Below are 59,294 nucleotides of genomic sequence, written 5' to 3' on the forward strand. Positions count from 1 at the left end.
TCCTAGAGCATTCTTTAAAAGAAAGACAGATATTTGAATTTATTTTATGCATATGAGTATTTTGCTGAATGGGTCTGTGAACCATGTGTATGCAGTATGTGTGGAGACCAGAAGAGGGCGTTGGAACCCCTAGAACTGGAGTCACAGGTGGTTGTGAGTCACTGTGGCTGCTGGGAAACAAACCGGGGTTCTCTACAAGAGCAGCACGTGCTCCTAACCACTGAGCCACCTCTTCAGCCCTAGGGAAGTCACAGCCTTCCCTAAGCCCTTAGGTGCTAGAGGTTGGGCCTAGATGAAGACAGGACACACACATTAGTAGGGACGTGAGTTAGGGAAGCCATTGTCCCCACCACATGAAGATGTCCAGATGAGAATGAAGAGAGAGAGAAGAGCCAGAAGCCAGCTAAGTCTGAAACTCTTCTGCTGGTGTTTCACCTGGCACCAGCCACGCCTGAAAGCCTTCGCAACTGGTGGCCTGCTGTGGCGTGCCGTGGCCTGCCGTGGCCTGCTGTGGGCTGCTGTGGCCAACTGCGTGTTTTATTCTGCTTCACTGGGACTAGGCTAAGACAAAACATCGAAGGAGATACATTTAACTTGCTGGAAACCCAAGCCAGTGAAGGGAGCACTTGAGTACTCCCTAGAGGTCCACCTGGGTGGTCAGGCAGGAACAGTGATTACTAAGAAGCTCCGAGCCAGGGCCTGAGAGATGGCTCAGTGGGTAGTGCTTGCTTTGCGAACTTGAGGACCTGAGTCCAATCCCCAGAACCCACATTAAAAGCCAGGTGTGAGACGAGGATGTGACTCAGCTGGTAGAGCATCAGCCTAGCACATGCAGTTCCCTGTGCTCAGTTCCCCAGCACCGTATAAACCATGGCACAATGCTATAATCCCAGAACTTGGGAGGTGGCGGGGGGGGGGGGGTGTCAGGAATTCAAGGTCATCCATGACCATGGAAAGTTTAAGGCCAGGCTGGGCTGCCTAAAGCTCTGTTCAAAAAAATGGAGTGAAGTGGAGTGGAGTGGAGTGGAGTGGAGTGGAGTGGAGTGGAGTGGAGTGGAGTGGAGTGGAGTGGAGTGGAGTGGAGGAGAGGTGAGGGGAAGGGAGGGGATGGGATGGGGAAGGGAGGCGTGGTGCAGGGTTGTAATCTCAGAGCTGGAGACATGAAGAGCAGGGAGATACCTGGGGCTCACTGAGCAGCCTGCCTAACAAATTCCAGGCCAGTGAGAGACTACTTCATACATAGATAGATAGATAGATAGATAGATAGATAGATAGATAGATAGATAGATAGATAGATAGGATGTCCTCTGGGCTATACACACACACACACTCACACACACACGCACACAGATACACTCACACAGACACACACACTCACACACTCACATGCACATTCACACACAACTCACACACTCACATGCACATTCACACACACATGCACACACAAGCACACAGATACACTCACACACATGCACACTCACACACATACACACACACACTCATACACACACACTCTCACACATGCACACTCACACACTCATACACATGCACACTCATATACACACATACACCCACACACACACAACCACACACACAGACATGCACACATACACATACACTCACACACACGCACATTCTCACACACTCACAATGCACACTCACTCACACACATGCACACTCACACACACAGACATACACACACGCACCCGGCTTGATTCTTTCTTGCTCAGGATGCCATGAAATAGATGGACCACAGCAAACCTCCACCACATCCCTTTGCCTAGACCCTCTTCCCGGGAGGGGATACTCCCAGCCCTCCCAAGAGTAGGCAGCTTCAGGAACAACCGGCCCCTCCTAGGCCGCAATTCCCGGCTCTACCCACTATTGAAACCTGAGGTCTCCAGTTTCCTTCCTTGCTTCCTAGAATATTCCAGAAAAGACCCGTCACCCCCGGGGGCACACCCAAGTCACCAAGGTGACTGTTTACCCTTGCCCTTAGAAACCATCTCCAGTGGTGGCACAGCTGCTACACACAGCCACCCTCTGCCCACAGCCCAGCCACACAGGCAAAGGCGCTTCCTGCTGGTGTTGGCATCTACCAGGCCGGGTTTCCGACCTTTCCAGCCACTTCTGTCTACCCTGATCCCCATGGCTGTGCTTCTTACCTGTGGGCCTGGCTGGGAGCCAAGCGTAGCCACAGTCAAAACTCATTTCTCCAACCATCTCAGCCATGCATTGGCCAAGACACCAACAGACATCCAGACCTAGAACAAAGCCCTGGGCTCTGGGCTCAGAGAAACATGCAACCAAATCCTACCTTTTCTGGCAGCTGGGTGACCTCAGGTAAGTTGCTTCACCTCCCTAGGCCTCAATGTTCCGCAGATAGCATTAAGATACGTGCTTCTCTGCCCTGGGCTGTAGTTCTAAGGAGAGCGATGTTATGCCCAGACCTGATTACATCCCCCATGGCTAGAGGACTCACCCTGTCCTGAGGGGACCCCAAGACCCATTTCTGATACCCCACACCCCACTGGGTTGGAAGACCTTGCTTCACGCAGGACTACATCCCTCTCTGAGGAACAGCCACCTGCTTGAACAAGAGCAGGGGATTTGCCCTGTCACTACACTGGTAGAGCGAGCAGCCCTTGGCTAATTGCTCCCGTTCATTTGATGGGGCCCTGGGATGCCCAGTGTGGCTATGACTCTTAACATATTCTAAGTCCCTTGATACTGCTGGTGAATGTCCTCGTGGCCACTGTTCTCCCATGTGACCCATCCCCGCTCTCTTAGGGACAAGCTCCCTCCCCCTTAGCTGTACCTGCCACTGGAATTGGCCTCTGATTACACATGTGCTCATTTGCTGGGAATTGGGTCCAGTGGTCTATGGCATGTCACATTCCTACTCTAGGAGTCCTAAAATAAGACTATGTGACACAAACCTCAGACACAGGAGGACCAAGCGTGGAAACTGAGGCTAGGAAAATGAGCCTATGTCATGCTTTGGTGACAGGCTCCCCCCACCTTGAGATAACCCACACCAGAAAAGACTCCCAGACACAGGTTAGAATGTAGAGCTTTTGGGAAGATTTCATTCAGACAGTCCCGTGGACTCTGCGTGTTATTTGAGGGCCCAAAGAGTGGGTGGTCTTGCTCTGTTTACCACAGGAGGATGGATTTTAGTTCCCTTGTGCTATAATCCACCATGTGAAGATTCGGTGGAGGGCCGCATCCTAGGCCACCACCAGAAGCCTGAACTCCCGCTCCTTAGACACAGCCATTCTCAGCAACTTTGTCATAGTCCCATAAACAGACTGAGACTCAGGAAGTAACATGCCTGTCTTCTCCCAGCCCGGCCCTGGCCTGTTGCTGTCTAAGGTGCAGTCTGGAATCCCAGGGGAAGGCAGGGAGAGGCAGAGCCAAGGCTGGGCCCTAGAATCAAGACAAGAGCACCAAGAAGACACCAGTTGTGGCCTGTGCTCTCATACCATGCAGGAAAGGTTCTGTATGTGTCCCTCTCCCCCATCCTTCATGGCAAAGCTCTGTCCTCACCCCAAGGCTACTTCTGAACCTGCAGGCTCTGCCCTGCTTAGCGGAGCCCACCCTAGAGAATGGGTCCAGAATGAGGCCAGCAGGGACTGGAGTGGTATGTACCAGAGACACTGGTAACATCCTCTGCCCCAGAGGGGATCCAAGGCCAAGTTGAAGGCCTGGTCTGCTCAGATCTAGGATGGTGGTAAATCACTTGGTCTCTATCCTCAGAGCACGAGCAGAGATAGTGGGCCTTAAAAAGAGAATTGTCCTGTTCCAGATGTCCATGGAAGGGAGACAGCTCTGGCTGGCTGGGAAGGGGACAGAGGATCTATCCTCTCAATGCCCAACTGAAGGCTTCTCAGGACCCTCTTGGCACCATCGATTGTCCCCAATTCACACTCAGAGCTCTTCCCTGGTCCTGCCATGGCCTGAATCCCTACAACCAGCCCTGCTTCCTAGAAGACGGCTCCAGTCTGTCTTGCAGGTCCCTCTGGATCAGAATCTGAGATGCCTAAGCACCCCAAAGCACCTTTAACAAGTGCCTCAGGGCACTCCAGGGCTCCTTGAAGTTTGGAAACCACTGTGAAAAAGGGGCCTTCTTCCTGTTCTAATCCAGTGTCATCATTCATCATGGGGGGGGGGGTCAGAATTTACAAATGACTGTGCCTGTGATAGGACAAGAAGACAGGACAGAGTCATCAATCAAGGAAGACATCTCAGAGGAGGTGGTGTCTGGGTGGAGAGCTGAAGGAGTCATTTGGTGGCACTGCCTCCTTCTGTCTCAAAAGGACCTGGCTCTGAGGAGCCAGGATGAGTGGGAACAAGGACAGAAAGGCCCAGCCTCCTCTGTCGTGGAGGGAAGTGGCTGCTGAGACAGCCACATGTCAACAGACCTGTTCGTCCCAGAGTCGCCCTGGAAACCTGCGGTCAGCTGCAACTTTGCTTAAGGCTGAGCTCCAGCCCCCAGGAGCTCAAAATGGCTGAACAAACTTCAAGCTTCACCCGGGGGGCGTGGCCGGCGACAAGTTCAAGGCCAGAGAGTGTTTCTACAAGGTTAAACCACAACAGGAAGGCACACGAATAGTTTGTGGGGCTCCTGGCACAGCACAAGGTGCCAGCAAGCAACCCAGAGGCTTAGTCTAGCGTATGGCCGGGCAAGCTTGACACCTGCCCTGCCTCGGCCAGGAGCCGCCACACCTGAGGGGTCACCGTCTTGCTTCCTCTTCATCTCTGAGGAAAGCTGTGCTCTTGGTCTCTGTCCTCATTTTATCCTGTGGCTGTGACCTAAAGGAACATGGGAGAAGAAAGACCTTCTTTGGCTTAGCGTCCATTGTCCCAGAGAAGCCAAGGCAGGCACATGAAGCCCCATGGTCACAGTCAGGAGCAGGGGGACAAATGCAGCCATGCTGCCTGCTTACTACTATGGATGCTTGGCTAGCTTTCTTCACCACTCTTTTGTTTGTTTGTTTGTTTGTTTGTTTGTTTGTTTGTTTGTTTGTTTGTTTTTCGAGACAGGGTTTCTCTGTGTAGCCCTGGCTGTCCTGGAACTCACTCTGTAGACCAGGCTGGCCTCGAACTCAGAAATCCGCCTGCCTCTGCCTTCCAAGTGCTGGGATTAAAAGCGTGTGCCACCACGCCCAGCTTCTTTCTTCACTCTTAAACAGCCAAGGGTCCAGCCTGTGTCCTGGTGTTGCTCATATTCAGGGTGAGTTTTTCCTTCTCCATTAGCCATTAAGACAATCTTCTATATACATTCCCACAGGCCAGTCTAGATAATCCCTCAACTGGGGTGTGATATATACAATACCAAAGCCACTCTAAGCTCTGGAGGTGCTGACCTTGGCTCCCCAGTACTGGGGCACATCTCTAGGTTAACGAACCCTTGTGAGGCCTTCTGTGGATGAGGATACCCAGATACACAGACTGGGGGGAGGGGGAATTCTGGGTAATTTACTTCCCAGGGCCACTGCTGGCAAATTCCCATGATTCCCTAGTCTCTCAGGAAAAGCACAGCTTTGCCTCAGTGTTTACAGGCCAGCCTTGGTGACAAGGACCTGTGAGGCCACATTAGTCCCTGGAGGGGGAGGGGCCCAGCCAGGCCTACTGTGCCCCTGAGTCACACTCACCTTGCAGATCCAATCCAATTTGGCTGCCCTACGGTAGCTCTCCCACATTTTAGATGAGAGACCGCACTAGGCCACACAGCTCCTCAGAGATATCAAGACAGCAAAGCCCTAAGTGTTCACCGTCCGTCACCCAGCCCTCTGCCCATGTGACACTTCCCTGGCTCATCTCGGGTGTGGGCACTAAGGCTCTCGGAGGGAGCAGGTCTGGTCTAAGACCCACAGCCCCACAACAGCCCAGGGGCTGTCTCCAGCATCTATTCCACCCTAAGGTCTAGAAGGGGCAGCCACAGCCTGACCACCTCCACACCTCAGAAGTGCCTGGTGCCTGAACCTTGACCTCCAGGCCCAGGTTCCAGGCCAGCCCATCAGGGGCTGTGAGCTGTGACCCTGCAGAAAAGCTGCCCTGCCCCCATCTAAGTCCCCCAAGCAGGCAGGCCAGCCAGCCACAGACAGCCCCGCGCAGGCAGCCGCCCGCCTTGGCTATTTTTTCCTCCTCACTTTGCATCATCCTAGCTTCCAAAATAAACTTCCCCCAAACCGGTGGAGCTCCTTCTGAACTGGGAGCCCTCTGTGAGAGCCCCCTTCAGCCCCCGCCCCCACCTCGACCCAGGCAGAGCCACCAAACCCAGCCTGGCCCCCTCGGCTGCCTTGATTTAGAAGCAGCTGCTCCTGCCCCGACTGGTTTCTGACACCCCAGTGCCGGGGTGTCTGCATCAGTGGGGACGCCCAGCTGGGCATCTGTGGACAGGAGTCCTGGCTGCAGGCTGAGGATGCAGGCCCCACCTCCATCTGACCACACATGAATGCGCTCGCGTGTGCGCACACGCGCACCCACACACACACACACACACTCACACACACACACACACAGAGGCCTCCTCCAGGGTTTTCCTTGTGTTAGTGAGGTGAGGCTTCATCCTTCTCTTAGCTCCCATCCTGGTCCCTGATGTCCTGTCCAGCTCCATCATGTGACCCCCACCTCCTCATTTGTCCGCCACCATCCTCAGCCCCTCTCTATCCGCAGACCCATCCCACCACCTCACCAACAAACCTGGGGAGTGCTCTTCCCTCTGGGCTCTCAACTTTCTCCAAACTAACCTGCCCAATCCCTCAGTCTGAGACGCAAGTGCCACCTCTTCCAGGAAGTCCTCCTAACCAGCACAGGAAAACAAGTGGTCTAAGCCAGCCTACCTTCTAGCTCAAAAGCCAAGGGGAGCTCAGAGGTCACAAGGCAGCATGGGACAGGGCCATCATCCCACAGGCTCCTCTCTGGCCCCGGCTGGGATCCTACAGACACAGGACAAACGGCCATCACATCCAACAGGATGGTGATCCTTCACTCAGGGCCCAAGAGGGCCATCAGTCCCTCCTCCTGACGCAGAGGCCAAAGACATTGATTCACTGATGAATCAAAGAATTTCATTCAAGAATTAAAACTGTAGCTCAATGTTTGATCTTGCGAGCTATCAGCTGCTCAGACCAGACATTCAAAAGACCATTTATTTCCTCTGAGGACTTTTCAAAAGGGGAGATGAAAGCAGAGCCATTGGTCCCCAGGCATTTATCTATTCCTGTTTGAAAAGAGCCTAGGTTGGCAAGATGGCTCAGTGGGTAATGGTGTTTGCTGCCAGATCTGCTGGCCTGACCTTGATCCCCGCTGACCCATGTGGTAGAAGGAGAGAACTGACTCTGGTAAGTTGTCTGCTGACCTCCTCATTACACACACACACACACACACACAGAGGCACACACACACACAGGCACACATACACACACACACACAGGCACACACACAGGCACACACATACACACACAGGCACACACATACACACACAGGCACATGTACACTAAATAAATAAGTGAATGAATGGGTGAATAGTTAATCCCCGTCATCAAGAGGCTGAGGCAGGAATATTACACATTCATGTCTAAAAACAAAAAGGAAAAACCCAGCCAGCAAGACATCTCTCCCAGGAAAGGAGACAACAAGTGCAAAGGGCTAGAGGAGAGATGGCGGAGAGGATCGATGACTGACTGCCAGCCACACAGCCCTTAAGGAATGCGCTAGAGCCAGTCTCCAAGCTCACTAACCACAGGGCCTTTGCATGTGCTTCTACATATGAGGCTGCTACCAGAAACTGTCTCTATCACTACTTCCTTGTCTAGAAAGGTGGCTTTCAGCCATAAGCCAATCAGACTGCGCCGTACAGCCTGCTCAGGAATGACTGAGAAAGCTTAGTCCTCCATGGAACACCTTAGCAGCCCATTTTCTTTAAGAGACTAAGAAAAGCAAGGACTGGGGAGGTGACTCATTCAGCCAAGGTGCCTGTATTCATTTGTGAAGACCGCAGCTTCACCCCTAGCACCCACATAAAAGCAGCTCGCACCGGAACCCCAATGCTGAGAGGCTGGGAGAGGCGGCGCTCCATCCAGGTTCAAGGAGACTCTGTCTCAAATAGCAGAGTGGAGAGGGACTGGAGTCAGCTAAGAGCAACCGGGCACATCTATGGCAAGCTGCCGCTCACAACGTGAACTTGGCAGAGAGGCTCCTCTACAAGTTAGACTTTTCTTGAAGACTCCAGGCTGTGGCTCCCAAGGCTGTCCGTGTCCCTCTGGGTAGTCACTACGGGCTGGCTTTCCCTGACTTCTTTCCCTAAAGCAAATGTGAATCAAGTTCACATCGGCCACACGGGCCATGGGCATCCTACATGTTCTGCCATGTTTAAAAAAAAAGGTGAGTTTGACAGGTCACTTGTCCCCATGAATCATTTCTTCCTAGGTGAAGTCCCACCAAACACAGCTGTCCTAACAGCAACCTTAAGGACAACCATCCCATATACACAGGACATAGCCCTGGAGGAGTCTGTGCCCCACATGCCCCTCTACTGCCCCAAGGGGTTTTGCTCTGGGTCTCTCCAGCCATCTTCAGAGTCTCAGCAGCAGGCTTACCTGCTTCACACAGCCGCCTTCTAGAAGGCAAGAATGAGCCACCAGTTGACTCCCTGCCCCAGCAAGGGGATGGAGCCCACGGGGATTGGCATCCAGGATTTGATGCAGTCTGGTGGACAAAAGGAAGGCACCCCTCCTAGAGAGGTTCACACCTGGACTGTAGGCTAGGGCACTGCGTGAGGCCCCACATGTGACAGCTGAGGTGCATAGGGAGACCCCAGGCTATCGTGAACACCCTGACCTCCAAGAGCTTCTCAGCCTTGGCCCGTGGGAGGAGTGCCCAGCTTATCCTCTGCAGGGAGTAGGGACAGGTGCCCAGGAGAAATATCAAAAAAATATTGTTTATAGCCATGACCGTCACTTAGCCTGCAGGACCAAGGATCCTGTGACCCTGAGTTAGTTGGCTCGTTTTTCTCGCGTGGCAGGGCTACATAGCCATCTGAGAGGCAGCGCCCTGGTGTAAAATCCAGAAGGCAAATACGGAATGCCCTGGGTGGTGAGAGCCAATCAGAAATGTGACCACCCTTCCCAAACAGCAAAAGATATCATAATGCATGCATTGAATCTATGTAACAGAACAAAAACTTGAAATTCAAAAACACTTTCTCATGAGTTCATATTTCATTGGCCACAAAATTATCTACGAACTTTGAAAATCTGAGTTAGGGAGACAGCTACTTGGGAGTGTGCTTAGCTAGCACACACAGACCCCTGGGTCAGTCTCCAGCACCTCATGAACTGGGAATGATGGTACACATATGTAAAGGCAGGAGGATTAGAAGTTCAAGGTTATTCTTGGCTATACAGAGGCCAGCCTGGGCTACATGACACCCTGTCTCTAAATAAACATTAGTTGGTAAACCCAGCTCTATCTAAAAATCTGAAGAAGGTGATGCTGAAGCCATAAAATATTTAGAACACACACAGGGGACACAGAAGAAGGACATGCTAGCCAACATCACAGCAAGCATCTAGAGCAGGGACCCTCTGGTCAACTAGCAATTTGTAGCCATCGAGGGTATAAAACAGCCCTAGACAGGTGGAGGGAGGGACCCTGATCTTAACTAGGAAAAACTAAGATCCATAGCAAGCTCATGTGGTGTGCAGGAGGACCCAAGTTCAAAGCCAGACTAGGTTATAAAGTGAGATCATAGCGGGGGTGGGGGTGGGATATACATAGCCAGCAAATGTCAATGTCATTGTGTCTCTTGTCTGAGTCCTGATAAGACCGTCATCTGTTAAAAGGTGTTTTTGCAGCTACTTAGGGTGTCTGATAAGTGCGGCGGCCTATATTCCCATGAGCGTACAGGCTTCTGGAATGGTAGCACCTACCCATTCCTATAGTATGGCATAAATATCCTCACCACAGTTTCAAGGCATCACCATGCTCTTACTGAAGCAGAACTGCGAGAAGCCCAGCACAGACAGGTCTAAGCTGCCAGAGCTTGTTCCGGCAGCCGCTGGTTCTGAAGATGTACAAGAGAGACAGCAAGAGGTTTGGCAGGTATTATGAAATAACCACCCAAGGTTACCTTTAATATTTTTAATGATGTGTATGTGGGCCCCAGCCAAGGTTTTTAAAACTAGAGGAGAGGCTCAAGGATGCTCGGCAGTTAAGGACAAGCAACCTCTGCAGACTCTTCAGCGCTCACATAGGGTGGCTCAAACCACCTCTAACTCCAGTTCCAGAAGGATCTGGGCCTCTGGCCTCCACAGATGTTTACACTGATGTCTGCATACACATGGGGCGCGCGCACACACACACACAACCACAAAGAGGGGAGGGAGGAAGAGAGGGAGAGGGAGTTTAAAACAAAGTCAGTCTTTAAGAAATGACATAAAGCTTAGGTGAGGTAACCAGGTGTGTTACCTGGTTACAACACTTGGGAAACTGAGGCAGAAAGACCTCTGTGAGCTGGAGGCTAGCCTGGGCTACATGGTGAGCTCCAGGACAATCTAGGCTACAGCGGCAGACCTTGTCTCAAAATAAAAGTTAACAAAAACTAGAGTGATCAACTGATGGTGGTGGCGCACACCTTTAATCCCAGCACTCGGGAGACAAAGACAGGCGAATTTCTGAGTTCGAGGCCAGCCTGGTCTACAGAGTGAGTTCCAGGACAGCCAGGGCTGCACAGAGAAACTCTGTCTCAAAATAACAACAACAACAACAAGCATAATGAAGCCTTGATCACTCTTGTTTGGATGATTGCCATGTGTGTTTAATTTACAAATGTTCTTTTCTATTGCGTGTATTTAAATATCCTCATACTAAGAAATTTAGAGCCATAACCATCTCATGTATGCATAGGAGGGAAGTTTCCACTCTCAGGATTCTTGTCACGCACGCTGACTCCTCAACTTGTGGAACCTCACTTCCTCTATGGTGAGAGAGAAAAGGAAGAAAACCACATAGAGTACAGTCAAAGAGTGCGGTCCTCAGGGGTCCTACTCGAGATTCTTCCTGGTTATATGACCCTGTGCCAGCAGAGACATCATCTGGAGCCTGACTGGACATTGTTGGGGTACCACCTGCCAAGACATGGTTGGTGTTGGGCAACTCTCCCCAACTCTGAGCCTTGGTTTCCTGGTTAGTGGCCGGAAATTATTGTCAGTTTCTTCTGAAGGTTGAAGGTCGAGTTGGCCTAGCCTCTGCTCTGGGAACTGACATTTGAGGGAATAATGGTCCTGAGGGGCCTGTGAGGGATTGACGGACTAGGGATGGAGCTCTGTTGCAAACCTAGTATGTGCAGGTCTTGAGGATAGAGCCCTATTGTAGACCTAGTATATGCAAGGCCCAAGGTTTGACCTATCAGCTCAAGAAAAATAAGTAGTCCCTGTGTTAGGAATACAACACTTCTCCCCAAACAGAGAGTCCTAGGTTGACAAATGTCCCCCTTCTTTTTTTTTCAAGAGAAATAGAAGTTATAGGACCCTTGAAAAACTTCTCCATCTTGAGATGCTATCAGCAAATATGAGTGTTTAAAAGAAACTGAGCCAAACTCCCCTTGCAAACCAGGTGTGACCTATAGTGACCATGAAACAGGACAAGGAGATGGCATTGGGGAAGCTGTATTCACTGCCCCACCCCCCAAAGCCTGGCCCGGGGCTCCAAAGACTTCACCCAGGCAGCCTCACTGGACCCCAACACAGCACTTAGGACAGATAAGGAAACTGAGGCACACGCACTATACACAAGACCCCCTGAGGACTAGGGGCCAGGCCAAGACCAAATGCAAGTCTCCCCCAAGAACCTGCTGCTCAGGTTTTTAGCATCTCGAGGTTCAAGGGCGATTAGGGTACAAATTCGAGGCAGAGAGAAGAGCACTTGCCCAGGGCTGGACAGTGTGAATGAGGCTGACTGACCATGTCTTTCATCCCTGTCCTGGTTGGGGACCCAGGCTGGATAACTTTGAATGGTGCTGCTGTGCGGTCCACCCAGCTCCACCCTGGGCAGCGGAGCCACAGAAACAGAAACAGCCCCTCTCCTCCCACCTCCTTGGAATGCATGCACAGACACGAGAGTGTTCTTGTCCCAAGCTGAGGCCTTTACTTTCTCCACTTCAAAAATGCTTGAAATTAGGCTAAACCCCCAGGTGCCAGCCTACAGACGCTTGCTCCATTATCAGGTGCCTCTAGGACTGGGCTGGAGACGGATCCAAGCACGGGGTTTGGAGCCCTTCCCCAGGAGCTGGAGATAATGCCCACACAAGGCACGTGATTCTCTATGACTAAAACCTGGCTGACAGCTCAGCGGGCAAAGCGCCCACCTCAAAAGCAGGAGGGCCTGAGCTTGGACCTCCAGTGCCCACAGAGAAGCTGGACACGGTGTTTCGTGTCTGTCTGTAATCTCAGCACTGAGGAGGCAGAAGCAGGCAGAGTTCATTGTTAGCTCATATAGCCAAATCTATGAGCTCCTAGCTCATGAGAAACTCTGTCTCAAAAATAAGGTATAGAGTGACGAAGATACCTGACCTGTGATCTGCACACACATACTACATACACATACTACACACACACACACGACACACATACACACACACACATTACACACACACACACACACACACTACACACATACACACACACATTACACACACACACACACACACACACACACACACACACACACACCTGGTGCTGAAGGGTGGGCTCAGGGAAAAAGCATTAGTCTGGACCCTGAGTCGGTACTGAAAACAATAATAAAATTAAATTTAAACCTGGTTCTCTTCTTCAGTGAGTTTTAATAGTAAGGCTTAAAGGAAAGAAAGAAAGTCACTCTGAAAATGGACCACTCAGCTTGGTCTTGTGCTGAGTGCTCCTAGGTCTGTAACTTAGGAGACAAGAGCAAGTCCACTGACAACCTGGGCAACTCATACAAAAGGGCAGATTGGAGAGGAGGTGGAGTTGTTTAGTGCGTGTTGTTTTTCCAGACGACCCACGTTCCATCCCTAGCACCCATCCACATCAGATAGCTTATAACTAACTTTGTAACTCCAGCCCCAGGAAATCGAGCGCCGCTGGCCTCAACTGGCACCAGCACTCATGTGCCATACCCACCACACACATACACATAATTAAAAATAAAATCAAAAAACGTTTTAAAATGTATATATAAGGCCAGAGCTATTACTGTTTGTCCGGCTTGCACAAAGCCCTCGGGTCAATCTTATAAAAAATAAGTAAATAATGTTGGGAGGTGGTGTCTCGGGCCTTGAATCTCAAGACTTAGGAGGCAGAGGCAGGTGGATCTCTGTGAGTTCGAGGCCAACCTGGTCTACACAGTGAGTTCCAGGACAGCCAGGGCTGCATAGAGAAACCCTGTCTCAAAAGACAAAAAAAAAAAAAAAAAAAAAAAAAAGTACATACATTTAAATGGACCATGTGGCAATCAGAAAGTAAGGAAGAGTTTGTGTCCTGTTATATGTAGGGCACTCAAAGCTCTGAGCACAGAGAGGAACTACAGAGTCAACTAGCAACATCTCAGGCCTTGAGAACTAGAAACTTCCAGAAAAAGCCTACACCTATCCCACACACACGCCCCGGCCAGCCTTTCCTCTCTAGACTGAGATAGACTAACGCTCACATATGGACCAGGACGTCAAAGCTGTTCTGAACTCTGTCTGTCACACTTGCTGGCCATGAGATGTGACAAGCCAAGCTTTTCCCATGCATCCAAACAGAAATGGAAGTCATAGTTCCTGGACTGTTGGTCTGTCTTAAAGAGACCTAGAACAGGGCTTCATCCGCTATAGATATAACTAACAGCATCCATCTCCAGCTGCTGGACCTAGAATGAAAGTCAGTACAGGGCTGGGGCTGGGGCTGGGGCTGGGGCTGGGGCTGGGGCTGCAGCTTAGGGGTAGAACACTTTCCAGGTGTGTGCAGGGTCCTGGGTTTGATCTGCAACTCCGCCAAGCAAACAGATGCATAAGCCCTTGGCCGTGGCCCCTCTGATTGTGAGAACTCAGCCAGTCTCAGTCAGTAACGTTCTTGCTTTGCCAGTGTGAGGACCTGAGTTCATGCCCACAACTCTGGTCTGGTCTGGTCTGGTTTGGTTTGGTTTGGTTTGGTTTGGTTTGGTTTGGTTTGGTTTGGTTAAAAACCAAGCATATGACACACAACTGAAATCCCAGCGCTGGGAAGGCAGAGTCAGAGGGCTCCCTGGGGCTCATTAGCCTGGCAATCTAGTCTCGTTGACAAGCTTCCAGACAATAAATACCCTTGTCTCAAAAAATAAAATAGATGACATTCCTGAGGGAGCACACTCTAAGTCTTCCTCTGCTCTCCTCATGTGCACACACATGTGCACATATATGTACACACACATGTGCATATATATGTGCACGCACACACATACACAAAGAGCTATTGAGGCCTGGGGGCAGGGGTAGCTCAGTGGTAGAGCACTTGTCCAGAATGTGTGAGGCCCTGAGCTCCTTCCCCAGTACCACTGTTAAACAAACAAAAACTTCGTGGAGGCAAAGCCCTTGGGACAATGGCTGCCTGTGATACTGAAGAGCAAGTGGCCATTGAGCGTTTTAACTAGTTTGTGTTTATATCTTCACGGTTGAGCAGATCTTGAAAGTTAGGAGAGCACACTTCCTCAAAGAGATTTTCCCAGTCAGCTTTCCACTGACTCACGGGAGGCCCTCCCCTCCCTTATCACAGATCAGGGCGAGCCTCCCGGGCTTTGGCCCCTGCACCCTCCTCTCTTGGGGAAGCTCTTTCCAGCACATTAGCTTCACTTACCCCACTGCTCTGGGTGGGATGCTTAGCCCAACACCCAGGAAGAGGAGGAGGGGGTCAGGGAATGTCACTGGAAGTCTCCAGTAGGCTCAAACCCAAATCCCTGACTGCCCAGGGTCACCACTCTGTGTTGCTTCCCCCTTTGTAAAGTGGGGGAATTAGCTGTAGTCACTCTGGAATCTGTATTGCAGGGCTTCGATAGAAAACATAGGCAGAGACCGCAGAACAATACAAGTCTGCCTGGCTCTGTCCTGGTTTATGCCTGATCTCCCAGCAAACCTGATTGGGGTCCCCCTATCTCCAATTTTAAATGTTATGATGTGCAGGCCCACAAGACGGCTCATTGGCAAAGGCACTTGCTGCCAAGCCTGGCAACCTGAGTTTGATCCCGGAACAGAATGGTACACAGAGAGAACTGACTGTTACAAGCTGTCCTCTGACCTACAGGAGTGCACTGTGGCACACATGCGCACACGCACACACACACACACACACACACACACACACACACACACACACCAATAAATAAATAATGGGTAAGAGAGATGGCTCAGCCATTAAGATTGTACAATACTCTAGCAGAGAACCTAAGTTCAATTCCCAGCACCAAAAGTGGGCAGATTGCAACTGCCTATAATCTCAGTCCCAGGGAGGCAGGATGTCTCTTGTCCCTTTGGGTACCTACCTTATTTGGACATATCCATATAGAGGTATATAATTTTAAAATAAAACTGAAATAAATAAACATCAATATTTTTCAAGATTAGTTGTAGAACATCAGTAAGAGAAGCCCATATAACATAAATGTCTCGATTTGGAAAGGGGCTATAATAGGCACCCTAAACTAATAGCCTACTGTTGTTTAAATTATTTATTATCTTCACTATACTGGATCTACATGGTGGCTCAAAATAGCTTAGTAATTCTGTACCACGCTTAAACCTAAGAGTGGCCCTGCCCTGAACACCCCACAGTCTGGCCTTTCTCTAGCTCACTGACTCTAAACACAGAGAGAGAGAAGATCATGGGGCCAAAGAGATGTGGTCATCTGGAGCCTGTGTCCCCTCCCTGGGTCTCACTCTGGAGATCCAGGCCCCTACACTTCCTTGCCCAGGTGACTCTTGCTAACTTCTAGGATAGGTGCATCTCTCTTGCAGATCCAAGCTGATCAGACTGGAGTGGCTGCACACTGGTGTGTATGGCCCTAAGGCAGAGGACTGGCCAAGACTGCACAGCTTTCAAATGGGTGGAGGGCTTGGGTGGAGAGGGAACGGGAGACCAAGTTTGTCTATACAAGCTGAGATGTGTGCATGTGTGCACAAAATAATCTGTAAAGGGCAAGAAAGGCAGAAGTGGGAAAAGGTGAGAGTCAGGACCAGGCACCAGGGTCACTCTCTGTGCACTTCATTGCTGCACCATGCATATGCGGGACCCAGGCAGTGTGAGAAGCTCACACTCAGAGCAGTTCTGCATGTTATTATGAAAGCGTGTTTTTTTGAGAGCTGGCTAGGACATATTTTATTCCTCGTTTTGTTAGCTTGATTTATCACCTGCAAATATTTAGACATGTGGTACATGAACTCACATCTGCACTTTTGCCGGGGCTCCACGGATCCCTACCACCTTCTGCTCAGCCTCCATGCCAAACGCTTATCAAGTCTCTCCTGGGTTAACCCAGACAACTGGAGTCAAACGTGGCCATGGTGGGGGTGGGCAGCCAAACTCACATAGAGAAAACAGTTGGTTCTGGAAGGGCAGAGGCCAGGTCATTTTCTCTCCCCCTTGCTTTTAGTGAGATTGAGTAGGGTCTCTGGGCTTTCGTGTCCTGTTTAGACAGAGTTCCTCTAGCTCAGTGGGATGTAGCCTCAGGCAGGGCCAGAGTCTGGGCTCTATCAGTGACCTGGAGAGGGTGTGGCCCAGCCATGGCAAGTAACTATTAACACGGAATTGAGCTTCAGCACCAGCCAGGCATGGGTTTTTAAGCAATATCTCCACTCCATTCATTCACTCCACAAACGTGTCACCCACCCACTCTGTGCCAGACACCAAGCTAAGGGTTGAATCTGCCTGACGTGGGAGAAGTAATAAAAGAATCGAACAGAAACCCAAGCAGACAGCAAAGATTGGTTCCTGTGCTAAAAGGAAGCCTCCACAGCCTTCCAGTTCCTAAGCAGAAGGTCTACACAGAAAGGCAAGGGGTTCGCTCAAAACCTCGCTGCCTGGAGCGCGCCAGAACTCAGGGCGATCCAGAAGCGAGGTTTCGGATTCCCGGAGTCTCAGGCCACTGTCCCAAGCTGCCCGAAGTAGAGAGGCCCCTGTCCAGCTCCGGGAAGGCTGGAGGGAGGTGAGTGCTAGGGAGGGGCCGGACCACAGAACGCGGGGGCCTGAGGGCGGGGAGGGGTCCGGTGGGGACAGCCGGGCGGCACCCCAGCCTGGTGCGCCCTGAGCGCGAGCGACTGGGTGCGCGCGAGTAGCAGCCGCTCTCGCTCCGGTGGCTCCGCCGGGGTCGGCCGGGGATCCCGGCTCCCAGGCGCCGGCGGGGGGCCGCGGGGCGCGGCCAGGGCGGCGCTGCAGTGCCCGCAGCGGCGGGCTGGGGGAGCTGTGCCCGCTCGTCCCTAAGGCCCCGGGCGGGGACCCAGCAGCTGGGTCGCCGCGCCTCTAGCTCGGCCCAACTGGGCGGCGTGCGGCCAAGCGTGCCTGCAGCAGCGGGGCTGAGGCTCCGAGCGCGTCCGGGCGCCGGGCCGGGGAGGCCCCCCAGGAGAAGCCCAGTCCCGCGGGCTCAGGACCGCCCCCGTGGGGGGGGGGTTGTCCCACGCCGCTGGACCCGCCCAGGTAACCCCATCCTCGGCCCGCCCCCGGCCCGCCCCGCCGGCCGCCCGCCCGCCTCCGCCGCCACCGCCGCATCCCGGCTCTGGGGCGGCGCTGACAGTCGGGTCCGCCGGGCAGCGGGCGCAGCAGCGGGCGGCGCGGCCGGCTGCTCGGAGGCTGAGCCCCGCCGCGCGCCCCGGCCCGGCGCCCCAGCCCGTCCGCGCGGCGCCCACCTGCCGCCCCGACGGGAGCCTTGCGGCCGCTGCCCCGGGCTGGGCGCGCACGGCACCATGAGCCCCCGTTCGTGCCTGCGGTCCCTGCGACTCCTCGTCTTCGCCGTGTTCTCGGCCGCCGCGAGCAATTGGCTGTAAGTCGGGCCGGGGACCGGGCGGGCGGGGCGGGTCCCGGGGCCACAGGCGCAGGGGGCTCCCGGCAGGTGTCTCAGCCGTGGGACCCGAGGATCGCGCTCCCGCCGGTTCCTCCTGCCGGCCACCACCACTGTCCGGTCTTCCCTCTGGAGGTCCCGGGACCCCTGCTGCCCCAGTCCGGCTCGGGGTAGCAGGGCTGGCAGTGCGTCTGCACCGGGAGGCTCCTTTGGGTGCTCGAGGGCGCGCGGGGGTGCGAGCGCGGGGCGGTGGCCCGGGAACGGAGCGAGGCGCAAACCGGCGGGCTGACAGGTCTCCGAGGGAAAGCGTCCCGAGCATAATAGCAGGTTAACCGCGAGGAGTCTGGGCGCGAGCTCCTCGCGCTGCGCTGCGCCGCGCCGCGCTGCGGGCTGAGCTGGAGGCGTGCAGAGACCTGTTTCTGCTTGGGGGGCGGGAGCCAAACATAGAAGTCCAGGACCGGGGCGCCGAGCCTCTGAGAGCCCGCAGGCTGGCTCTGGCTGCTCCTCGCTGTTCCCTGAGGCAGGAAGAAACTTCTCCCAACCTTTAATAAAGAAGGCGACAACCCCCATCCACCTCTAAGGGTCTTGCCTAAGAAGGAAGGGGGTGGTAACCACTGGTGACCTGTGTGTCTCTCCCTGACTGGGTCTGCGCTCGGGAGGATCCCTGGGAAGGCGAGCTAAAGAGCTAGTGACTAAGAGAACAAGGAACCAGCTTTTAGACTCCTTCATCCCTCCTCAGTGGCACTTCCTATGGCCCAGGCTTAACCCTGGCCCCAACTTCTCCTGCCCAGAGCTCTGCAGCCTTCCACTGTGGGCAGCCAGTGGGGAGCCAAGCTCCTGTATTGATCTGAAAAGCATGAGGTGGGAAGGGGGGATAGCCAACAGTGTAGCTGGGGTTTCCATGGAGACAGTGGGAAAGGAAAAATTCTCTCTGCATCAAGACCAAAGAACAAATATCTCCCATGAAATTGCCCTGAGTGTCCAATGGCTGTTGCTATGAGGTCATTGTGGCCAGCCAGGGCCCTGGAGACTGGAAAGGAGTGTGTTCGTTGGGGTCAGAGCCACCCAGAGCTTGGGAGACTGAGGTGATGTGGAATTCTCCCAGCTGTTCCGAGAGCTCGCAATTCCTCTGAGGCCCAAAGTGGCTGCATTGTTTTTCCTGGATTCTTAATTTGATTAACACTTCAGGGGCAGTGGCAGAGTGGACAGAAACCAGGGCACAGCCACCGTCCCCTCCCCTCCCGCCCCCCACTTCTTGCAGAATGCTCCCTCCCCCAGTGAGACCTGGGTTGCAGACCTGAGAAAGCACTTTGCACTTGAAGGAGTCTGGGGTCTCTGGAGTTGCCTCTTAAATAGATAGGTTTAGAGGTCTGAGCATCAGGGGAAACTAGAAGTTCAGCTGACCTGCCCAGCACCAAGCAGTACAAAAAAAAAAAAAAAAAAAAAAAAGCCAAGGAAACAGTGAGAAGTGTGTGAGCCAGGCCTGCAGCAAACACGGAGACAGCTGCCACAGAAAGGCCCTCCGACGCTCCTGGCTCTTTAGCTCCCTTTATAGATGAGGAAAACTAAGGCCCAGGGAAGGGAGCTACTTACCAAACTGAAGACGGAACTCAGATGCTTCTGTTTCCAGACAAGGATAATCTACTTCATGCCTGAGGCTGTCCTGAAGTTGACCCAGTACACCCAGGTAGAATTGCCACCCGCCTCCAGCCATGTCCACCACGCCCCAGTCCCAGCTAGGGAGGCAGCCCCAGCTTCAGGTCTTGCAAAGCAAGGGGAATTCCAGAGCTCGGTTCTTGAGCCTTGTGCCTGCACCGTGGGGGGTGGGTAAGGGGGGGGGGCCTGGGCTTGGGGAGGTTGGCAAACCTGTTCTCTGCAACTGGGATGGTTCCTGTTGCCATGCAACCTGCCTCTAGACAACTCAGTTCACTCCTGTTCCACCAGGGCTCTAAGCCAGCTCACAGAGACAGGAGGAAGGGGCTTCCCAGGACCCTATGGAACTAGAGAGGCTCCAAACGGGAAGAGACCCCAGGCACGCGCACACACACAAACCTTGTACTTCTAAACATGTCCATCTGTAGCCTGAAACTGGACCAGCCCCTAGGGAAACAGGTGCCACAGCCTAGGCTCCCAGCAGCTTGGGTCTGAGAAGCCACAGCTGGAATGGATAAGGCCGTGTGCCTGCTCCTCGGCCGAGTGGAACTCCTCAACCTGGAGGTTAGAGAATGATAACTTAATGTTCATCACCCACTGCACTATCTGAGCTCTCACTGCATTGGAACCCATTTTATAGATGGGAAGACTGAGGGCCACAGAGGTAACCCAGAGCTACTTAGCCAGTAAATGGCAGGGCTATCTGACCCAAGTCAGCCTCCCGGAGCAACAGCTTTGGGTCGGCAGCTGTTTGTTCAGGCATGCTGGTGGCACCGTGTCTTTTCAAGGGTGAGCCAAGGGCCATTTGAGATGGCTTGCTGCCAAGCCTGACAACCTGAGTTCCATCCCTGGGACCCACATGGTAGAAGGAAAGAACCAACTCCTGAAAGTTGTCCTCTGACCCCCACACACGTGCACGCTCACACACACCCAAATAAATAAATAAATAATATAAAAAGGCCGGGCAGTGGTGGCACATATCTTTAATCCCAGCACTCTGAAGGTAGAGGCAGGCAGATCTCTGTGAGTTCAAGAACAGCCTGGTCTATAGAGCAAGTCCCAGAACAGAGATGGCTGCACAGAGAAACATAAATAAACAAACAGAGATAGATACATAGATAGATAGATAGATAGATAGATAGATAGATAGATAGATAGATAGATAGATAGATAGATAGATAGATGTACAAAAGGGATAAGCCAAGCCTCAGGCCTGGCTCCAAGAGGAAAGCTGGTAGCCTATGCCGAGGAGTGAGGCCTGGATAGATCTAGAGGTAGCTTCTTGTCCAGGGTGGGTTGATAGCTGGTTGCAGAATCTGGGCTGTCTGATGTCTCAACACCAGCCTGGGGGTAGGGGGGGGCGGGGAGCCAGGTGTGCCTCTACCTACAAGCTCTGGGCAAGACAGAGCCAGGAGCTAGGAAAGTTTTGCAGCCTGAGGCTTGGCAAGCCCAGAGAAGCTGCAGGCTGTGGAGTGGGCTGGTGTGTAGTACACAGACAAAGGTGGCAGCTCGCGCAGCCACCGCTGCTGCCGCAGGAGGAATAGGGGAATACATACACCATCCATGGTAGACCGCCTGCGCTTGCGCTCAAGGGACCCTTGCCACTTAGCTCTGTCTAAGTCATGCCCCAGGACCAAATCTACACCAGGGGGTCAGGGTCACATGGGCTCGGGTCACAGTTCTACATGCTGTGTGACCTGGAGTGGGCTACGTCCTTCCTCTGGGGTATTCACCTCAGTAGCTTGTTTTGAACCCCAAATGGAAGATTGAGAAAGAATTGAAGACAGGAAAGCTGAGGTTTCAGGAGCAGATGATACACTGAGCAGGGTGGATCTTAACAGAACCTCACTGAGTAAATAAGAAACCCCTGTTGGGCTCAGAGGGATCAAGGACAGATAGCCCACCCAGCTGAGGGACTTTGGGCTAGCCTCGACTCTCATCTGTAAAGTGGTGCCTGGGGGCACAGATGGCTCACATTGATATTCTGGAGCAGTAAGCCCATGCATGAGACAGGCAAGGAGGCACAAGGTCAGGCATGCTGGTAGAGATAGGAGCCCCGGCAGCTGCCAGAGGCTGGCTCCACAGCCACTGAGCGGCAGAGCTGTGTCTTTTTGTCTATAGGGATGACAGAAAGAATAGGTACTTGGGGTAGTCTATTACTGTCCCAAACAGTGATGTCCAGATATAGTTTTACATAGAGAGAAGTCCAGGCTATCCCCTGCCTGTTCTTCAGTAGTCTACCAGAGCCTGCAGATCCAATGCTTGGCTTGCAGGCATCCTGCTGGCCAGAGGGTTGTTATCGGAAACACACTTCGGTGTCACTAGGGGAATAAAGGGAGGTGTCAAGTACCTTACTGGCTCCAAGTCCCCACAGGTACTTGGCATCCTTGAGCCAAGCTTACACATGCCTATTTGCCCAGTGGGGATGTATGACTCCCCAGGCTATGTGCAGAGTGAGGCATGACTCTCCAGTTCAGGCATGGGTAGGGCTAGCCCCATAGGTAAAGAAGTGGCCTGTCCCCCCCAGGATTGCTTCATTGGTCCCCTCCCTCTTTAAATAGTAAAGGCTCATGTCCTTGGAGCCTCTCCCACGATGCTGGGTAGTGAGTCACAGCCACTAATGTGCACTAAGCATTTTACAGTTTATGCTGGGACCCCTTGCCACCTTGGTATTGTGGACATGTTTCGATAGGTCTCTCCTCAACACCCGGGAGTATTTAACAGGATATGAGGCCTTTATCCACTAGAAACCAAGAGCACACATTTCACCCCTTTCCAGCTGATGTCGCCCCAAGTCCCAAGTCCCCCAGGCACACCTGGTGGACCGGTGCTCCAGGCATTTTACACATACTATCTTAACTTCTTCCCTCCCCTCCCAGAGCAGAGGTCTGGAGGAAGCAGGGCCTGAACCAACTCCAAGTCTCAAGGTCCAATCTATGTGATTGTAACCACCTTCTACTACATATGACGTGGTTATATAGTTTCTAATGCTTGCGAGGTTGGGGGAGGGGGGCAAGGCTGTGGTACATACCTCTGAGTGTCCCTCTAGTGCATGGCACATTCCTGTCCCAGTTTATGGGGTCACCCATAGATCAGTGAAAGAGGGGGGCTCAGTCACTGAGGGTCAGAGGCCTGGAGCGGGAAGGTCGCCTCCGCTTTCCTAAAGCTCCCATGATACTGAAAGCTTTGCAGCAGGACAGATCTGCAATCCGGGTCCTCCCTCACTAGCTTGAGTAAAGCCTCCCAGCCAGCCTTAATCTTTCCCACCCCTCCTCATGGGGGGGGGGCAGGACCAGGCTCTGCCTGAGGGGTTTGCTCAGGCAGCAGCCGGGACCCAGCTGTCTGCTATGGTTTGACTTTCTTCCCTCCACCCTTGGATTAGCCATTGAGCAACTCAGCAAGTATCTGACAAGACAGTGCTCCCCAAACCTGTTGAAACTCGCCCAACCAGGGCCCTGTGGGTGCGCTCGCTTGCTCGCTCGGGAAGCTGAGCCTCTGCACCAAGCCTCTGGCTCTCCTGCCTTCCTGGGGGAGAAATGTCTCAAGCTGAACCAACCAGGCAAAGATTGATGGCGGGGCGGGGGTTGGGGGGGGGGAACTTGCTGCTGGCAAAGGTGATAGCACCCGCCTTTGGCTCCTCCAGTCACCCCTCTGCTCCCAGCTAGCCTGCAAGAGGTGCTCCTGGTTTGTTCTGCACGCAGCTGGGAGGCGGAGCTGAGCCGCGACCTACAGTTGCTTCCCAGATTTCCACAAGAGCTGCCAGGTTTTATCTCTGAGTCCCAAGCTGCGTCTTCAGTGATTCAGCCAGCCCGAGGGGAAACTCACTCCCTGCTGTGACCCCGCCAGTCCCCTTTCTCCTTGCAGCCCCTCTCTGCCTCCCCCATTTTTCTGGCAAACTGGAAACCAAACTATGTTTTAGAGGTTCCCCCCTCCAAGTTCAGAACCCCTACAGCTCCTGGAAGGGACTTGGTCTTCACAGAGAGCAAGGGAGTGGGGAGGAAAGACGGGAGGAACCATCCTCCCACCCCGGACAGCTCACAGGCAACCTTGGAGGGGCCTGCTCTCTGCAGGGGATTGTTGATACCACAGAGAGGAGCCTCTGACCTGCAGGGACTCTATTCCCGGCAGCAGCCTATAATCCCAGAATGCGAATCCCAGGAGTTTCTCTCCCAAAACTAGAGATAGCAGAACACTCCCTCCTGAGTCATGGTGCCTCCCTGCCCTGGCATCCCCAGCTTTAAGGATGAATCACTCACTGTTGGGGAAGGTCTCAGGGACCCTGAGCTACCTACCATACAAGGGAGTAGTGGGCTTGCCCCTTAACATGTCTGGCACCTACTGACATCAACGCTGTCCATGCTGGACTCAGAGCCCCATAGCAGATACATAGCAAAGCTGGATTTCCAGCCCAAGTCTCTTGTCTTCTTCTCAAACCTTGCCCCGTGGCTGATGAACGGAAAGGTGGGGCACAGGATCTAGAGAGGAGACCTGGGAGGGTCTCTGCTGTCAAATTAGAGGCAAGGTGAGGTCAGGAGGCACCTTAAAGTTGACACCCACTCACTCCAGCAAGACACCTGACTCAGGGAAAGAAGACAACATTTTACATCCTGGCACAGTATGGGGCCATCCAGGTTCCAGTCCTCGTCTTCTTGGCTCTGAGGCAGCTACTTGCTCCTCTTTGGAAAATGGAAAATGGAAAGCAAGGGAACAAGAAACCGAGCCACTTAATTAGAAGGAGGGACCTCGAGAGTTCAAGGCTAGCCTCAGCTACATAGTGAGTTCAAGGCCAGTCTGGGCTACATGGCACTGTCTTTAAAGGGGGAGGAGGGACAGAGAACATAGTGGTAGAATGCTTGTCTAGCATGTACGGGGGCCTAGTTTCAGTCCCCTAGAGTGTGAGACAGACAGACAACAGATAGTCACAAAAGAAGGAAGGACTGAATACTGAGTCTTCTGGGGACCGGGGGTAGGAGGAGTCAGGGATCCTAAGAAACAGAGAAAGTGAGCCCCAGAAGAGACCAGCATCTCTCTGCAGCCGACTAAACAAACATGGGGCCTAGGATGGTTGGCCTTGGCATTCAGAGTCCTATCAGGCTGGGAAGGAGGCACGACAGAGGTAGCCCCCAGCATCCCCAGAACACAGAGTGTCTCCAGTGCCCAGCCCTTCCCCACTGACTGCTCTCCATTGGTGGTACCTCCTTCTGGTGACTCCAATGGCTCCAGAGGACACCGACACAGACAACACTGCACATCAGAGCCATGGGGACATGTATTACCCTAACCTCCTTCACTCGCAATAGTTGTCCAATACCCCAGCAGTACTAACAAGTCTGGAAGAAACCATCCAGAGAAGAATCCAGCCACCTCGCTCAGATCCGTTGACATTGAGGGGTCCTGCCCTCCAAGCCCCGGGGCCATCTTTGGAGCCTACGCAGCCTGCCCACCAGGCCCGGAAGCCAGAATGCCCCATTCTCAAGTCCTCACCCCCCAGTGACTGGCCTCGGAGCCATAATGCCTTCTTCCTAGAGAGGAGAGATAAGGGAAGAGGATGCCCAGCTCTGTGGTGACTTGGCTATGTGATGATGCAGGTGACAGGTATGGGAGGCATTGTACTTCAAGTCATCTCCTTCTCCACACAGTCTCTATGTTCCCTTGGCACACTTGAGCTTAAACTAGATGCGAGTCCCCAGCTCCTAGTCTCCTTGAGGAGCTGGTCTCTCCTCAACGCCCTTCACCCCGACCTGGAAGGGTCAAACACGTGACTAGAAGCACTAGGGAACTACTTCTCTGAAGCACCTGGAAGATCTATCTGAAATCTACAGTTTAAATCATTGCCAGGCATGGTGGCGCATGCCTTTAATCCCAGTACTCGGGAGGCAGAGGCAGGCGGATTTCTGAGTTCGAGGCCAGCCTGATCTACAAAGTGAGTTCCAGGACAGCCAGGGCTACACAGAGAAACCCTGTCTCGAAAAAACAAAACAAACAAACAAACAAACAAAAAATCATACCAAAGTGACCCACCACTCCCAGAACAAGACCAGGACCTGGCTCTGTGAGGACAGAGAAGGTCCAAACAAAGACAGGGACAGAGTCCCGCAAGGTTCAGCTGCAGGGGACAACAGAAGGTGCAGAGCAAAGAGGGTAAAGAGGGTTGTAGAAGAGAGACTACCTCCTACAGTAAGAACAACTGCTCTCCCCATTTTACAGATGAGCACATTGAGGCCAAGTTTCCAAGATGTTCATTAATTTGTTTTGAGTGACACAGAGATAGGAGACTAACCCAGGTCGCTTGCCCCCAGACCATACTGCCTGCCCAGAGGAGGGACAAAGGTCTCCAGGATAGGCCACTGTGGTGTTCAGTACAGCAACCACTCAAACTGCTTAAAGAAATAGTGGACAGTTTGAATGGTTGGTTGTGTAGCAAGGGTCCTTGGGAGCCACACATCCCTCCCTGCTTCCTAAGAACGCTGCCCAAGATGGAGTCTGTGGCCCCTCGCTTCTATCTCCCTGATTCACTAGCTGAAGGCTGCGTTGGCTTACGCAGTTTCCTTTGGGTGCCCCCTTCTGCCAACTTGGCCTCCTTCCTCTCTGGTACGGAGGGCACAATTACTCCTGAGGAGTCTCTAAATGTGGCCTGGGCAGGCAGGGAGGCCAAAGGGAGGGGGCAGAGAGGCCTGGGCTGGTGTCCCAGCCCCCACCTGGACGCAGTAGGGCCAGGATCAGTGCCACTGACCCGCTTGGCTCCCCACCATGGCCTCTCTCACCCAGCCCCTCTCCTCTGGAGTCCAGGGGAACACCGGGGCGGAGCCACGGAGGTGTGGATTAGCCTCTCCAATTTTGTATATTTTGTTTAAAAAGGCAAGCAAACCTGGAAAAGCTTGGGACAAGCCCAGCTAATTTTAGTTTCTAATGAAAACAGCAGGTGGCTGAGAGGATCTGATCTCCCTGGCAGGGCCAGGGCCCTCCGGCCTCCTAGCAGGCTCAAGGCACAGAGGGGAGGGCCTCCTGGGAGGAGCTTGCAGGACCCACAGGCCCCATTCTAGAAACTGGGCACAAGCTGGCCAGCGGCTGTAGCAGGGGCAGCCTGGGCTGGTGGGGTAACCTGATCAACGGCCTGGCTATGGCCAGAGTCCTGGGTGGCCAGGGCAGCAGGTGACAAATTGCTAAACCTGTATTCGGCAATAGCAGGAAGGAGCCTAAACAGGAGCAGCGTGGCAGGCCCTGAAAGCAAGGATGGTCAGCCTCAGACAGCCAGCCCAGGGGCAGCCGACACCCATCAGGCCCTGGCTCGGGCTCTCCCAGAAACGGCTGTGCAGTGGATATTTGAGCCCGACCCAGCTCCCGGGTCAGTGAATGGCACACGTGTCTCTGGGGGAAAGGTTGATCCACCGTAGAACAGTGGGAGGGACCACAGAGACCAGCCACCCCCATCTTCCTCTCTTATCTCTGCTCTTCTGCCATAGGGGTGGGAAAACATCAGGACCTCTGCACCATCAGCCCCTAATCGAACTGCAAATATTCCTGAATAACTTCTGTGTGCCATGCCCTGTGTGGGGCCTGAAGGGACGCAGCCTGACAGAGTCCAGTGAAGGGGCAAGTCCCCAGCCAGAGAGAGACGGGGGGGGGGGGGGAGTTGAGAGCCAAGAACTGTTTGCTGCTAGATAGCTTTGGGACTTACAAGTTGTTTTGCCTGGGGGGGGGGGCGCTTGGTTTGCTTTGTTCATCTGTGAAATGAGGTCAGGTACACGCCAGGCTCCAGGATAAGCAAGTGGCATGAGAACAGGCTACGGCCACTGAGGGCTGGGCTGCCAACCCTCTCCAGCCTATGCCAGCTCTGGCACCCGCCAGGCAAACCCCTAGGGTCTCAGAGAGCAGGAGCAGAGATGGCCAGGCCTCCCATACATGGGAGGGGCAGCTGCTGCGTCCAGTAAAGGCAGGCCTGAGAGGTAGGCACGGGTGCTGTGACAAGCAGTTTCTCGTCATCTTCCTGGATGCCGTCCTGTTGACTCACGGCTGTGGCAGGCGGGCAGTGTCTCTGCCACCGTCGTTCCGGCCGATCTCCCTGTTACATTCAGAGCCTGAGGGAGGAATGCTCAGTTCCTCGAGTCCATCTCTCTCTTCTGGTGGCATGGGACCAACAGGCCCTCCCTCTTCTGCCAGTAGAAGGAGAATTTGAACTCTGATAGTAGGAAAGGCTGCAAAGACTCATGAGCTAACTCACTGTGCCTAGAGCCAGCTCCAAGTAGAAGGGGACTTGCCACGTGTCACAATGGACTAATGGATTGGCCAGACCTCCCCACCTGCTCCTTCTGTCTGGAGACTTCAGCCCCTGAATGCCCCCTTCAATGGAGGCTGACAGAGGCCCAATCCAGCCATATCTGACCTGCTTAGCTTACAAGGAGGAAAAGAGGTCTAAACATGGTTAGGCAAGATATATGCCCCTGTGTCTCAGAGGGATTGGGAGTCCTACCCTTTTCTGTGAGCCCTAGCCTGAGTGGAGACAGCAAAATATCCAATGGTAGGTTCAACTTCTTGACCCTTCAAGGAAGGACACAGTGGCCACTGAACAGTGTCCTGGCCCACCGCCAGTAGCTGAGCTCTTGGCGCCCCCTGCAGGCCACAAGTGACTTTGTGGCTGTGGTTCTGCAGGAGACCCCCCTACCCCCTTCAAGTGGCAAAGGAAGCAAGGAACACGCAGGCAGGGCTGAAGCCAGGGTTGCCATTTCCAGATGGTCCCTTCTCCCGACCATTAACATACCTTTCCCCATTCTAAAAAACTAGGTTCCTACACAGATTGGCCAGTGCTGCTAGCCTGGGAATGCATACCCCAGAGCCTAGAGACATGGCTCTGTCTGCAAAGTGCACGTTGCAAAGTATAAGAACCTGAATTTGATTCCCAGAACCCCTGCAAAAAGCCAGACCTGACAGAGAGGCAGTGGGGGCTGGAAGGGGTCCTGGGAGACCAGGAATTGATGCCATGGTAGGATGATCTGTCTGGCTCTGGGACTACCCATCTCCTTTGGCCCATTGGTGCTGCCAGGGACAGCTCCTACGATGTTACCCAGCCAGGCTAGGTGCATTAGCACACCTTGCCAAGTTCAGTCATCACAACAGCCGTTGGGGATAAAAGCCATGACTCCAGTATGGCTAAGGAAAGCTAGGCTCAACTTTACAGCCGGGGAGCTTGGGGAGAGGACTCTTCTCTGGGCACCAAGACCACTGTGTGGATAGGGATGTCCTAGCCTGAGCCTTCTAGAAATTGGTAGAAAACATCACAGATACCTTTTCAAGATTATTCTCTAGGCTAGTGGCCTCTCTGCTGCATCTCAAGATAGAGCCAAAGCACAGGGCATACTGACCATATCTGAGGTGAAACCCAGGCACCTGTGTTCTCAATAACCACACAGATGATCTCCAGGGGCAGAGAGGCCCAGCCTGCCCCTCACCCAGCAGGCTTTGTTGGAGTGAACCCAGTTCCCAGCTGCTTTGCCCAAACTGTCAATCTCTAAGTCACACAGAATCTAGCAAAGGGTTATAAAGTCAAATAAAACAAAAGTTCTGCCTCTCATCAGCTATGAGTCTTATACACAAGACCAGGGATGAGGCAGCACCCTGAACCCTGGGTGTGGGAGGAGAAAAGCAGGCATCAGGGCAGCTGTGTATCACATCCAACCACTGCCCCCCAGGTACCTGGCCAAGCTGTCATCGGTGGGCAGCATCTCCGAAGAGGAGACGTGCGAGAAACTCAAAGGCCTGATCCAGAGGCAGGTGCAGATGTGCAAACGGAACCTTGAGGTGATGGACTCAGTGCGCCGTGGTGCCCAGCTGGCCATCGAGGAGTGCCAATACCAGTTCCGGAACCGGCGCTGGAACTGTTCCACACTGGACTCCCTCCCTGTCTTTGGGAAGGTGGTGACACAAGGTGAGGAGGGTTGGTCTAGGGACATGGGCTATCTGTGTGTAACTCTGGGTGTCTGGGGTCTGTGTGTAACTCTGGGCATCTAGGGTCTGTATGCGGCCCTGGGTGTCTGGGAAAATGATATTTCTAGGGCCAGGCACATGGAAGATGTTTCAGGAGCAGAGGCAGCACAATTAAGCACACTAGGTAGAGGGCAGGAGGAGGTCAGACAATGGTCTGTGATCACAAAGCACTCTTGAATGCAGCTGGTCCAGGAATATAAGATGGAGTGGTCTTGATTTTCCAGAGGGAGAAACTGGGGCTCAGAGAAGAGACAGTCCCAGGTTCCTCAAAGGATGAGCAGAGTCAGGCTTCAACCTGGGGTACTCTGCTCACCTTTGCATCTAGCCTTGGGTCCTGTGCATGTGACATTTGTGCATGTGACAGGTCTGCAGAACACCTTGTGTGGCCAGCTCTTGTCCTCTGGAACACACAGTCTATTTGGGACCAGACAGTCCACTGCAGCACAATGGAAGCAGCCCACACACCTGCAGCATTGACTGTGGGCCAGGCACTATTTTAAGGACTGTAAGAAACACAACACTAACTCATCGTCCCTTGGCATCAGGCTTCTACGTAACAAGTGAGGAATTGGAGGCCCGAAGCTGTTATGTCATTTGCCTAGGGTCACAGGACTAGAGAGTGGCAGGATCTGAATGTGCGCCCGGCAGGGACGACACTGTCACTCCCAATAAATACAGGAGCAACAGAACAGAAAGTTGGAGCTCTCACCTTGCCAATACTAGGTACTATAGAAAGGTTTCTGCAAGGCTTTTGAAGTCCCGGCTGAGACCGATGACATGAGAGCCAAATGCAGGTGAGCCGAGGTTCTATGGAACTGGAAGGTTCTATGGAACTGGAAGGTTCCTGCCATGCAGGGAATGCTGAAAGCCAGCTAGCTGCTTCTCTACCTCCTGAGCAAGAAGCTGGCACATCTGAGACACCAAGTTGACGGGGCTCTCTGACTCACTCAAGCTGCAGGAAGGGCTTGCTTGAGCCAACCTTTGTCTTGGCACCTGTGGGTCTGGACATCCCTGGCTCCTAGGCTTGTGGTAGACCATTTGGATGCTGTTGGAAACCAACTGTCATTGAAATTTGGAAGCCATTCTCCTGGGAGCTGGCAGGGGCCAGCAGGCATGAGCACACTTGGCATTGCTGAACTGTTCTGTTCTGAGAAAGAGACAGATATTCAACGAGCAGCCCGGTGGTGAAGTCTCTGCTGGTGCTCAGGGCCCAGAGCTGTACTGGTGAGATCCAGAGCCATCCTCCCTAGAGATATTGTTCCCAGGAAGTCCCCTCTCACACAGTGGGTGTCACACAGTGGGTGTCCCACGTATCCTCTAGAGTAGGGATCCTCCGCCTTCCCAATGCTGCAACCCTTTAATACAGTTGTGTTGTAGTGACCCCCAACCATAAAATTATTTTGTTATTGCTTCCTATAATTGCAATTTTGCCACTGTTAGGAATTGTAATGTAAATATCTGATATGCAGGACATCTGATATGGAACCCCTGTGAAAGGGTCATTCAACCCCAAAGGGTCATGACCCACAGGTTGAGAACCACTGCTCCCAAGGGCCTGGCAGATAGATCAACAAGGCTTCCCATACCGGACTGTGTGTCAGTATCACACCCCTGTCCCTTTGCACATGCTATGTCTTCCCCAACAGCCAACCCCGTCTAAGCAGCCCCCACCCAGAGTTTCCTTCTTTCTGCCCCAGGCCCTCCCTTCCCTCCGGGATCTATGCCTTTGTGGTGTCCTTCCTTTGAAGATATTCTCTTACTGTGTAACACAGGCAGGCTGGCCTTGAGCTTGTTATTGTAGCCCAGGCTAGCCATAAACTTGGCAATCTTTCTGCCTCTGCCTCCCAAATGCTGGGGTGACTTACAGGTCCCTATATTCTTTACAGGGGGTATATTTTTTTCATATAAATCCATATTTTTTAAAAAGTTGCAGGGTGTGATTCCTAGATACTCATTTTAGGGTCACTGGACATTTTAACTATGTATTGCTTGCAACTATGTATCCAGATATACATCACACTACTTCTTTATACCTCCACACTGAAGTGTGGCAGCTCCCCGCCCATCCCCCACTTTCCCACCACTGCATCCCCAGACAACAGTGATAGCTCAAGTACCTGTCTCCTGGGATACCTCCAAACCTGGCATGGAGGACAACCAGTGAGTGTCAACTAGGGATGGATAGCAGATCAGGGCAAGGACTTGAAAGGACAAGGGAAAGGAGACATGACTGGTGAGTGGCAGCCAGAAGCCAGGACAGACCTGGGGAATCCTTTGCTTTTCTTGCCTGTGAGCAGAAGCCAAAGAAGGGACTAGCTCTGTCACCCCCCGGGGGGGGGGACGACGACATAAGACCAAGTGGAATCTGTTCTAGACTAATGTTTGAGTGACCTGGTCAAGCATCCCTGTTCCTTTAGAGCTAAGTCAAGGCCTTAAGGGCCTTAAGACCGGGTCAGTCACAAGAGGCAGGCAGCAGCCATATTTGGGGGATACATCTAAGCTCACACACACACACACACACACACACACACACACACACACCCCTAAGCTCACACACACACAGAGGCACGCATGCACGTACACCTTACACCATTTCATACTTGGTTTTCTTCACTAGTAAAGTTCCTCTTAGAACATTCTTACCTGGTCACAGTCTCCACTAAGCCAGGGTGGGGGAAAGGACTCAAGCACAGGCTTGTCTCTGGAGGGCCAGGAGTTGAAGGACAGCAGAGATAGGCAAATGCAACAGGAGACTTCATTCCTCTGGGTCCTTACCTGTCCCATTCATAACTCTCAGGACTGTTGCCAACATTCAGTGACTTGTCTAGGACTTGTCAGTCCTTTCTATACACCCTGACCTGACCTGGGAATAAGCCAGCTTCACAGAGGGCTAGCTAGCATCTTCTCAGCACTGACTATTAATCTAGCAGACCTCTTGCCCCCAGCTCTCAGGAGGCAGACTCAGCAGATGTCTACACGCATGAGTTACCTGGTTGGGACGGTGACTTCAGGCATACAAGGGGACAGAACAGAAAAGATTCCCCGTTTGGGTGCAGACTGTAGCCAGTGAAGAAGGGAGTGTTGGCCTATCCTGTGCTATCTAAGCCCAGATCATCCTTACAGCAGCTTTGAATTTATGTCATTCCCAACTTACAACTGAGACGTCTGAGGGAGCCAAGGGCGGTGATGACCCAGATCCTGTCCCTGCCAGCGGTGAGAAGTTGGGCAAGGACTGTGCCCTCTCTATAACTCAGTGTCCTTCCTAGAAAGTGGGGACAAACCCAGGGCCCACCTGCTGGGTTCCTGGAGAATGCACAGGGCAATGATGGAGCCATGCCCATTCCCCTGGCCTCTATCGGGACACCCACCTGGTGCCCAAAGGTCACCACGCCCAGGGCCTCCTCGCCAACCCAGCTCAACTTCGGCCAGTTCTCTCCCAGTTCCAGCTCCTTTCCGCTGGATTGGCTTCCCTCCCACCATCTGGAGAGATGTCCCCATGACGTGCTCCTGGGCCTTGAGTCAGACAGGCTCCCCTCCCGTCCCCATTTTGCCATTTGCTACTGAAGAGCCCAGGCAAGACTTGTGTTCTCAGGAGAGCAACTTGAGACTGTGTGAGTCCGGAAGAGATCAACCCACAGAAAGACGCCCTGTGCATTGTGGTCCTCAGGGGGTCCACCTATGGGGTCACTTCCTCGAACTCCCAGCTCTGGGCATCTCTTAGCCCCTTAGAAAAGACAGCACTGCAGGCAAACCTACAGGACACATAGGACTCAGACCTGTGCAGCCAAGCCTTGGGGTACTCTGGGAAGAAAACCAGAAGAAGGGGGTTACAAGTGTGAGAAAGGAGGCTGGAGGGGTGGAAAGGGAAGAAAGCTGCATGTTGGGCACTTGTGAGTTCTGCCTCCCTCCTGCGGGGTAAAGTATCTATCACCTCCCCAAGACACCCCACCATGGTACTCCCAGTCCCACCATAATGTCCTTCTGCCATTAAACAGCCTCTGGGGAAATCAGGTCCCATTGGGCCCTCTTCCAGAGAACAAGGCTCCAGCCTGGGTCCCAGGGAAGCCACCAGGGCCACACTACTGAAGCTGAGTGGCTAGAGCCCAGAGTCAGTGAGAAAAGACTGAGTTCGAATTCTGGCTGTCCCAAATCCTAGCTGGGAAACATTGGGCGGGTTACCTCACCGCTCAGCGATTCACTTCTATTCCTGTCATGACAAGCTTATACCTCAGCTAATGTGCTAAGTGCTCAGACAACACCTGCACATAGTAGGCTTCCTGAGCTGCAGCTATGGTTAATAAGGTCTTGGAGAGCTACTTCCTTCATCCAGTCACTCAGAAAATGATTATGGTGACCTCACTCAAATGAGACAGTGCTCTTCCGAGCAACCCCATGGCAGGACTGGGACCCCTTAAGAACCACTGGCACAAGGGGGCAGAGGTGAACAAGAGCCAGGGTTGGGCAGAGACTGCCTGGGCAGTTAAAGAAGCAAAAGGGACCTCCTAGGGCAGAGGGCTAAGGCCACCCACCAGTCCCATCAGCCCCATCTCCTGGGACTGCCCTTCCCCCTTGGTCTTTGGGGCAACGATTTGTGCTGGTTCAGGCCTGGAAATACCAGAAATACCAGAAACTGAAGTTGTCTCTTTGGGCGGCCACAGCATAAAACCAACCAACATGAGCCTGCTATTAACCTCAATTAGCTTGGAGAAGATTCCATCCCAGACTCCCTTGCTCCAGCCAAGCCCCTCAGTGCAGGCCCAAAATGGCCAAGCAGCAAGTGGGCAGTGGAAAGGACCGTGGGTGGCACTCCCTGCCTAAGAAAGAACTGCACCGAGAACAGGGTGTCCTGCGTGTTGGGGGCTGAGCTGCCTCCAACTCCAGCGCCCAGGCTAGGCTGCCTCTGTCCACAGAGCAGCACAGTGGAGGTGACCGTTCTCATCTGACCGTGGTGACTGCTCCCTAGGGCAGCTGGGAGCACAGGCCTGGGTGTTGCAGAGGTAATTGCCAACCAGGGGGCCAAAGCCTGCCCCCACCACTCTTGTGGACACAGACCCTGCATCTAAAGACAGAAGGCCAGCCACAGCACACAGAGGCCCTCACAGGGTCCTGGATAGAGAGCAAGGCCCACTGTCTGGTAACACACCCAGCCCAGTGGATGCTCTGCTCACACACTGCCCCAGCTCACCCCCAAGAAAGAGACTCCACAACAGCTACCCCCAAGGCACAGTTCCTAGGAGGATAAAAACATCCATTCAGGCAGGGGAGGAGGGCTGTCACCAAAATAGAATTGCTTAGCAGCGATGGGCAGAAGATGCAAACACTACAGAGAGGCGGGCAGACCTGTGCTACAGACCCCTGTCTCTATCACCTGATCACGGGGACTGGGGCGGGCTTGTGGGCAATACCCTCCTTCCCCCCAGTCAGCAGGAGGGGCTCGATGCTAGGAGCTGCCAATGCTATGGCTTGTTTTCAAGTCTCAAGGAAGCAGGAGACATTGTGAGCTGCAGGGCCAGCCTGAGGAAGAGCAGGGTCACAAGGGAGAACTTAGAGCCCAGGGAACTGTTCAACAAAGGAGCAGAGCTGGGGTGGCAGTGTGACTGCACCCCTTCACAGCCGCTGCAGCCCCCTCAACTCCCCAGATTGTCACAAAATGACATGAGGATCCCTTGCCTTCTGGAGGAGGCAGTGGGAATGGCATTCTTCAGGAGCTGAGCGATCAGACCCTGAAGCCAGGCTGTCTGCTGGCTCAGCCACGTGCTGCGGGACAAGCTGCCAAGGCTCTGTAAAATGGGGGTGACCATAGCTCTTGCCTCACCAGGATGTTGGGAGGACGCGCTGGTCCTCACGTGGGGAGGAGGTTCAGCTACTGGTGTGATCAGAACCAGGACCTACTGTGTGCTCGGCAGGCAGGCTTGTCCCTCCTTGGTGCCCAGCATTCAGCAGGCCTCATATGCCTCTCCTGTTCTGCAAGGAAAATACAGATGTGGTGGGTGCCCCAGGACCTAGCCCTTTCCTCCCTCTGCCTCCCACAGGGACCCGGGAGGCGGCCTTTGTATACGCCATCTCTTCAGCAGGTGTGGCCTTTGCAGTGACAAGGGCATGCAGCAGTGGAGAACTGGAGAAGTGTGGCTGTGACCGGACAGTGCACGGGGTCAGCCCACAGGGTAAGCATATCTGTCCAAAGGGAAGGACAGGGGCCTAGCCCCAGGCCCAAACTCACCCCAGAACTCTTTCTGCCCTCCACACCCCAGGCTTCCAGTGGTCAGGATGCTCGGACAACATCGCCTATGGCGTAGCCTTCTCACAGTCCTTTGTGGACGTCCGGGAGAGGAGCAAGGGGGCCTCCTCCAGCCGGGCACTCATGAATCTTCACAACAACGAGGCTGGCAGGAAGGTAGAGTGGTACCAACCCCATCGACACTGGGGCAGGGCTGCACGGGCAGAGTCCCCGTGGAAGTTCGTCTTCTCATCGGGCACCTCTGTAGGCCAGGGGTTGGTAGTGGGGGGCCAGGGGGAGCAGATCCAGTCCAGTCCACCCAGATATCATGTGCTTAACTTGCGATCCCATCTGCCTTCCTGATATCTACACCCAGGGTCCCTGTGGAGATTCAGCACAGCACTGTATTCCTTGGGTCACCTGTCACTCACTCAAATGCTTCCTACAACACTGCCCTTCACTGTGTCTGCCAGCAACTCCAAGTGCCCCCAAGTACAGGACAGCACCTTGTCCCCAACACTGCTTGCCAGCTCAGCGTAGGATCCAGTAGATGTTTATACAAAGCAGGCATGACAGTGAACCCCTTGATTATGCATCTGTCCTCCTGGCCACCTGTTGAGCCCCAGGGGACCCTCCCCCCTCCTCCACTCTCCCTGACCACCCCTCTCCCTCCTCTTCCCGGACAGGCCATCTTGACACACATGCGGGTGGAGTGCAAGTGTCACGGGGTGTCGGGCTCCTGCGAGGTAAAGACGTGCTGGCGTGCTGTACCGCCCTTCCGCCAGGTTGGCCACGCGCTAAAGGAGAAGTTTGACGGTGCCACGGAGGTGGAGCCACGACGCGTAGGCTCCTCCCGGGCGCTGGTGCCTCGGAATGCACAGTTCAAGCCACATACAGATGAGGACCTGGTATACCTGGAGCCTAGCCCGGACTTCTGTGAGCAGGACATCCGCAGTGGCGTGCTAGGCACGAGGGGCCGCACGTGCAACAAGACATCTAAAGCCATTGACGGCTGCGAGCTACTGTGCTGTGGCCGCGGCTTCCACACAGCGCAAGTGGAGCTGGCCGAGCGCTGTGGCTGCAGGTTCCACTGGTGCTGCTTCGTCAAGTGCCGGCAGTGCCAGCGGCTCGTGGAGATGCACACGTGCCGGTGACCATGCCGTCTGTGCCCAGGACCACCTGCGTGGCCCAGGGAAGGCCAATAACTTAAACAGTCTCCCACCACCTACCCCAAAAGATACTGGTTGTATTTTTTGTTTTGGTTTGGTTTTTGGGTCCTCAAGTTATTTATTGCCAAAAAAAAAAAAAAAGAAAGAAAGAAAGAAAGAAAGAAAGAAAGAAAGAAAGAAAGAAAGAAAGAAAGAAAGAAAGAAAGAAAGAAAGAAAGAAAGAAAGAAAAAAATAGGCAGGCAACCCCCAAGGGCACCAACCAGGGCCTCCCCGAGCCTGAGCCTTTGTGTGTGGCTGCCTCTGACCAAAGGGACTTTGTTTATGCCTCTGGCTGTCCACATTGACCACTGTTGACTACTCAGTCTTGTCAAGTGTCCAGTTTTCTACAGGTAGACTAAAAAAGTAGGTACTAAGGAGCGGCTGTAGACCCCACCGTCCAGGGAAACAGATGGCCCAATGGCAGGGATGGCAGGTTCCATCTTGGTGGAATTTATATCACCTGCAGGAAAGGAGCTGACACCTCTCCACCACACATATACTTGGGGACCGCCAGTAACTCTGGCTCTGAGGGTCCCTAGAAAGGGAACGGACAGATATCAGGTTAAAGGCTAAGGGCTCTCGGCCCTCATGCGAGCAGCTAGATTCCAGGCAAGCAACCGTGAGTTAAGACAAGGATGCCCAGCCAGGCGTGGTGGTGCATGCCTTTAATCCCAGCACTCAGGAGGCAGAGGCAGGTGGATTTCTGAGTTCGAGGCCAGCCTGGTCTACAAAGTGAGTTCCAGGACAGCCAGGACTATACAGAGAAACCCTGTCTCGAAAAACCAAAAAAAAAAAAAAAAAAAAAAAAAAGACAAGGATGTCCACGTGAGGCCAGCCCACCTCCACCTCAAACTCCTCCATGAGAGGGGAAACCTCCCCTATTCCCAGACTCTCCTAGGCAGGGTTAGGCTGTCATCCTGGATTAGGTCCTAGCTTGGGCCTGGCAAGTCGCACACCCGCCCCCTGTTATGAGTCACCCTCGCAGTTTTGTCCTCTGTGAAGCTGAGAATGGAAATGTTGCAGAGACAGGAAAGGGCTGTGCAAAGAGATCCCACCCTGTGATATCTCCCTCACTTAACAAAACCTAGTGAGCAAACACAATGCCCCATCAGCCCCTGTCCTAGGGTATCTCCCTGGATGATGACATCTGTCCTGGGAACAAACATGGATGCCCACCCACTCTTTGCAGCAGGTAATGATGCCTGTCAGCCTCACAAGACCTTGGCAGAGGCAGAGCCGGGCTCCTCCCTGGGCCTGAGCAGTGGGCTAGGAACTCTGGCTATAACTAAAGGCACAGGGAGACAAGGCAGTAGGAGCCAGAGACCACAGGCTGGGTTGGAGCCCACAGGGCTGCAAAGGGCTAAGAGGCTGAGTGGAGAGGGGGACAGCTGGAGGGCTGACTAATTAGGTCTCAGAATCCAAGGTACCTCCATCTCCAGGACCCTGGGTCCCCAAGGCCTCGAGTACAGTAAGGACAAAAGGTTCCCCAAGGGACATACCATACCTGGTGCCTGGCCCAGAACACCAGCCAGACTGTCAAGAACCTACCAAATGCTCTGTGAACAGGACACACAAAGAATCAACTGCCTCTCGGCTGGATGACCAAGCCTCAGAGGAACTTTCCAGCCTGATGTCCAAGTGGCTCCCATGTCCAGGACTCCAGGTTCGATGCTTCCACTCTGAGATCCCCTTGGGAACTCTGCAATCCCAAGCTCTTTGCTATTGGGTGGTGCAAACGCCAAATCCAGGATTCTGAATACGGGGCGCAGGCCTGCACAAACTCTCCTCTGGGCCTGTGGTTTGTGCCTTTCTGGCGTTGGCTCCCTGACGAAGAGGGTCAACACCCTTGGCCCCCATCCAAGCTCTCTGCTCATTGTCCATCTGAAGAGGCAGCCAAAACCAAGTGAGATGCTGGAACCACATTCAAATGCAAGGATAATCTTGGGCAGGCCGTCTCTGATGTGGATGAAAGCTGAGCTGACCAAGGGTCCCCACAGCTGCCCGGCTGGGCCCACTGATCCTCTGGTAGACTTAGTTCAGCACCAGGGAAGATGTGAGGACCCCACACACACACACACATACACAGAGCCAGGCCCAAACTAAGGAAGCATGGGGCCACCCCTTCAGAGAATGCTGAGCCAAGTTCCACATCCAGTGGGGTCGAGACTGCTTGTCATTTTGTGGACACTATACCAAGAAGGCGGGTCCCTAGCTCCCCTGTGCTGATCCTCTCAGAGTCCTGCAGGCTGTGACTAGGTGAATCAGACCACAGGCTAGAACCACTGCCCAGGCCAAAGAAATTCACAGCCATGGTGGGGGACGTGGGAGGGGGGGGGGGAGCTTCACTGGACTTGTCCAGCTCCAAACTGTCTCAAATATAAAGAGCTGGCAAAGGCGTGACGTAGCTCAGCATATTTGGGTCCCACAGGACCCAGGAAGCTGTCCAGAAGGTCCACTTCCTACCTGAACCACTCTCTACTGTTGTTGTCACAAGGCAAAAGTGGCATTCCTTCCTCCAAGGCCAGGGCTGGAAAAGCCAGCTCCGGATGCTGCTACTCTACCGTGCTGCCCCACCCCGTCCTCCAGTTTTTATATGAGGCTCCTTGGCATTGTGACATCCCCACGGCATAGTCTGAGATGCACGATAAAAATGGTTATTTCTCTATCTGCCAATTTGTAGCTGTGACTTTCTTTTTTTTTTTTTTAAGAGAATAGGGACCAAAAAAAAAAAAAAAAGAATACTCATTTCCTTTAGCCCAGCAGTGGTGGCGCACGCCTTTAATCCCAGCACTAGGGAGGCAGAGGCAGGTGGATTTCTGAGTTTGAGGCCAGCCTGGTCTACAGAGTGAGTTCCAGGACAGCCAAGGCTACACAGAGAAACTCTGTCTCGAAAAACCAAAAAAAAAAAAAGAGAGAGAGAGAATAGGGAGAAGAGGGATGCTTCGAGAAGCACATGGGTAAAGCAGGTAGTATTTGCTAAGTAAGTATTTATAGAGCAAATTCTGAGTATGGGAACATCCCGCCCCTGCCCTTCTGCCTCTAAAGAACTGGACTGCGGCCTATCAGGACCTACCCAACGTTGTCTGAAACCATCGACAGCAACTTGGTCTACACCTCACTACTCCCATGAACAGCTATGTGAACTTTGCCCTGACTTAATTGATCACTCATTTCAAGTGTTTGTGTGTGTGTGGGGGGGGGGGGGGGGGGTGGGTGGGTGGGTGTGGGGGGGGGAGGGGGTAGAAACCTGATAAAAACAGGTGTTGATCAATGCGGGACATAGGGGACAATGGAACAGAATCGCATTCCCATCTTGAGATGAAGGAACCAGAGACCTGTGGCCAGAAGGGAATTAGAGAAATGAAACCAGTCAAATGAAGGGATGGGGGTGTTTATAGGACAATGACATGACACTGCGCGCGTGCTCGCGTGCACACGCACACATGCGCACGCACACGCGCACACACACAGACCCTGGGAACCCCTATCCTTAGTGGTGAAGTCCTCACTCATTCTCACCGGTCTGTTCCTACTTGAAATGATGAGACATTTCATCAGACACAGCACAGCTGGGCTGCTAACCCAAACACCTGCTGACGCTAGGAGTGTGCTTTCTGAGTGGCAGGCCAATGTGTGTTTGACCAGCAGGCAGGATGAGGTCAGGGGAGGACCTGGGATGGTGGAGCAGAGGGGAGCTCAGAGGAGATTGCAGTCACAAACATGGGGTTTGTGAGAACCGCCATGCTACCATGTCCCTTAGATGACCTGCTGTCCTCTGTGGAGCTCATTTCCTCTTCTGCAATATGGCGCTTCCCACCACAGGCTTCATATGGGGATATATAACAGGATGCGTTTCCTGGAGATATAGTGAAGAAGACAGAGGAATACAAAGCTAAAGGGACACCAGCCGCCCAGAGTTGAGATCATCAGGACCAGACACTCAGGCAGCATCTAGGAAGCTGAGGCCAGAGAGCAGCCTAGAAACTGCTATGAGCCACTCCACTCCACGGTGGTCAAGAAACAGGGGAAAGGAGCATAGTTGGAGGTGCAGGCAGGAACCTCAAAGCTGCAGTGGGCGTGCCGTAGGTGCTGTAGAGTGGATGGCACTCAGCTCCCAGGCTGGGTCATGTCCTGGGAACTCGGGCTCAATGGTGTCTGGGTAGAGTGTGTAGAAGCCGGGCGTGGTGGCGCACACCTTTAATCCCAGCACTCGGGAGGCAGAGGCAGGCGGATTTCTGAGTTCGAGGCCAGCCTGGTTTACAAAGTGAGTTCCAGGACAGCCTGGGCTGTACAGAGAAACCCTGTCTCAAAAAACCAAAAAAAGAAAAAAGAAAAGAAAAAAAGAAAATGCCATAGAGAGCAAACAAGCCCTCCTCCACGGGATGTATGGCGATACCAAAGGTAGCTCTGGTCAACTCTGCCAATCGAGGCCAAGAATACAAAGGGTACTCATACTAAGATGGGGTAGAAACTGAGTGAGGAGAGGGCGGGAGATAGGGAGGACACACAGGAGGGACAGAGAGGCGTGGGAAGGTGCCGAGGCTCTATGGGTGGCAGCTGCTGTAAGGAGTTCAGCAGATTCTTAGTTCGGAGCAGGAAGTGCTGAGCTTCGACACTGATTCCAAGTGGGGTGAGTATCTAAGAATGCAGGAGAGAATGGTGAGGAGTGTGGCCTGGCCTTCTCCAGGGGGTGACCTCACAGGCACCCCCCATTTCTTCTTGAGTCGATACTGATGACCCCCTACCCTTTTCTCAAGGGTGCAGGCCAAGCAGGCGTTGACAGGGGAGGAGAGAAGGGACCCTTTAGGGCCAGGACCCCAAGGCTGGCATGGTGCCTGCTTAGAGAGAAGGGGACTAAAGGCCCAGCCCTTGTCAGCATCCCGGCCGGCACTTCGGAGGCAATTAGCAGCCCAGCTGAGCTAATCCCCCCGCCTGGCAGGGCCAACACAAACAGGCCCAGGCCGGGTGCACACTCGCCTCCCTGTTTGCTGAGGGGCCCGGTGGTCCGCCAAGAACAACATCTGCAACCCGGGGCCTTCTCTAGGTTAAAAGCGGGACCCAGCCTCACTGAAGGGTTGACAGTGCCCAACAGAGCATGCTCTGGCCAGATGCCCGCGCTGCCCCAGAAAGACTGCCGCTGTTCCCATGCTTTGGGCCAGCAGGGAAGAGGAAGCTGGACACACGGAGCGGTGCGTTCTGAGTCAGCACACGCCTCCACCCATGCCACCTGTGAGGGAGAAGGCCTCTGCCATCTTAGCCAGCGGGAGCGGGATCCTTTGGTCTGGCCCAAGGATGCAGGCTCCATGCTGGGTTGGGAGCCAACAGGCAGGTGACCCCAGGCCCTTGCCTTCAAAAAGTTGTCACCAATCTAGTCAAAGAACAGATTGGGTCCTGAAGTGTGGCCAAAATCTAGCCCCATCCGCACCCTCAAGACCTGGTGAGGTTAAAGGTGAATTCCCAAGACAAAGTGGGAAGGCTAGTACATGAGAAGAAACAAGCAGAGACCCAAAGACTGACAAATGGAAGGGAGGAGATGGTGCGGAGGAAGACGGCCACAAGCTGGGGGTTGGGGACAGAGGCTATTCTGTCAGCTTCGACAGCTCGGCTCAGTGATCACTGGGACAGACAAGTCCCTTCTCAGACCCCACTTCTGGATTCCAGACAAGTTTCGCCTTCGTCAGACCTACTAGCTCTGGGACATCAGTTTAGGATCACGCCCTCTACTTTCAGTTTGGTTCTTTCCCTGCCCAAAGACTCCCGCTCCTCACCCACTGCGCCTTCACAGGGCCCTTGTGAGACACACTGGCCACAAAAGGACAACAGCCTCCCGGGAGCTTCCACCTGGGAAAGCGAGGACCACACACACCTCTGATTGGGCCAGGTCACCTTTGGGTCACTGAGTGGGTCACCAGTGCTTGGCACCATGAAAACCACCCACCAGCGTCCGTCTTAGACACAAATAGCTGAACATAAGGATTTCCTGTGAGACAGCGCTGAGGCAGGCATGGTTTCTATGCTTAAGCTGAAGACTGAAGCCCACAGAAGGGAAGACACTTGCTTCAGGACCAAGCCCAGAGCTCTGGCTTTCTGATCAGATGCCAGTTTGTCAGCAGAGGCCTTGCCCAGTGCCACCACACTTGCTTCTGATGCTTCCTAGCCAGAGGGCCACAGAGCCTTTAACCTCCCCTCCCCCCACTCCCTCCCCACAACCCCTACAACACAGCATCATCTATGGCTGTACTGATCTCCATAAGGGAACCTGCACACAGCTTTCTCTTCAAGGCAGAGGGTGAGGAAGCTGGAACAGGAAAGAGGAGCCCTCTGAAGCCGCCACCCAGATGCTATGGCAGACTCTGTCCCCGTTCCAAACTGCCAGATAGACTGTCATGTTCTTGCTTGTAGGACCCAGGGGCTGTCAATCTACCATCTAAACCCTTTACTACTTTTGGGCTACATGACACTTGGCTCTAGAACCACAGATCTCTTAATCCCAAGAGGGTCACGACCCTTTCGCAGGGGGTCACCTAAGGCCACCAGAAAACACAGATATTTATATTATCATTCATAACAGTAGCAACATTACAGTTATAAAGTAGCAATGAAATAATTTTATGGTTGGGGGTCACCACAACATAACGAACTGTATTAAAGGGTCACAGCGTTAGGAAGGCTGAGAACCACTGGTCTAGAAGATTCAGCATAGACTAAGGTATATAGATGAGAGGAGTCCTTTCCCCCTGTAGTTCAAACAAAACAGGAGGTTACATCCAAAACAGATGTTTCGCTGGGAAACTGGGAAACAAACCGTATAAGCCCAGAAACAAGCAGACCCCTCGGCAGGGCTGACTTCAGCTAGCACCTAACTTGAGAATAGAAATACACAGCTTGTCCCCTGACAGCTCCTCGGCCAGCAGCCTGAGAACCTGAAGCAAGTCAGTAATGTCTGGCTCCCTCCTGAAAACAGAGGAGGGCCACGGAGCCAGAGCCAGACTAGGTCTTGAAGTTTGTCTCTGCACATCAATTCTCCATCTCCCCACTATGGAGGACCAAGTGAGGATGACGGTGGAGTCTGCTGGCTGGGGAGACCCCTGAAAGGTACAGATGACAGTCACAAGCCAGTAAGCATCCTGGCCCTTTCCTTATCAGTCAGAAAACGTGTGGTGGGACAGAAAGGGTGGCACTGTGAGGCCCTGGTCTTGCAGGCTCAGCAGGCACTAGGACCAGCAGGGTCTTCTATCTGAATCTCCTTCATCCCCCCCCCCCTTCTTCCATCTTCTAGCCCCTCCTGCAGTATCGACCCCTTGTCACCCCTTCCCAGCCCCATCCCTTTCTTAAAACCATCCATCGCAGGTGATGGAGCCACCTGTGACATGGTGGGCAGCTACCCTCCTCATCACCATGGAGCTGCAGCAGATGGAGCAGAGAAGCGACTGTGACGATGTGGAGCTGTGGATGAAGTCAGGCTGTTCCAAAAAGAGGCTCAGAGCGGGGGCAGCTCAGTCATTCACATCGGAAGGGAGCAAGAAGAGAGAGCCCCAGACCCATGGTAAGAGAAGCCTGGGGCCTAAAGCTGCAGAGATCTGGGTGTGCACCCTTCCTGCCCCATCCTGGCCAGGTGACCTCAGATAGGTTAGCTCCTGTGAGTCTCAGCCTTCCCACTCGGAGCAGCTGAGGGTTGTTATAAGAACCAAACCACAGTGCAGGTCGGTATCCAGAACGTAGTTCCCTCTCCTGTCGTCTTTCGCAAGAGGCCATGCACTGTCCTCCATGTCAGGACAAAGGGCAGAGCTGGACAACGATGGTGGCACCACACACGGACTCTAACGGTGTCCTCGGAGAATCTGGGAGCTAGTCAACGGAACGTGACTGCAGGTTCTCAGTCTGCTTAGATGCCCGTTTTCACCCTAGTTTGGCAAGAATGCCAGGCGAAGGCGGAGAAGAGACTCCCATCCAATTAGCTCTCAAGAGTCTGAACCCCGGCTGGGCGGTGGTGGCGCACACCTTTAATCCCAGCACTCGGGAGGCAGAGGCAGGCGGATTTCTGAGTTCGAGGCCAGCCTGGTCTACAGAGTGAGTTCCAGGACAGCCAGGGCTACACAGAGAAACCCTGCCTCGAAAGAGTCTGAACCTCATCGAGCTTCGGAGGAGGGGGAGGATCTGGACCTAGGGAGAAACAGCTGCTGCTGCTGCTGCTGCTGCTTCAAATGTGACCAGAAACAAATCAATAACAGTTTCCAAGTGAACATTCTGGGCCGTTTATCCCTCTGGCCACCAGCTACTCTGTCACTCCCCTTAGGGCTGTCAAGTGGGGAAGAGCTTTGGCGTTAGCAAACCCCAACTCTACAACTTCCTAGCTGTAGGAAGGATACCCACATTGAAGGTGAAAGCGCCCACAGTGAGACACAACGCACTTCGATGCTTATTATGCACTGTACCCGCTCCCAGCCATGCAATCTTTCAGAGGGGGATATGGTGTGTCCATTCCACAGAGAGGAGCACTGAGTAACAATCAGATGAACTGAGGCATGAGGCTGGAAGCGGGGGGGGGGGGGGGGTTGCCAATGGTGCAAAGCAGACTGAGCCAACAAGGGAAAGCATGAGAGTGGGCTCTGGTTTGTCCCAGATGAGTTCAGTGTCTGTTACAGACCAGTGCGTCCTAATGCTGCGACCCTTTAATACAGCTACTCACGGTGTGGTGACCCCCAACCATAAAATTACTTTCATTGCTACTTCGTAACTGTAATTTTGCCACTGTTATGAATCAGAATGTAAATATCTGATATGCAGGTTTATCTGATATGCGACACCACCCCCCCCCAAGGCTGTCACACCACCCACAGGCTGAGAGCTGCTGTTCTAGATCCCTCCTCCTCCTCCGGAACAAAAGAACCCTCTTACCACTCTCACTAAAGCCCAGGACCCCGTAATTCCCCTTCCAGGGCCCCAGAAGAGAGCCTTGGCCTGGTCTGTGACCCCTGGTCCCAACATAAGGCCTCCCTGGAAAGCCAGCCCCCATGACTTTATTATAAATGACGCCCTGAATGGCCATCTGACCCATCCTGTCTCCTGGCCTCCTCATCTCCAAGTTCCTGAAGCCACAGCCAAACACAACAGTGTGGGCTTGTTTCTTTGGGGCCCAGAATAGAAGGCTCCCCAGCACCTGGGAGCAGCTGGACACTAGAACTCAAGGACTATGGCTGGTCTCCTCATCCTGTGCCAAGTGCATCCATAAACAAGGCCTCTCAGTGGCTCCCTGCAGCTGCTCCCCACGAGGTCAAAGAGGGAGAAACAGACCAGAGTCGGGGCAGCCTATAGCTCACAAGTGAGGATCGAGCTGGCAGGGTCTGGCCTTAAAGGTGGTCCCTGGGTCCAGGGAAGCTTTTCACTGCTGGCCTGGCGCCCCTCACCTCAGATGGGTGCACTAGTGCCAAGCTCCTGGGACCCCATGGAGCCTGTGTCACTGCTGTAGGTCCCACTGTTTTACAAGCTGTCGGGGAGAGTGGGCTCGATAGGGTGGCGAGGCCTGGATGCTGGGCTGTTGTGCGTGATTCTGTTTGCTATAAAACAGCCAGACATTCCTAGGACCTGGAATCACGCCGAGGCCGTGGAGCTAGCCTTCCCAGCCATATATCTCCAGGCGGGGGGACAGGCCTGAGACATCTGAGATAATAAAGACATGACTGTCTCAGCCCTGGGGCTTGTCTCCCCTTTGTCCCAGGGCTCAGCAGCCTGCAAGTTTAAAGAGATCCTCCCCCTTCTCCTGGGAAAGTACACGTTCATGGGATTCTACGGCCCGTGGGGTTAGCTTCCCAAGAGCCAGGCCTGGGCTGGACTCCTGTTCCCAGCTCAGCAGAGCATGAGACGACCAAGGGCCAGCCCTTAGCAACACACAAGAGAGGGTGGCTAACTAGGCGGTGATCACTCACACCACAACTATGGCCTGACAACCATTCCCTGTACACATGTCTCGAGTTCTCAACGGCCCTATAACACAGGGCCTAACGTTTAGGCATGAAGAAACAAAACCTCCAAGAGGTTAAAAGGCTTTTTTGTGTTGTTGTTTTTTTTTGAGACAGGGTTTCTCTGTATTGTCCTGGAACTCACTCTGTAGACCAGGCTGGCCTCGAACTCAGAAATCCACCTGCCTCTGCCTCCCAAGTGCTGAGATTACAGGCATGTGCCACTACTGCCTGGGTTCATGCTGTTTTTGAACCTCCCCTATGCTCCCTCCTCCCTAGCTTCCAGTGTCTCAACCCCGTGGGACGGAAGGCTTCCCTTTAAGGAGAAAATCATTACGAGGGAGGCAAACCCAGAAGCCAAAGCCACAGCTGCCAGCTTTGTCTCCCAAGTCACTTCTACCTCAGTATGACCAAGTAATGGCAACGGCCTGTCACGAGGGCGAGTGACTTCGTGAAGGGAGCACGGGGCCATGAGAGAGGCAAAGGATGAATCTGGGACACTTTGTGACGTGGAGGGTTGGGCCTGACCTTTCCTCAGTGGCTGGAAAGAGGCATCATTCACACGTATAAGCAGAGGGAGCATGGGGCAGAACCTACAAGCCCAGGTTCAGCCTGCGAAGTCTTGTAACGCTCAACTCTAAGCCGGTTTTCTTATTTGCAAAATAAACACCTGTCCCACCGGCTGTACCGGCCCTTGCAAAGATGAACATGACAGCGCCTCGTGACAGCTTTACAAACAGATGACATCACGGCCCACATGTGCCTTTCCCCTGCTGTTTTCTTTTGCATTCCTGATGTCCCCTCCTCCCCCTTTTTCTTCTTGTCAAACATCTGATCTCAACATGTTCAGTTGCACATTAGCTCAACCTGCACAAAAAACCCGGGAATGATTCTTCTAATACAGCCACACACAAAAAGGGGGCCAAGGAAGGGCTCAAACACCTGCTAAGACAACAGACACACCACACAGTGTCAGCCCACAGCAAGCAGGAACAGACCTGCTACGGCACAAAAAGGGCCAAGAGCTGTCTACTTCTGTCAATCCCCAGACACTCGCACCTGACAGCAGAGCCCCAGCAGTGTAGGATAGCGTCCTTCTAATCCAGCTGCTCCTCAGGGGACCACGGGTGTCTCCATGTGACTCCAGCTACAAACGGAGCAATCTAGCCCTGCCGCTATTTTCCTTATCCTCTATCTATAGGCCTCTGCAAACCAGGGAGCCTCCACTCTATTAAACATCTGCCCTCCTTGGGAACAGAAGGCCACTAAGAGAAACCAAAGTTTAGAAAATCCTAAGTGGCCAAGAAAATGCTAAGCATTTTCCTTACTTCCACAACTGTCTTTGAACCACAAGAGAACATGGAGGCTTTCTGATCTGAGGGTCCTGATGCAAGCTCTCATGAGTTCTACTTGCACATCCAACCAGCCCTGAAATATACCAATTCTTCCTAAGGCCCCAACTACATTCCAGTATTCCTAAGTCTGTCTACAACAGAGGCTATTTCAGACGACAAGCTCCCCAAAGGCAGTCAATATCAAAAACTTATCATGACTCAATTAGAAAAAGATGACCCTTGCAGAAGGTTACCTGAAAGGACACAGTCCCGAGAACGGAGCTCACTGGGGCCTAGGGGATGGGCAAGCAATCTGTTTGAGAACTGGAAACAGGACCCTTGGGTTGGGGGCAGAGTGGGGCTTCTCAAAAGTTAGAAGTAAGGCTACAGGTTAAAGGTGACAAGACCGTGGACAGCGAGCTCTTTCGGTTGTGGAGTCTGTGCTTGTTAAGTCCTGGGCAACAACCTTTGCCAGCCTTTTCTTATTGTTTTTCTGCCACCTAGTGGATGTTCTCCATCATTACAGAGCTAGTTCAAAGCCATTTTCTTTGGGCCATGGTGTCATTCAAACATGGGTACTGAGTGATTTCTGATCTTCATTACTTTCCAACACTGCAAAACAGGCAGATGCCCTTTGTAGTCAGGGCAGTGGATCTCACCCATCCTACCGCTGCAACCTTTTAACAGAGTTCCTCCTGTTGTGGTGAGCCAACCCCACCACCACCACCATAAAACTATTTTGTAGCTACTTTATAAATTTACTAGCTATGAATGGTAATATATGTATCTGATATCTGATCTTTGGGAAGCCATTCTAGGCTGTATTAGACAACAGAAAACACACTGCCAAAACCTCCCTCATGCAACCCCATTGCTACTGAAGAGACTGAGGCTCCCGATTCAGAGCAGCTTCAGTTTTCCTCCAGGTCTACACGGTGATGTTCCCTCTGGCAGTTACCAGTCAAGCAGAGGGCACCAGCCTCCTCTAGCCCCAAACACATGTGCACACATTGGCCCACTCTCAAGCTCCCCGTTAAGTTAAAGGGCCATATGAAAAATGTGTACTTGGGTTCACTGGAGGGATAACAGCCAAAGTATGGAAACAGACAGAGTGTCACTGGCTCGTGGATCAATAAGCAAAACACAACAGTCACAAAACACATAAATAATGGGACAGGGGTTGGGGCTCAGTAGCAGGGCTTGCCTTGAATTTGTGAGTGGGGAGATGAAGAGGCTACACAAAGCCCTTGAAAACACGCTAAGTGCAAGAAGCCAGGCACAAAACACTACATGCGGTATCATCTCCACACCGAGAGAACTTATGGTGACAGAGACAGCCTCCTGGCTAAGAAGGGGCAAGGACTTCCAAAGGCATAGCTCAGGGGCTTCTTCACTAATGTACGGAGCTCTGGAACACCTGAGCGCTCCAGAGCAGCCTTGGGACTTTTAGACAGGCTGTAGAGTCTCCAGAGCCAATGGGGCAGGCTGAGGATGATCTTGCGATCCTGGCTTTACATGATCTTAAGAGTTACTGTGAAACCTAAACACGATCAGATTACTGTTCATCTCCCCTGATCTTTCCCTCTCCTGAAGATATGCTCTGCCCACTCTGACAGAAGCACCCTGTGTCAGTGGGGACAATCCTAGAAGGCTTTAAGCCAGGCCAGAGCAAGACATCGGGAGCACAGCTCTCCCCTCACCTTCAGTCTTCCAAGGACTTTAGGCCTGAACCTTCAACAAAAACCTGCTTCGGGAGAGCCTGCTGTGCTGTAACCAAATCCAAGGATGTATGACCCAGGTTAGTCCTGCCCCTCAGTGAGCGTTAGTCAAACTCAAGCTGTCCTCTCAGAAACTGAGGGACTGAAGAGAACCCTGTATATAAAACCTTCTCTAACACATGCACGCAAGGACTAGGGATACAGCTTAGCTAACAGTGCATTTGCTTGCCTAGTGTGCACCAGGCTTGGATTCCCAGCACAGCATAAATCAAGCATGGCAGCACATGACTCCTTGGGAGTGGAAGTAGCAGCCTCTGAAGTTATCTATCCACAGCCAGCAGAGACAGCTCAGGTTGTTGGGAGTAATATTCACCTGTAATCCCAGGATCTGAAGACAGAGACAACTGGATCTATGTGATTTCAAGGCCAGCCTTCTCTACATAGTAAGTTCCAGGACAGCCCAAGCTATTAAAATTGGGTATGTGTGTGGGGGAGGGGCGGGAGGGATTAAGAAGGTAGTGTCAACCGGAACCAATGGTATTTAGATCTCCTGGCAGCGCCTCACAGGGCACACTGCTCAATTTGCCCAGGGTAAGTAGGCAGTAGTGCAGAGCAAAACTGAAGAACCATGATCTACAGGAGTCACTTCATGCTAGCTTTTGCTTCTGTAATGGGGTTCTACCACACAAAGCAAATACCCCAAACAGAACCTGGGTCTCTTAAACTCCCAGAGCTTCCTCCAGTGGTGTTGTCAGGGCAGTGGGAGAAGTGGAAGGGAACACCAGGGGGAAAAAAAAGAAAGAAGAAAAAAGAAAGAAAACTTGTGTAGCAGAAAGCCCAACCAGGGCTCAAGCTGTCAGCCAAGGCACAGTCCTGAGCAGCAGAAGCACTAAGTGCAAACTCGGCGGCTGCCAGTTACACTGTTCCCATGGAAGGCAGGCGGGGTGAGGTAGGGGGCAAGGATTACCAGGTACTGTCCACTCTGCTGCAGGTGGGAGGCTGGATCTAACTCCAGTACCTCTATGCCCTCGGTCAATAGGAGAGGGCATCCTTGCAGAAGCGTTCAGAATCGAGCCCCAAATCCCCTTCCACCAGACCAGGACAGTCTTCAGTGCTCCACAAAGGCCACCTCAGGGCTCCAGGGTAAGTCCAAAGCTTCAGGCATATTCCCCACACCTTCAGAAGTAAGTGGAGACAGAAAGAGGCAGGAACTGAGAACGCTCCCTCCCGCGCAGCCCGAGGGCAGGAGCCGACAGACTCCTCTGACCCTACGTGGCAGTGGTGCCCACCCCCTTCACGTCCTGACATAAAGCAATTCTCTACTCTCAGCAAAGCACAGCTACTTCCATCTCACACAGGAAAATGTTTATCTGCCTTGAGTCAGAGACCAAGGGAGCAGCAGAGCCAAACTTAGGCCCTAAGCCTCGGTATGCAATCTGCACAGCACCACGACGTCAAATTGTCTAACTTTACTCTCACTAGCTCCCTGCCCTTCTCCTCAGGGATGAGACAGGGTCACGCAAACCCAAACAAAGTTTGAGTTCCTCTGTTAGGAAAGATGCAGCTCCATTCTCCTGTCTGTCATCTTAATTCAGAACAAACAAATTTAGAAAGGGATGGAGACAGGTTTTTAGAACCAAATCTCCATCCTTGGGTACTCACCGAGGCCCAGCCTCCCAAGAACTAGAGTTGCATGGCTACACCACTACACACAAAGTCACTTCAAGATACTGAAAAACTGGAAACTCGTCTTTCCCCTTTTCCCCAGTGCTGAGAATCAAACCCAGGGCCTTGGGAAAGCCAGGTGACTGCTTCCCACTTAGCCACACCCTCAGCCCTCAACACGCTAAGCCAGTGGCTCTCAACCTTCCTAATGCTTTGACACTTTATATTCCTTATGTTGTGGTGAGCCCCACCCATAAAACGATGTGTTGCGATTTCATAACTATAATTGTGCTGTTATGAATCATACTTTTGGATATAGAGGTCTGTCAAGGGGCTTGCGATCTACAGGTTGAGAACCTCTGCTCTGAGTCATGAAGAGAAAGGGGGCCTTACTCTTGTGCTAGCCCTAAAGCACCTTTCCCATACCTTCCCTGTTCCAATGCTTTGTTGGCTGGCCCTGGCCACTGCTGAGATGCTAAGGATACAGTTTTCAGCCGTACGATTAGTCACACAGATTTCACTTCTACAGAATACTCGCCAAACCCGCAGGTTCCAAATCAGACAGACCTACTATGCTCTGACTCTGGCGGCGGGCAGGAGGCCCTCTGTCAGTGAGGATTATCCACTTCACAGGCTGTTACAGACATCGGTGTGATGCACGGTCCGCACTCAATCAGCACAGCTATCATCCCACCCAGCAAACACGTGGCAGTTCTTTTATGGCCCTCTGAGAGCCAGCGCTTCACTGTGCACACCTGTTCCCATAATATGCTGGCGCAGGACTGCTGGCTACCTCTCAACACGCCCAGCCTCTCCCATCCTTAGAAATCCTTAGCCGTGCACCTAACTCATGCACCTACATACACTCATATATCACATTATTACCGCATGCCAATTATAAAAACAACAAAATGTCACTGTTGGGGAGCAGCTGGGCAAGCAACTACCACTGAGCTTTGCCCCAGCCCTGAAGCATCATTTTCTGCAGAAGCTTTCCTGCTTTATTCCACCCCGCTTATCCACAGCTAACCCTGATTTCTCCTGCACTTATTCAGTACTCCCCTGCTTCCTTTCATTCTATGACAGCTTTCATCCCAGTTTCTATCTCAAAGGCCTCTCGGCAACTTTCTACACAAAAGCCATTTGGGAGCTGTCTGGTATTTAGTATAACTTCTTACTCACTCCTTCCAGAGGATCCTTTTGCTAGCCAACCTGAGAAAGATGGTCCTTGTCATTCTGAGACACAGAAAACCACACAGCTTGTCTGATCTTCACACACTGACTATCCAAGGACATCAAAAAGGACAGAAACCATCTCAGAGAGCCAGATCTCTGGAACTCATCAAGAACTACATACTGCACACATGATGTGCTTGTATGAAATGCGTTAGGGAGAAATAACCACCCCTCATCTCAGGCTCATCCTAAGAAAGTGAAACTGGTAATATTCTTCTCAAGAAAAACAAAAAACAACAAAAAAAACCACACTGAATCTGGGGCTGGGGTTCCTGCTCAATTGGTAGAGCGCTCCTCATCTACCATGTACAAGCCCCCAAGTGTGATCTTCGGCACTGCGTTAAGTGTGGCAGTCCAACCCTATAATCACAGCGTGCAGGAGAAAGAAATCTTTCTCAGCTATATAGAAAGTTCAAGGTCAGCACAGGATCCAAGAGACCTTGCCTGCAATTCATGAGCTCTGCCTCAAGAAAGAACAAACGAGTCAATAGCTGGCCAGAGGAAATATGAAGTATCTGACACACACACCAGTGGTGCCAGTCTGTGTGTACCATGTGTGGTCCCCTGCAATGCAACTCTACAAACTACTTATAGTGCACAGCAGGGGCTATGGTCTCACTACCGAAGTATCAAAGGTATTCATAACACTGTCCCAAGACTGTATAGCAGTCAAGGCTCTGCACAATTTCCCTAAGTTAGAAGTTCCATAGATTTTATAACTTGATAGTCTGTGGAATTTCTAGACTAAGTCTTAACTTCTTGAAGAATTCACTAGTTTTCCCAGTGCAGCAAGGTACTATAAAGTCAGCTCCATGACTTTCTGTCATTGATTCAAAAAAAAAAAAAGAAAAAGAAAAAGAAAAATCCCAGTAAGGAACTGGTATCCAAATTAGAGTGTAATCTGGAGTGAATTGTCAGAGTTTTAACCTAAATTTACCACTAGATGGAGCTAATCTCAACCATCTAAGAAACTCTTGTCAAAAACTGGCACCAAAATTTAAAATCTCTCTCTATAATCGTTTTGAAGCACTAGACAGTGTGGTATTAGCACAGGCCTTTCCGAAGCTCTGAACTCATGACCACAAAGCACAAATGAAGCTTTTCAGTTTTAGGCTTAGAGCTCACTAACAACCCTCTATTTTCTGCCTCTAGAACTGGCCCAATACCTCATTTATAGCTAGCTAACCACAGTCAAGACACGGGAGCTCAGACTCTACCATAATCAAATACTAATTGATTGTCAAACTAACCCACAAAAGTGGGCACTACTGTTAAATTCCTTACAGCTAAAACTCAACCCTACACCAGGCAGTGGTGGTGTACAACTTTTAAGAGACAGAGGCAAGGAGCTGAGTTCAATGCCAGCCTGGTCTACAGAGCAAGTCTCAGGACAGCCAGGGCTACACAGAGAAACCCTCTCTCAAAAAGCAAGCAAGCAAGCAAACAAAAAACTCAGCCCTAAATAATAATAAAATTCAATGGGGAGACCATGAACAACAGGACAAAGCAGCCGTTGTTTCAATACTTTTCCCAGAAGCCCACCTTGGCTTAATGAGGACAGTTTCCACTCATATTCATCTCTAACATTAATCACCTGGAATCTGCTACTGAGTTCCCTCTGCAGGGTGAACTGAAATATTACTGAGAAGAAAATAATACCGACTTCCCAAATAAAAGTCTAGACAAGCGCACCATCAGGTACTACAAAGTGCTTTTGCTAAAAGCACTCACTTCACACTCGCTCCCAACTCAAACAGGGCAGAGGTCGGCCGACCTTCACCCTACCCAGTTTCCAGGTCAAAACGCTGCCGAACTCTACTCAGAAGCACCCTAGTCTCTGTCTGTCTGGCCTACCAGCGGTACGATCTCATTCTCCTTGGAGGCTTAAGACACAAAGAGTAACTGAGACGCCTCGCTGTCAGCTTTTACAGCGTCCTGTTCCAGACCCCCATAAAGGCACCTGGAAGTCTTCAGTCACTGTCATAAACCAGCAGTTACTTTGGACTGCAGACCATCAGCGCCTGCCAAACAGATCACACCAGGATGAGATCATCCCTAGCAGGGGCCATCAACTCTGGGAACCAGAACAGGGCCTCAGGTATTAACTTCACCAAATCACCCAGCAGAACCTGACTCACTGACCAATCAGACCACACCTTGACCAAAAGCTTAATTATGCATCCCTCCCTACCTCCCAACTCTTCCTATTTCTTTAAAGCTTCAGTCATTACACGCCCCGCCTCCCCCGTCCCCCTTACCACCTCCCTGCCCCGCCAAGCCCCCAGGATGGACTTGGAGTCAACATACCCCTTTTCAGTATTTACCAACATGGCCTTGCTAACTTTCTTTTTTCACTATTCATACCTTTGGTTGGTATATGGGGGTGGGGGTGTTGAATGGCTGAGATTAACATATTGGGCCTCCCGGTATCAGATTGAATACTCCAGGGAAAGTAGTCTAACAATAAGCATACATAGAGCTACTTTACAGGCCAGAGGGCAGCTCCTTAGGATGAGCACTTCAGCTTATCTGCCTACAGACAGTGGCCAGGGGCTAGAGCTCACAGGAAATGCTGCTGAATAGGATGCCTTTGATTCATACTCTAATAGGTAATGGAGTATTCACCTTTACCTTCAAAACCTGTCCTTTCTATTTCAGAAGAAGAACGCAATGCAGACCCATGACACACTTACTGCAGGGTTTTCTTTACATCCTGGCCACATTAGTCTGCACAATTATTTTAAACCTCCCCTATTAAACATATATTTCAGTCTTCCTCCAACACAGGACTCTAATGTATATTATCTTTAATAGGCAAGTATCTACTGTCTCTCGAGTTCTCAATGGTGCACTCCAGTGAAAGTAGTCTCTAACAATAGCATACTTTACAGGCCACAGACAGTCGCTCCAGAGCAGCTCATTAGGATCACCACCTCATGAAAGAAAGGCTTATGTGTGCCTGAGGGTCAGTGATTCCTATGGAGAGCAGAGTGTGGCCGGGGACCATCCTGTCAATAGCTGGCTCTAATGTCCACACTACCCAAAGGCAGCAAGACAGTATGAAGCGAGTCCAGGAAAAGGATGTGGAAAGCAGTGCTCAGCACTGAGGAGTCTGGGGTTGCCCTATTACTCAAACCTGGAGCCAAGAACTTGAAGGTAAACACTGATGACGGAAGGTCAGAGATGTGGGCCCAGATGCAATACAGTTGTGTAAGGTGTCTAAACTGCCTCTTTTTCTTCACCACACACAGAATTAGCAGATTACATAAACTACAAAATATAAAGACTGTGGAAGGACCACAGAACTGCTTGGCCACCTAGCTGTCCTTAAGCCTGTTTTAAACTCTCCTTCCTAAAGTAACAACCACCTCAGCAGAGGAGGAGCTTTGCTCCATAGTTTAGAGCACTAGCTACACCTTCAGGGACCTAGGTTCAACTCCTACTACCCATTCCTCCAGTCCCAGGGTGATCTGACGCCCTCTTCTGGCATCCCCAGACACTACACGCATGCAGTGCACAGACACATATGCAGGCAAAACACCCAAACATAAAAATATGAGAAACTGGATGTGATAGTGCACGCCTTTAATCCCAACAGTTGGGAGGCAGAAGCAGGAGGAATTCTATGTATTAAGGTCAGCCTGGTCTACAAAGCAAGTTCCAGGCCAGCCAGAGCTATACAATGAAAACCTTGTTTCAAAAAAAAGGAAAGAGAAAGAAAGGGAGAGTGGGGGGAGACAAGATTACTAGTGCAGTTACACTGTCCTTCAAAGTCCTATGGGGGTTGAAAATGGCCTACATACCAATCATGCCTTCCAGATGACTATGGGTACTACAGCACACACAGCAAACAGAGTGAACAAAGCAACCTATGCGGTATCCAGATGAAACCCTTTAACCTGCCTGCTTACACAGACACTGCTTGACACTCATTCTCCAGTTTCTCCAATGTGAGACATGGCCTCACTAAACATGGGAAATAAATGTGTCATGGTATGCACACAAGCAAGCCTTTGGCTGGACTGAGAGCAGTTCAAAGTAGGATGAGACCACATGGTCATTCAAGAAGAGGTAGCTGTTAAAACTGTAAGGGAAAGAAACTTCCAACTAGCAGGCGTTAGCTACTTGATTCTCTGCTATATTCTACAGTGAAGTAAGCATTTTGTTTTATTGTTTTGTTTTGTTTTTTTTTATAGGGAGAATCTATGTAGCCCTGGCTGTGCTGATACTGTGTAACCAGGCTGGCCTCATACACAAATCTGCTTCCTGGGATTAAAGGTGTACACCATGCACAGCTTGCATAAAGTACTTTTGAATACACTATTAAATTACCAAATAATTGAGAAATAATGAACAGCATTTTGAGTTATCTTATTAGCATCTTTTTTGCATCCTCCAAGCAACAGAATGAGAAAATTCAAATGTATGTTGAGTGTGGCCCCCCCTCCCACCCACAACATGCTGCAGCCCTTGAGAAGTCCACTCATGGGTAGTCATTGCTCTCTAGAGCTAGGTCTGGGATAAATACAGAGCCCAACCTGAACCTGGAGGTGTGTGCAAACACTCCAACAGCAAGAGGATAAACACTATAGTAAACGACTGTCCTTGCAGTTTACACATGAAACGAAGCTTTTAAGAGGTGGGGGCACTTTGCAAAGACTCACAGAAATGCCTTAAGCAGCAGTGGAAACACACACACACTCTCGTGGAGATATCCAGTTTTTCTGTGTAATTACGTCGTCCTATGCTCTGAAGCTGGGTGAGCACCGGGAATGGTTGACAGAGAACAAGGAAACCTAAACCAGGAGTGGGACTGGAAGCCCCTTTCCTCATATCAGAGCCTGATGAATCGTCATTCCTGACAGGTCACAGAGGAAAGATGGTACCTTTCCCAGTCACATAACAGACTTCCATCTGAGGAGGAAGCAAGGAACAGCAAGGATCAAATTTCAATCTTGGTTTGTTTTTACCTGCTTGTTTGGGGGTAGGGGGGCTCACAATGTGCTGGGGCTGAGTAAGAGACTTGCCCCAAACTTCACATATAGCCAAGGATGACTGTTTGTGTGACCCAGGCAGAGGACGATGACCCTGATCACCTCATCTTCCTACTTCTATCTCCTACATTGGAGATGGAAAATGGGGCTTCAAACATACTGAGCAAGCGTTCTACCAACTCATCTTACACTCCTATGTGTTTAACTCCCTTAACACACACACACACACATGCACACGCACATGCACACGCGCACTCACACCACAAAATCACACAATTTAAATTGTCATTAAGTTTGAACATGCCAGGCTGGTGAGATGGCTCAGTGGGTAAGAGCACCAGAGTGCTCTTCTGAAGGTCCTGAGTTCAAATCCCAGCAACTACATGGTGGCTCACAACCATCCGTATCGAGATCTGACTCCCTCTTCTGGAGTGTCTGAAGACAGCTACAGTGTACTTACATATAATAAATAAATAAATCTTTTTTTAAAAAAAAGGTTTGAACATGCCATGACTTTAACCCACCCACACAGCAGAACAGTAGCACTCACTTACCAAGCCAAGACCATAAAGACATATACTGAGTCAAAGAAAACAATATTTAAGTAGAAAAACACATTACCTCCATCTATTTGTTACCTGTGTGTTCTAATAAGAAAAAGCCAAAATGAAAAGTATTTTAATTTAACTTCAATTACCTATCACCCTTGTTCTTCTAATGTGCATAAATCTGCCAGCACTACCAGGAGTGGTGCTGCACACCTTTAATCTTAGCACCCAGGAGAAGAGGCAGGTGGATCTCTGTGAGTTCAAAGACAGCCCAGTCTATATAGCAAGTTCCAAGCCAGTTGGGACTACACAGCAAGACCCTATCTCAAAAATTTGCTGAGACAATCACATGACATGTTTTTCTATATTTACTCTTAAAATCATATGCTTATCCAATGACTACTTTCAGAGTCAAATCTTAGGCTAAGCACCATTCTAAGGCAGGCATAGAGCAATAATGAAGGACTCACAGCAACTATACTAAGATCCTGGGACATAAATCTCTTTTCTCCAAAATATCATGGCAAGATCCAGTTACCTCTCCCTAGAATGGTCAGAAAGAAGCATGATGTGCAGGTAAGACATACAAAGGTGTCAGCTAGTCAGCTCAACTGGTTAACACGTTTGCTACCAAGCTTGAAAACCTAAGTTCAATCATGGCGACCTACCTGGTGAAGATTGGTTGTTCTCTGACCTCTACTCATATGCCATGGCATGCCCATACATACACTCACA

The 59,294-nt window shown here is 52.1% G+C and overlaps 1 protein-coding gene across 1 annotated transcript; it reads left to right on the top strand.

The window, feature by feature from the left end:
• Positions 1–17,905: 17,905 nt before the first annotated feature.
• Positions 17,906–39,772, top strand: Wnt4 (wingless-type MMTV integration site family, member 4). The gene is made up of 5 exons (NM_009523.2): positions 17,906–18,027; positions 29,385–29,620; positions 35,712–35,843; positions 35,931–36,073; positions 36,583–39,772. Exons 1-5 carry the CDS (start codon positions 17,951–17,953, stop codon positions 37,048–37,050), a joined length of 1,056 nt encoding a protein of 351 aa, NP_033549.1. The 5' UTR covers positions 17,906–17,950; the 3' UTR covers positions 37,051–39,772.
• The last annotated feature ends 19,522 nt before the right edge of the window (positions 39,773–59,294 follow it).

Source organism: Mus musculus, chromosome 4 (assembly GCF_000001635.26).
Source record: "Mus musculus strain C57BL/6J chromosome 4, GRCm38.p6 C57BL/6J".
Lineage (NCBI taxonomy): Eukaryota > Metazoa > Chordata > Mammalia > Rodentia > Muridae > Mus > Mus musculus.

Bases quoted from the DNA above. Each gene is read 5' to 3' on its own strand.
- Wnt4 (NM_009523.2), top strand. From the start codon at position 17,951: ATGAGCCCCCGTTCGTGCCTGCGGTCCCTGCGACTCCTCGTCTTCGCC. The intron at 35,844-35,930 runs GTAAGCATATCT...TCCACACCCCAG, and splicing joins GCACGGGGTCAGCCCACAGG to GCTTCCAGTGGTCAGGATGC. The intron at 36,074-36,582 runs GTAGAGTGGTAC...CTTCCCGGACAG, and splicing joins ACAACGAGGCTGGCAGGAAG to GCCATCTTGACACACATGCG.